Source organism: Psittacula echo, assembly GCF_963264785.1.
Source record: "Psittacula echo genome assembly, chromosome: 26".
Taxonomy (NCBI): domain Eukaryota; kingdom Metazoa; phylum Chordata; class Aves; order Psittaciformes; family Psittacidae; genus Psittacula; species Psittacula echo.
In genome coordinates this window covers 3,253,759-3,319,772 of record NC_137761.1, presented here as the reverse complement: position 1 = coordinate 3,319,772, position 66,014 = coordinate 3,253,759, and the positions used below count along the sequence as shown (strand labels likewise).

General features: G+C 59.0%; 8 protein-coding genes across 9 annotated transcripts; 3 read left to right on the top strand and 5 right to left on the bottom strand.

Moving 5' to 3' along the window:
* Positions 1-5,355: 5,355 nt before the first annotated feature.
* Positions 5,356-7,415, bottom strand: LOC308230509 (ras-related protein Rab-11A-like; the record flags this gene model as incomplete). The annotated part of the gene is made up of 5 exons (XM_080635229.1): positions 5,356-5,495; positions 5,669-5,749; positions 5,837-6,030; positions 6,107-6,302; positions 7,376-7,415. The coding sequence occupies 5 exons, from the start codon at positions 7,413-7,415 to the stop codon at positions 5,356-5,358; spliced, it is 651 nt and encodes a 216-aa protein (XP_080491355.1).
* A 1,500-nt stretch (positions 7,416-8,915) lies between these two features.
* RAB25 (RAB25, member RAS oncogene family) lies at positions 8,916-11,376 on the bottom strand (the record flags this gene model as incomplete). Its single annotated transcript, XM_080635054.1, has 5 exons — positions 8,916-9,046; positions 9,692-9,772; positions 9,927-10,120; positions 10,234-10,429; positions 11,337-11,376. The coding sequence occupies 5 exons, from the start codon at positions 11,374-11,376 to the stop codon at positions 8,916-8,918; spliced, it is 642 nt and encodes a 213-aa protein (XP_080491180.1).
* A 517-nt stretch (positions 11,377-11,893) lies between these two features.
* LAMTOR2 (late endosomal/lysosomal adaptor, MAPK and MTOR activator 2) lies at positions 11,894-14,050 on the bottom strand. Its single transcript, XM_080634807.1, has 4 exons — positions 13,920-14,050; positions 12,782-12,944; positions 12,599-12,688; positions 11,894-12,093 (listed from the first exon to the last, which is right to left on the bottom strand). Exons 1-4 carry the CDS (start codon positions 13,985-13,987, stop codon positions 12,037-12,039), a joined length of 378 nt encoding a protein of 125 aa, XP_080490933.1. The 5' UTR covers positions 13,988-14,050; the 3' UTR covers positions 11,894-12,036.
* A 953-nt stretch (positions 14,051-15,003) lies between these two features.
* Positions 15,004-26,952, top strand: UBQLN4 (ubiquilin 4). 2 transcript variants are annotated; one of them, XM_080635097.1, is made up of 11 exons: positions 15,004-15,364; positions 16,716-16,867; positions 18,735-18,937; positions 19,252-19,514; positions 20,707-20,865; positions 21,692-21,917; positions 22,293-22,432; positions 22,860-22,943; positions 23,566-23,681; positions 24,503-24,680; positions 25,548-26,952. In XM_080635097.1, the coding sequence occupies exons 1-11, from the start codon at positions 15,206-15,208 to the stop codon at positions 25,698-25,700; spliced, it is 1,833 nt and encodes a 610-aa protein (XP_080491223.1). In that variant the 5' UTR covers positions 15,004-15,205; the 3' UTR covers positions 25,701-26,952. The 2 variants fall into 2 exon arrangements, with proteins under 2 accessions (XP_080491223.1, XP_080491224.1); XM_080635098.1 differs by lacking the exon at positions 22,860-22,943 and having other exon boundaries at positions 15,007-15,364; positions 25,548-26,938.
* A 1,426-nt stretch (positions 26,953-28,378) lies between these two features.
* On the top strand, positions 28,379-30,576 carry GPATCH4 (G-patch domain containing 4). The gene is made up of 7 exons (XM_080635044.1): positions 28,379-28,461; positions 28,788-28,861; positions 28,949-29,041; positions 29,135-29,242; positions 29,361-29,455; positions 29,551-29,601; positions 29,711-30,576. Exons 1-7 carry the CDS (start codon positions 28,386-28,388, stop codon positions 30,372-30,374), a joined length of 1,161 nt encoding a protein of 386 aa, XP_080491170.1. The 5' UTR covers positions 28,379-28,385; the 3' UTR covers positions 30,375-30,576.
* A 145-nt stretch (positions 30,577-30,721) lies between these two features.
* NAXE (NAD(P)HX epimerase) lies at positions 30,722-32,697 on the bottom strand (the record flags this gene model as incomplete). The annotated part of the gene is made up of 6 exons (XM_080635026.1): positions 30,722-31,049; positions 31,125-31,272; positions 31,712-31,825; positions 31,928-32,038; positions 32,113-32,221; positions 32,501-32,697. The coding sequence occupies 6 exons, from the start codon at positions 32,695-32,697 to the stop codon at positions 30,847-30,849; spliced, it is 882 nt and encodes a 293-aa protein (XP_080491152.1). The 3' UTR covers positions 30,722-30,846.
* Positions 32,698-33,116: 419 nt separating this feature from the next.
* TTC24 (tetratricopeptide repeat domain 24) lies at positions 33,117-35,038 on the bottom strand (the record flags this gene model as incomplete). The annotated part of the gene is made up of 5 exons (XM_080634898.1): positions 33,117-33,452; positions 33,544-33,665; positions 33,812-33,940; positions 34,014-34,217; positions 34,294-35,038. 5 exons carry the CDS (start codon positions 35,036-35,038, stop codon positions 33,117-33,119), a joined length of 1,536 nt encoding a protein of 511 aa, XP_080491024.1.
* A 667-nt stretch (positions 35,039-35,705) lies between these two features.
* IQGAP3 (IQ motif containing GTPase activating protein 3) lies at positions 35,706-48,623 on the top strand (the record flags this gene model as incomplete). Its single annotated transcript, XM_080634990.1, has 38 exons — positions 35,706-35,730; positions 35,912-35,999; positions 36,289-36,445; positions 36,598-36,675; positions 36,802-36,878; positions 37,020-37,087; positions 37,281-37,394; positions 37,673-37,851; positions 38,082-38,169; positions 38,500-38,663; positions 38,810-38,897; positions 39,001-39,164; positions 39,276-39,436; positions 39,630-39,754; positions 39,881-40,044; positions 40,438-40,528; positions 40,612-40,779; positions 40,951-41,093; positions 41,210-41,380; positions 41,896-41,979; positions 42,103-42,174; positions 42,487-42,556; positions 42,892-43,100; positions 43,383-43,535; positions 43,621-43,784; positions 43,976-44,200; positions 44,291-44,431; positions 44,697-44,781; positions 45,065-45,297; positions 45,607-45,739; positions 46,225-46,327; positions 46,470-46,614; positions 46,758-46,845; positions 47,036-47,248; positions 47,516-47,682; positions 47,796-47,897; positions 48,178-48,286; positions 48,510-48,623. 38 exons carry the CDS (start codon positions 35,706-35,708, stop codon positions 48,621-48,623), a joined length of 4,923 nt encoding a protein of 1,640 aa, XP_080491116.1.
* Positions 48,624-66,014: the final 17,391 nt, after the last annotated feature.

Here is a 66,014-nt window from a genome sequence, read left to right as displayed (position 1 = left end):
TTTGTGGGCTCGGCTGAAGCTCTTTAGGCTTGGGGGGCTTGGGGACAGCGTGGCCCCAGTGAGCCCCAGTTTGCTCCCAGTTTGCTCCCAGTGAGCCCCATCCAGCCCCGGCCTCGCTGGGAGCATCGCCCACTGCCCAGGGTCCGGCTTTGACCCAGTGCTGCATGGGGATGGGTTGCTCCCGCTGGGTTTCCTTAGGGAAGGGTTGCTCCCGCCGTGGTTTCCTTGGGCGCTGGGAAGCAAAGCTTGTGTTCTTCCAGCCAGCACCACGGGCCCGATCCTGCCCCCCGGGAGCCAGGGACGAGTGTTGCCCTTGGTCCAGTTCGCAGCAGGGTGCAGGGAGCCAGGGATAAAACAGCTCCTTGGAGGAAGCCAGAGGATTCCAGGGATGCTCTGCACACCAGGGGGGTGGTTGCCATCCATTGCCTCCCTTCAGGCTTTGGTTTCATGTGTGCCTGCCAGGACAGGAGTGTTTTGTCCCCCCATCCACCCTCCTCCTTTTGGAGCTAAGGGCTTGTGCAGGACCCAACTGCTCCTGGCCAGCTCCAAGCCATCCTGGAGAGGGGAATGTCACCCTTTCTGCTCCCCCCAAGCCAGGGAGGGCACCTCTTGGCCAAGACAACTGATGATGGAAAAGCCATCCCGGAGCAAGCATCCCCATGGGAGGCTTTGTGCTTGCAGAGGAAGCTCTTCAGCCTCATCCCTGGGGGGTCTGCAGGACCTTGACCCGAGTTGGGATGGGCTGAAGAGCTCCGGAGCATGGAGGGTCCCACACTTCCATAGGAAGCCAGGCCACGTCCTGCTCCCTTCCAAGCAGGAAGCTTTGGGGGATGCTTCTGCTCTGTTGCCTTTCAGAGAAGCATTTTGAAAAGCAGATTTTTTTTTTTGGGTGGTGGTGTTTGTTTTTTAACCAAAAAGGAGATAAAAAGTTAAAAAAAGAGAAAAATGTTGATGGGTATTAAATAATAATAATAATAATAATAATAATAAACGTTCAAATTTATTGCCTATAATCCTAGAGTAAAGATGAAAAGATTAACTAGTTCAAATAGTAGATGCTATCCATATTGTTTAATCTATAGTAGAGCCAAGTGATCCCAGACAGAGCAGAATGTAAAACGAAACTCCGAAGCAAGATCAAGGAATCATTTGTCACTTCCCAGCAAATTCCCATCTTTTTTTTTTTTGGGTCCTGAAGCAAAGAGAAAAAGAAAAACCAACCAAAAAGGGATGGAAGAATGGGTGGGTTTTTTAAGCAAAAAACCAGACATTTGGGGGGGTTTGGGTTGCTTTTTTTGTCACTAAAACGAGGCAGATTTGGCTTGTCACCGAGTAAATCACGGCTCAGGCTGTTGGGTTTTGCCTTATCCCAACCTCCGGGTTGGGAGCAGGGAGGTGCCGAGGGGAAAAGAAGAAAAGAGCCCATTTCTGCCCCTTTTCTTGCTGTTTGAACGTCTCCCGGCGAGGGGCGGGTGGGAAGGAGAAGGGCAGGAAGCTGGGATGAAGTCCCCTCTGTAACGTGATGGGCAGCGCTGACCCAGGGGAGCAGAGGACCCTCGGTTGGATTCTTCCCTTTCTTGTCTCTATCCTTTTCCCTTTGGGATTCTCTTCGAGCCGGAGGAAGCCTCGCACCACGCTTGGCACCGGCATCGTGCAGGGTGCCAGTTCCGCTGGCTCTTCAGTGCCCGATGCTCCCATGAGGGAGCCTCAAAGCATCATCGCTGTGGGGTCCACAGCATCCCTGAGCATCAGCGGAGAGGGGCAGGATGTGCCCCACGCCCCCAGCTGGTTAAACACTGGTCCTTGTGGTTCACAGAGCCAGGCCACCACTTTGCTCCCAAGCATCAGTGCTGCACCAAACCCCTGTTTCCACGTTACAAATGACCCAGCATCAACGCCGTTATCCCTAGAGAAGCCGAAGAAAACCACTCTTGAAAGGTGCTTACCTCCGGGGTCAGCTTTTGCTCCTCTCCTCTGTGTCGTGGCTCACCCATTGGTGATGTCCCCGAGTCGGGAGCATCCCTAAGGATCCTAAAAGCCTCGGAGACACACGCTCGTGGGGGCAGCCGCTTACCAGCATTCCTTCAGCAAAGCCATGCAATAGGTTAGGACAGGAAGCGAAGACAGTTCTCATTCTGCACATAGCACTGTGAATCAGAGCGCGCTCCGCGGAGCGGGTTTGGGAGCGCCGAGCACAGCATCTCCTGTGCTGTCAGAAGGGGTTGTGCTTGGTGGTACCAAGCTCCTGGTCCTGCAGGGTGACCAGGGGGCCTGTTTGCTCTTTCCTTTTCGTTTTACCTCATGTTTTTTGGTTTGATACTTGAAGAAGAGGCAGTGATTGACATTGGACGATGGGAGATGCCCTGGACTGGAGAGTGGATGCACTTTATACTTGTATACCGACAGTGGGGTCCCATCCTGCCTCTGCAAGGTTCCCTCGGTGTCAGCACCGGCAGGGGCAGAGCCAGGATGGGCTGGGTCTTCCAAAGCCCTTTCTAGGATGTTAGGGAGCAATCCCTGTGTTTCATGGTGGGGTTTCACATCCTATAGAGACTCCCAATCCCGTTCTGCTCTTAGCTGACCTGGTGGGAAACTCAGCCATAATCCTGCTGGGTTTGCCCTCAGTTTTGCATAGGGAACGCTGGGCAGCTCCTGCCTTTCCTCCTGTGTAACTCCCCCCCTTTCAATGGGGTTACTCAATTGGAATCTGAAGTGGCTTCAGCCCTGGCAGGCTGTGGAGTTCCCGCTGGATGCGCTCCAGCATCACTTCAGGGTTGCTAACGCAGCCGATGGGAAGTGCCCCCCAGGGAAGTGACACTGATGGGAAAGCTGGAGTCGTTCCACTGGTGCCTATGAAGCCACCCTCCACCCGTGGCACTGCTGATGGCAGAATGGGTTTGCTGGGCTTGAGATGATGCTTCCGAAACGTTCCCTTAGCTCCGGGGGGCTGGGATGAAGGGATGCGCTCATGGGATGCTTTGCTCCTCTGTGGTTTTTCCCTTTTCCTTTCGGTTTCTGGGCAAGAAAATGGTAAAGAAAAGGGGAAAACGCCATGAATGAGGGGCCAGATCCTGCTCTGCAGCTGAGGGTTTGCTGCGGGGGTACAAGCAGCGTTAAGCAACCATGAAGGGCATGTGGAGCCGTGCCACGGAGCAGCTCTGATCCCAGCTCCAGGGGAAGCAATCCCCTGGGATGCCCAGAGCAGCCCCTGGGCACCCACTGGGACCTGCAGAGGATTCCCTCCGGCTCTGCCTTGGTATCAGAGAGCTCCCGGTGGGATTTCCCATGGGAAACATGAGCTAAACCCCAACTGGATCCCCAGGGACCCACTGGCAGCGAGCTCAGTGATACCCCGCAGCCCTTCATGGCTTATTGCTTGCCCCAGCATCCCGTCAGCTTCCCTTCATCCCCGCTCCAAGCCGTACAAGTGTCTGTGTGTATCCGCTTCCCCGCCGCATCCGGGTGCTATCCCACAGTCCTGCTCCATGGTACTCCCAACCTCGCGCTGGGCCAGCCACGTGTGGCCCTTCCAAGTCCATTCCCTCTTCTGTTGTGTTTGCTTTGATGGATTCTTTTCCCCCCCCCCTTCCTCTTTTCTTTGAACATCAATAGGAAACCTGTAGTAGGGATGGTTACTATTGGAAACCGATCACATGTTCCATCCAGGTATTCCCATCTCTCCGGCGTGACGCAAAAGGAAAGGCCTGAGAGGGACATAACCGAAGCTAGAGTAGAGTTAGGCTCGTCGTCTGAGTTTTGAGGCATATAGGATAAGGGGAGAAGGAATGCTAAGAAAAGGCAAAAAGAGAAGAAAAACTTAAAATAATGATGTTGCACAACTTGTAGAAAACAAAGAAGGGAAAGGGTTAATGTATTAAATGTGCTAAATTACATTAAGAACTTAATTTTATTAAAGTATTATTACTTAAGAAACTCGGGCTCTGCGCTTGGTGTCCGGCTGCTCGGGAGCGCAGGGGGGAATCGTCGAGCCATGGGATGGGGTGGGATGAAGGGAGCTTAAAGCTCATCCAGCTCCACGGGCAGGGACCCCTTCCCCATGGAACACTGCAGGGATGGGGCAGCCACAGCCTCTCGGTGCCGGTGCCAGGGCTGACATCAGCCCTTGGCACCACGGCTCGGTGCGGGCAGATGGTGGCGCGGGGCTGGGGTGGGTTAATGCCAGTCACTCACTTGGGGACAGGCACAAGACGTGGTCAAGGAGGGATCTGGGCACCCCCAATGGAGCTGGCACCCCCCTGCTCACCCTGTGCTATGGGAGCAGGACCTGAGCCTCCAAGCCCTCCAGCAAGATCCCTTCGTGCTGCCCCTTCTGGCTTCTGGCTCTTCCTGATGGGGATGCAGAGATGCGGGGCTGGAGGGACCCTGCCGAGAAGGAGCCTCTGGCAGCAGCACCATAGGGGGAGTTTTCCCAGATTCCCATCGCGGGGATGAATCCCAGCCAATTGCGTGCGGAGAGACAGAGACCCCCGGACCCTGCGCTGGGATGGGGACCCGCTCCCAGCACTGGGGTGAATGGGGACAGAAGCTCGGGCCGTGGCGGGCTGGGGCTGGGGCCGTTGGCACCCATGGGTGCAGCACCCGCTCCATCTAGTGGCAGCCAGGTTGTCACCAGCCCCACCAGTGATGGCACTGGAGTGGGGCAGGATCGTGCTTCCGAGCAGCCAGAGCTCAGGGGTCCCATGTGCCGGCTCTGGCCATGCAGGGGGACCACTGCCCACCTGCAGCATCCCCTGGTCACCCGCTTAGGGCTCCCCCAAAGGACACGTCCCCAGGTTCCCCCAGGCTGGGGCAGCAGTGGAAGGGATCATAGAATCACAGAACCACCTCAGAGCCCATCTCCATCTCCCCTCTGGCAGATTCAAGCCATTCCCCTTGTCCTCTCCCTACCTGCCCGCACCAGGCTGCCCCACGGCTGCCCCACCAGCACCCAGAGGCTCACCCAGCCCCTGGTGCGGAAGGGGCAGGGCTGGGTGCAACCCAAAGAAGGGTGCACCCAGTGTCCCCCTCCGCACCCTGCCCTGAAGGGCTGCACCCATGGATGCTTGGGCTTACTCAGTGCCACCCTGAGTCACCCCATGGCTGTGCCTTCAGGGCTAGAGGAAGCAGGGACACAAAGAGATGCCAGGTCCCAAACAATGGGGAGAGAAGGGAGAGACCCTGATGGGGTTTTCCCCCTGCTGTTTGTGTAGGTCCTACATAAACACAGGGCGAGCTCGATGGTGCACACAAGGGCAGCGATGCAGAAGCAGCCGCCGTGTCCGGGGGGGCTGCAGCGAGCAGAGGTAGAGGGTGATAAAGGTGATGCCATCTCTTGGTGGGTGGTTTTGGGGGTGCTCAGATGTTCTGGCAGCAGGGTCCCTGCCTGCCCTCCTGCTGCGTGGGCAGCACCCGGATGGGCTCGATGCTGGTGCTGGGGCCGAACTCAGGCTCCGGCTGCCCTGGGATCTGCCTCTGGGACACGATGCGGTAAATCTCTGCCAGCAGAAGGAGCAACAGGAGCTTGAAGCGAGGGTTGGAGTGGGGGACCCCCGAAACACACAGCTCCAGGGGGGCAAATGCCCTCATCTCCCCCCCCCCCCCCAAAGGAGCAGGATCCCACCGCAGCAGGGTCCTGGGAGAACACGGTGTCCAAAGCCATCCCCCTTACCCACGAGGATGTTATGGAAAGCCATCTCCACGTTGGTGGAGTCCAGAGCAGATGTCTCCAAGAAGGACAACCCATTCTTCTCTGCAAGGGCAAAAGTGAGCTCACACCGGTGCCATGAGCCACAGCTTTGGGATGGAGACGGGACAGGGCAGGATGGGGACCAGGTACCTGCAAAGCTCTTGGCCTCCTCGGTGGGCACGGCGCGGAGGTGCCGCAGGTCGCTCTTGTTGCCCACCAGCATGATGACGATGTTGGCATCCGCGTGGTCCTGCAGCTCCTTCAGCCACCGCTCCGCGTTCTCGTACGTCAGGTACTTGGCGATGTCGTAGACGAGCAGAGCCCCCACAGCCCCCCGGTAATACCTGGGGCACAGCGAGGGGACGGGTCAGAGCAGGGCCCTGCGTGGGGGGCACCCCATAGGGACACAAGGGCACTCACGCGGAGGTGATGGCGCGGTACCGCTCCTGCCCGGCCGTATCCCAGATCTGAGCCTTCACCGTCTTGTTCTCCACTTGGATGCTCCTGGTGGCAAACTCCACGCCGATGGTGCTCTTGCTCTCCAGGTTGAACTCATTGCGGGTGAAGCGTGACAGGAGGTTGCTCTTCCCCACCCCAGAGTCCCCGATGAGCACAACTGGGGGGGCACAAGCACAGGGTCAGCCCCTATGGACACCCACAACCACCTGGAAATACCCCTCAAGAGCATTCCTGGGCCTTGCCAGGCGTTTTCTTCCCAGCTCCAGGGATGGGAAAGCTCCGTATACATAAAACAGGGGGGGAAAGCAGAGCCAGGACCCCATGTGGAGGCAGCCAGGCCAGAGAGGCCAAGCACAACCGGGTGTCCTCTTTGCAGCCCAAGCTCCAACCCTGAGGGTGCACAAGAGATCGTCTGAAAGGAGGCATTTTCTGCCTCCTCCTCTTCCTCTTCCTCCTCCTCCTCCCTGGCTGGTCCCTGTGGAGCCCAGTGTGACAGGCTCCGGGAAGCTTTATCTTGCAGCTCTCCCATCGAGTTTGTTGAGTTTATGACTCAAAGGGGCTGGATTTTGATGGTATTCAGTTATTTCTCAATGCCCTCGCTGACGATTCCGAGCATTCCCGGATGCAGGGACACCCCTGCGGGACCCAGCTTGGGAGCAGGATGCAGGGGGGGGTCTCACAGAGAAAGGAAGGACAAGGAGGACTCGAGCATCCTCCACCCCGTGCACTAAAGCACCCGGTGGGCTCGGTTCTTGCTGCCTTTCTCAGCATCACATCTCTGACACACCACGTCCCAGCTCAGAGGTGGGGATGGAAACAGCCTGGAGCTCCAGGCAGGAGCCCCAGGGAAGGTTCCAATGAGCAGCCATGCCCAGGGTCGATGCTCATCTACTCTGAGCCCCTCCAGCAGCACCAAGGCCCTTTCATTAGCATAAGGACCACAAACAGCCCCCCCCCCCCCCATCAGCCACAACCTCAGCATCAACCATCTCAGACCACGGCAGCAACCTCCATCCCAGCAACATCATCCAACAACCTCCATCCCACTCCATCCCACCTTCCCTGTGCCTAGCATCCCAACGAGCCCCCCAGGTCCCCAGCAATGGGACGCTGTGTGTTATATCCCGGTACAAGCCAAAGCCCCGGCTTCCAGCTCCATCCCAAGGGCACTGCGTGGAGGCTGAGACCGGGCTCAGCTCATTGCAGGCACGGCCAGCGCAGGAGACCCACCTTTGAAGAGGTAATCGTACTCATCGTCCTTGCCCCGCATCCTGCCCAGCACCACAGCCCCGATCCCACTGGGCAGGCTGGGATTTCCGGGCCTGATCCAGCCCTGGCCGGGGCTGTTCCCTGTGCACTCGGAGGTGGCCACAGCCCTTCCTCCTCCAAAGCCATTGGCTGCCGGGGCTGCCCATCACCGGGCAGGTGCCTTCACCTGGGCCAGGTAAAGGGGCAGGTATGAGGCTGCTCCACGGCTCTGGGAGACCTCCCCTGCATCCTGCATCCAGCTCTGGAGCAACAGCACAAGAGGGACCACGGAGATGCTGCGAGGGCTGGAGCAGCTCCCATAGGAGCCAGGCTGAGAGAGCTGGGCTGGGGCAGCCTGGAGAAGAGAAGGCTCCTGAAGGGGAGACCTTAGAGCAGTTCCAGTGCCTAAAGGGGCTACAGGAAACCTGGAGAGGGGCTTGGGACAAGGGCCTGTAGGGACAGGCCAAGGGGAATGGCTTGAACCTGCCAGAGGGGAAGATGGAGATGGGATCTTAGGCAGAAGCTCTTCCCTGTGAGGGTGGTGGGATACTGGGATGGGTTGAATGGAGAAAGTTTGGATGCCCCATCCCTGGCAGTGTTCAAAGCCAGGTTGGACACAGGGGCTTGGAGCACAGTGGAAGGGGTCCCTGCCCGTGGCAGGGGTTGGAGCTGGATGAGCTTTAAGCTCCCTTCCAAACCAACCCATCCCATGGTTCTATGGCAGCAGGGAAAGGCCGCCAGTGTGGCTGTGTGCCACCAACAGCGACAGCCGTGGCCATGCTCCCCATGCAGAACCACAGACATGCGATGGGAGCTGGGCTGCCACACATTGCACAATCCAAAGGGAAAGCGAATGCCCAGAACTAGAGGAATCCAGGAGCAATTCTCCCATTTGCAAGCAGTTCTGGATAATGGCTGAGGCCAAGACATGGTTTGGCGCCATGGGTTAGTGGTGCCCTTGGCAGTGCCTGGGATAAAGGTTGGACCCGATGAGCTTGCAGGTCGTTTCCAACCTGGTTGATGCCCTAAGCCACCAAGGATGTGGGGATGTGGAAAGGCTGCATGGAGAGGGGGCACAGGGGGCCACAGAGGGAGGCCATGACCTCCAGCGTGTCCCAGAGGTGGGGACCACGGTGCTGCAGGAATTCCAGCTCAGCAAAGCTGCCTTTCACAAGTCCTTTAATGATGGTGTCACCATCGCGCTGGCCACAGAGCTGCTCCGGGGCCCCAGCACCCGGCTCTGCACCGGGCAGCCAGCAGGCACCTTCCCTGGGTCCTGCCATCACGCTTGTCCCACACATAGGATGGGGACAGAGCCAAGGGCTGAGCGCTGCCACTTGGCTCCTTAGGACTTGGGATGGAGACGTGCAGGGACACCCACATCCTCAGGACGTGGCCCCACGGCAGCAGCCCCAGGGCCGGATGCGGTCGCAGCGGCTCCCATGGCTGGGCAGGGTGTCCTGGCAGACCCAGCTCTGCGTCACTGCTGTGTCCTGGGGGTCCCCGGGGGTGCCTGCACACCTCAGAGGGCCACACAACACGGGCGCTTCTCCTCCTGCGCCGCGGCCGCGCTGCCGGGGCTCCCGCTGCCCAGTGCCACCGTGTTGGTTTGGCTGCTCCTCTGCTTCTGCTGCTGCAGCTTGCGGAAGATCTCTGCAAAACAAGGGGTGCCGGGGGGGAGCGGGGCCGGTGCTCATTGCTCACCCTCGCACCGGTGCTGCTGCTTCCCCTCTGTGAGCTGAGGGGTTACAAGGAAGCAGCTCCCTACAAGCTGCATCCTTGCAGCGCCTGGGGAACACCCTGGGCTGTGGCAATTTCCTCTTGCCCAACCTGGATGAGTGCTTCAGCCTGTGCTGGGGCACGGCACAGCACGGCACGGCTCAGCACATCTCCCTGCCCTCCTGCCCCAGTGCACACAGAGCTGCTCCTGCACGAGCATCACCCCAGCTCCATCCCTGTGCCCCCAGCTCCCCATGGCCGGTTCCGCAGCGTGCTGGAGACCTTGAGTCAGGAGCCCAGGACAACAGGAAGGGAAACCAGAGATTACAGGGGAAGAAGGAGCTCCCCCCCCACACAATGCAAAATGCCCAAGGGGCCGGGAGAACAAAGCCAAGGGTGCTCGAAGTGAAACGCCCAACAGGAGAGCATGGAACCAAACCAGCCAGAAAGACCAGAAACCACCCCCAAAGGGCTGCCGCAGGGCAGGGCAGAGGAGAAGAGCTGTGCAGAGACCCAGTGTGGGTCCTTCAACGTCCTGATCCCCAGGACCCCGCTGCAGCGTGGTGCTGGTGCATGTACCCGTCAGGATGGTCTCAAACGCCTGCTCGACGTTGGTGGAGTCCAGCGCTGAGGTCTCCACAAACAACAGCCCGTTGTTGTCTGCAACGAGAGGAGCTGATACAGACCCCGACCAGGGCACAGCTCTGCTCTGGAGCCCCTTTGGAGATGTCTAGGTGCCCACATTGATGCAGGTCCCTGCTGTCAGGGGGGTCCCCAAGCCCCTCAGTCCCTAGAGCAAGGTGCCAGCCTGTACCTGCAAACATTCTTGCCTCCTCCATGGGCACCTCCCGAGCCTGTGCGAGGTCAGTCTTGTTCCCCACCAGCATGACGACGATGCTGGGCTCAGCGTGGTCATAGAGCTCCTTCAGCCACCGCTCCACCACATCGTATGTCTGGTGCTTGGTGATGTCAAAGACAACCAGGGCACCCACAGCCCCCCGGTAGTACCTATGGCAGAACCTCAGCATCACCCCATGCTCCATCTAAACACCACCACCCCCCCCCGCATCTTCACCACCCGGGTACCAGGGGCAGCCCTGGTTTGGGTATCACATCCTTACGCGGAGGTGATGGCGCGGTACCGCTCCAGCCCGGCTGTATCCCAGATCTGAGCCTTCACCACGGAGTCTCCCACCAGGATGCTGCGGGTGGAGAACTCCACGCCGATGGTGGTGCGGCTGTCGTGGTTGAACTCGTTGCGGGTGAAGCGGGACAACAGGTTGGTTTTGCCCACCCCAGACTCCCCGATCAGGACAACTGCGGAAGGAAAGCAGGAATCCCACTGGAGCTGCTGAGGAGGGGGAAAGGATGCTCCGAGGAATCCCACTAACCTGAGTGAAGCCAGCCAGGGGCTTGTTGCCTTGGGAGGGTGGCATCTGCACTGCCACAGGATGCATGGGCATCCCTCATTGCCTGGGCAATGATGACCACAGACCTGGGCAGGATCGAACATATCCTTCTGGATATATATAATGTGGATATAGATGTGAGGGTGCTGAGGCACTGGCACAGGGTGCCCAGAGAAGCTGTGGCTGCCCCATCCTTGGCAGTGTTCTAGGCCAGGTTGGACACAGGGGCTTGGAGCATCCTGCTTGTGTGCTCCCAGTGCTGGTTGAGGTGGATCCCAGCCACCAGGGCCTGTTGGCAGCAGCAGGGTGAGGGTCACCCCGCTGCAGTGGGCACCCACATGGAGCTTTCTCCATCTCTCCTTGCCCCAAGGGAACCCCAAGGTCCAGCTGGTGGCACCCAGGACACCAGGACCTGTGCTTGAGCAGCACAAGCTGGGGGGGCACGAGGCTGTGCCCCTGCTTCTCCAGCCCAGGTCTGACCCCCGTGTCCTCCACGTGCCACCACCCGCACCCAAATGACTTTTAGGCACCTGGGTCAATGGGCTCATGCGGCGCTTCCCTCTCCTAGGGCCGCAGTGTGGGGTCCTCCCCATGCCCCCATGGACCCTGGAGCCATCCCCAGCCCTGATCTCACTGGGGACACAACGGAGGCGGGATCCTGCTCGCTGACCCCCTGCCCCTTCACAGCTCCCGGGGCACACAAGAGCTGCCGAGCTGCTCAGCACCACAGTGAGGACACCCAGTGAAGACCCCCATCCCCATCCCGCCACCGTCCCTGCTCCATCCCCTCTGCGGACGCCAAGCCCAGGGCTCACCCTTGAAGACGAAGTTATAATCCTCCTCGGCGCTGCCCATGGCGCCCCGGCCGCTCTGTTTCCTGCTTCTCAAAGCCGGCGGCTCCCGGAGGCACCGATGGGAGACGGGAGGAAGGAGCAAAGTTTCCTTTGCGGTGCGGAGTGCGGGGCCGCGGGGCCGGCAGCGCAACCGCCTGACTCAAGGGGTGGGACCGGGTGTCGCAGCGCAGGTTGGGCAGGTAATGGCACCCATGGGACATTGGGCGGCCGGAGGAGGAGCTGGGGCCGGGGCCGGGCTGCTGGGACCAGAGTGGGACAAGCAGGGCAGGACGAGACCCCCCCCCCCGCTGCGCTCAGCCCCGCTCCAGTGGGTTCTGAGCGCGTTTGCTTGTCTCTGCTGCCATCGTGTGAAGGATGGGGAGAACGGGAAGGGAAAGAGCCCCCGCCGCCCCCATCACCCCAGTGCAGCTGGGCAGGGGGCTCTGTTGGACCCAGTCCCCTTGCCATGAGCCCATCGCATCGCTTCTTGCCCCAAAGCCCCCCTCCAGCTCCTTTCATTCACAAGAAGACACAAAGGCTGCAAGCATCAAAGACACTTTTATTCCTCCCGTTGGTATTTTGCTCCCCACACCTTCCTTGTAAAGGCACCCCGAGCTCTGGGGTCGCCGATGGTGCTGGAGGCACCTTCACGTGGTGGCACCTCCAAGCTCTGCTCCTGCGGTCAGGATGCGGCCACTTGCGTGAGCGGCTCCTCCAGGTACTGGACCAGTGCCTGCGCCTGTGAGTGAAGGGTGGCGTGAACAGGGCCGGGGGGGCTTCACAACCCACACCCCCCCCGTGTGCTTCTGTTAGTCCGTATCTCATTGTGTAGGGGATATAGGAAAGCTGGAGAGGGGCTTTGGACAATGGATGAAGGCACAGGACACGGGGAATGGCTTTAACCTGCCAGAGGGGAGATGGAGATGGGATCTTAGGCAGAAGCTCTTCCCTGGGAGGGTGGTGGGACACTGGGATGGGTTGAATGGAGATGGTTTGGATGCCCCATTCCTGGCAGAGTTCAAGGCCAGGTTGGACACCGGGGCTTGGAGCAAGCTGCTCCAGTGGAAGGTGTCCCTGCCAGTGGCTTTAGATGAGCTTTAGGGTCCCTTCAACCCAAGCCATTCTGTGATGCCATTCTATGGTGGCTCCTCCACCACTCCCATCCTCACCCTAATCTGCTCTTTCCCACTCCACAGCATGGACACGGCCCTGTGCCCCTCTGGCCCCCTCCCTGCCAGCATTACCTTGGCCTTCAGCATCCCAAATCCAACTGTCTCCTTCGCATACATGCAGAGCAGCAGGTTCGCCACCCGCGTGATGGCCACTCGCCCCTCCTGCCCAGGGAGAAACAGCACCCATCGCACCCAAAGCTTGATCCTGGGGGAACCCAGAGCCACGCTGGTGGCCTGGTCCCCAGCCCCACGTACCATGCAGTCCATGAGGATGAATTTGAGGTTGTCCTCATTGAATGCCTGGTGCCCGTTCTTGTCATAGGCTACCCAGATGTTGCTGGCGATGGCCGCAGTGACCCTGGCATCAGTGTCCCCATAGCCCGAGTAGGCGAGCAGGGAGCCCTCGTTGTTTAGGAGCCTGTAAATGGGATGTGGGGTGTGGGGGGGGTGGATTGGTGCCTCTAAACCCAGTGCGGCACCAGACCCCATCACAGCTCCCCCCAAGCCCAGCACTGCTGCGGTGGCTGCGTCTGTGGCAGCAGCAGGACCCGGGGCAGAGCAGGCACGAGCCTGGTGGGCAAGTACCATGCATGGTCCTGGTGCCCCCGTGCACCATGTACCATGCATGGTCCTGTCACTGTGCACCACGTATTGTGCATGGTCCTGTCACTGTGCACCACGTATTGTGCATGGTCCTGGCACCACTGTGCACCATGTACCATGCATGGTCCTGTCACTGGGCACCATGTACTGTGCATGGTACTGGCACCACTGTGCATCATGTACCATGCATGGTCCTGTCACTGTGCACCATGTACTGTGCATGGTCCTGACATAGTGCACAGCCCCAGCACTGTGCATCCTGCATCTCCTCATCACCCTGCGCTGCACACCCTGCATCTCCCCAACATCCTGCATCTCCCCAACATCCTGCATCTCCCCATCACCCTGCACTGTGCTCCCTGCATCTCCGAACACCCCGCATCTCCCCATCACCGCGCACTGTGCTCCCTGCATCTCCGAACACCCCGCATCTCCCCATCACCGCGCACTGTGCTCCCTGCATCTCCGAACACCCCGCATCTCCCCAGCACCCCGCACTGTGCTCCCTGCATCTCCGAACACCCCGCATCTCCCCATCACCGCGCACTGTGCTCCCTGCATCTCCGAACACCCCGCATCTCCCCATCACCCTGCACTGTGCTCCCTGCATCTCCGAACACCCCGCATCTCCCCATCACCCTGCACTGTGCTCCCTGCATCTCCGAACACCCCGCATCTCCCCAGCACCCCGCACTGTGCTCCCTGCATCTCCCCATCGCCCCGCCCCGCGCCCCCCGCAGCCCCTCCCGGTCCCGGTAAGCGGCGGTTCCCGCGGCCCGGCCCCGCTCACAGCGTGCTCTGGACGCCGCCGGTGTTGGCCTGGCTCAGCACCTGCGTCAGGGCCTTGGGGCGCAGCATGGCCGCGGCGGCTCCGCTCCGCGACAGCGACAGGGCCGCGGCCGGGGCAGGGCGGAGCCGGACTCGCCCCGCAGCGCGGCCGCGCTCGCCTCGGAGCACGCCGGGACTCGTAGTTCGCGGGGTCCCGGAGCCCGAGGCCTGTGTCCGTCCCCAACCCAGGGCGGGGGAAGCGCGACCGGACACCCCCAAACTCGGCCCCCGGGGTCACGGTGGAGCGGGGTCCAGCCCCGGCCGGGAGTGGGAGCCCTGAGAGCGGCGTTAGGGAAGGGGTGGACCTGGAAAAGGGGGGTGCAGGATGGAGCCAGCTTGTGGGGGTGCAGCCCCCATTAAAGGGGTGCGGGGTGGAGGCAGGCAATGGGTGCGCAACATGGATCCAGTGATGGGGGAGCAGGATGGATCCAGCTCATGGGGGCTCAACATGGATCCAGTGATGGGGGAGCAGGATGGATCCAGCTCATGGGGGGCTCAACATGGATCCAGTGATGGGGGAGCAGGATGGATCCAGCTCATGGGGGGCTCAACATGGATCCAGTGATGGGGGAGCAGGATGGATCCAGATCATGGGGGCTCAACATGGATCCAGTAATGGGAGTGCAGGATGGATCCAGCTCATGGGGGCTCAACATGGATCCAGTGATGGGGGTGCAGGATGGATCCAGATCATGGGGGCTCAACATGGATCCAGTAATGGGAGTGCAGGATGGATCCAGCTCATGGGGGCTCAACATGGATCCAGTGATGGGGGTGCAGGATGGATCCAGCTCATGGGGGCTCAACATGGATCCAGTGATGGGGGAGCAGGATGGATCCAGCTCATGGGGGGCTCAACATGGATCCAGTGATGGGGGAGCAGGATGGATCCAGCTCGTGGGGGCTCAACATGGATCCAGTGATGGGGGAGCAGGATGGATCCAGCTCATGGGGGTTCAACATGGATCCAGTGATGGGGGTGCAGGATGGATCCAGCTCGTGGGGGCTCAACATGGATCCAGTGATGGGGGAGCAGGATGGATCCAGCTAAGGGGGGTGCAGGAGGGATCCGGATAACGACCTCCCTCCGCCCCGTTCCTCCCGTTGAAGTCCCCGCCGCACGGCAGGTTCCCGCCGGTCCGCTAAGGGGCAGTGTTGCCACCGCGGGATTGGAGGGGGAGGCCGTGGCGCCGCTCTCTCTCCACCTCTCTGTGTCGGCGGCCCGGTCTGGCGGGGCGGGCGGCGAAGATGGCGGAGCCGAGCGGCGGAGGAGGAGGAGGAGGAGGAGGGCCCGGCCCCGGTGGGGAGAGCGAGGCGGGCCCCGGCGGGGCTCTCATCCGCGTCACCGTGAAGACCCCTAAGGACAAGGAGGAGATCGTCATCGCGGACGGCGCCTCCGTGCGCGAGGTGGGGGCCTGGGCCGGGCCGAAGGGGGGGGGGCCTGGCTGCGGGGTTGGTTTGGGGGGGTCAGGAGCTCAGTGTGGGGCGGGACATGGCTCTGGGGGCAGGGGAGGGCTTTGAGGAGGGGGGGAACTGAGCGAGCCGGCGGCGCTGGGAAGCGGGGGGGACGCGGCTTTAGGGCGGAGGGGGGAGCCGGGGGGGGGTGAGGGGCACCCCCGGCCTTCGGGGCCTTGTGCGAGGCAGGCTTGAATTAGCGGGTAGAGGTGGGTGAGGGCTGGGGCTTAGGGGGGAGCAGGCCCTGGGCATAGGGCCGGGGCCGGGGGGGTGTAGGCGGTGGATGGTGGCTGTAGGGACAGGGTTGAAGGGGAGTGAGGTCTGGGGGCTCTGCAGAGGAAGGAAGCGGAAGGGTGCTGTGACGGGGAGCAGCGGCTCTGGGGGCAGAGCTGGATGAGGCCGTGTGGGGCTGCCTGTGGTGGGGCGGCTCCGGGCACTGGGGGGCAGAGGAGAGGAGCTGGGCAAGGCTTTGGTTGAATGGAGCAGAGGGAAGGGAGCAGCAGCCCATGTGTGGGCTGGGGAGGCCGCTCCTGCGAGGGGGAAGCTTCATAGGGACTGGCTGCAGCGCTGCCCGTAGCTGTGCCCACTGGGACACGGTGTCATGGGCACTTGGCTTGCTCTGGGGCAGAGGGAGGGCACGAGGTTATGGCGTGAAAGGCCTGGAAGAGATCAGAGCCGGGGGGTAGGCAGGAGCTGGGGGGTTCTGGTGTGAAGGCTGTGAGCTCCTCTCTTGCTTTTCTTTCCATGCTGGCCTTTCCCTGTGAATTCCCTGCAGTTTGTGGCTTCCAAATGCAAGGCTTTTCTTGACGGGAAATCAACTTGGGAATGCCCCAGCTGGGTTAGCAGTGACAGGCTGCATTCCTCCCCATCACACAGGAAAGAAGAGGTGTCCGTGTGGCGTAGCGTGCTCCCAGGGAATTCAGTTGCAGAAATAGGAATTGGAGAAGACCTAGTTTATTTCCATTGGCTGATAAAGGATTGTTCCCTTTTCCATAGAGCTCTGGCTTGTATTAAAGCCGAGTTGGGCTTTCCTTAGGAAAAACATCAAGCAGAGACAGAAACAGTTCAGTGATTGAGAAGATGAAATAGGGTATTTGGATTAGGTCTGAGATGCACACTTGCAAACCTTCAGCAAACATCCTCAGCAACCTGGTTAGTACCTGCATGGGCTCATTTTGGGTGAGGTGCTGAAGGCCTGGCAGTTCCTCCCACTGTTTCCTTCGTAGATGTGCTATCTGGAGGACGAGCGTTCCATTTCTGCTCCTTTTGCCTGAGCAATGCTTTGTTTGGGGTTTGTTTTCAGTTCAAAGAAGAGATTTCCAGGCGGTTTAAAGCCAAACAGGATCAGCTGGTTCTGATCTTCGCTGGGAAGATCCTGAAGGATGGAGACACATTGAATCAACATGGGATCAAAGATGGGCTGACTGTGCACTTGGTCATCAAGACTCCCCAGAAGTAAGAAACTGCTTTGGTTTGGGGGCTGAGGGTAAATGGATGATGCAGGGAAATCATGGAGGGACATTTCTGCCCCATTGGTGACTGAAGTACTTGTTTGCTGGTGGTGATCCATGAGGAGATGGATCCCAGCTCTCTCCCTGCAGTGGCTTTGCTGTGCAGCAGTGGGGTTTATCCCTAGGTGTCTCTTTCTCCTAGGTTACACAGCTGGGTAAGTTTGTGGCAAGTGCCTGAGGGGGTTGCCTCTTTTTTAACACAACTTCTGTATTTTGAGCCTTTATAACTTGGTAGTCTTGAAAGAGCCCCGTGGAACTTGATGCCAGTTCCAACCAAGAGAAGATGCTGCTGACAGAAGTTACTTTCTCAATGGCTTTGTGTTGAAATGGAAACTAACACCCAGTTTTTCTTGCCCTTCCTCTCATATCCTCTGCTCTGAGCCTGTGCTCAGGCTCTCTCAGGTGCTATGGGAGGCACACCGTGTGTGCAGAGCACTCTGTAAGGCAGAGCAGTGCCTCTGTGTGGTACCCAGAGGTGGATCTGCATGGGCAGGGGTAGAGAGGTGGGTGCTGCACCCTGGGGGGGAGGCTCAGGCCATGTGCATGCAGCAGGTTCACCCCGTGGAGCTCCCAGGTTGAGCGCACTCATGTCCATCTGAGGAAGGGACACAGGATTGATCCCTGCAGAGCTGGGCTCTTCGCAGTGCTATCCAATGGAGCCCAGAAGGTTCTAGGGAACAGTTGCTGTGCTTCACAGTGATGTGCAGCCACATCTTATTGATCTCAACGCCCCCTTCACAACCATTTCTGGGGCTCCCTGCTGCAGCCTCATCATGCTTCCTGGGAGCTGTGGCTCTTTGTGTGGTTCTTATTGGCTTCCTGAAGATTAGTGCCTTCTTTTCTTTCCCCCCTCTTCTTTACAAAGCCATGTGTATTGTCAGGTGCTGCAGGAGGCCTCTCTCTGGATGCAGCATCTCCAGGTAGCCCGATGCTGTTTACTGCTGGCTGTGGCGCTTGTGAAGCATTTCAAAGGGGAAACAAGAGCTTTCCTGGGCTCCTCATTCTTGTTTTTCCCTCCTGATAGTCATAGACAAGTGCTGACTGAGAACATCACAGCCTCTTCCTGGCTGAGTGAAACCAAGTGACCTTTCTCTAGCTTCCTTCTTCCTTTTTGGTTCAGCTTCCTATTTGCTTTGTTTCCCCATTCTCTGCCTCCTGGTTTTCGGCTGAGGCTGAAAGTGGACAGGGCCCTTCAGGTTTGGTATTTAAAGCCCTGGAATAAGAATGAAAAAGAAAAAGGAGTTTGAGAAAGGGTTTTTTTTTTCGGGGGGGGGGGGAACCCAACTTGTCAGGGGCATAACAGCATTATTTGTGGTGAGTAAAGTGAATTTTGGGTTTGCGTAACGCTGATACTTATTTTTGCCCTCAGGAGCACTGATGGGAATATTCAGTGCATGGGAGGATTTGCAGAGCAGCAGCAGGGCCTTGTTTTTCCCCCGTGCACTACCCCTGCTGTAACCTCCTGTGGTTTCTGTGGGAGCAGCAGGAGGATTTTCCTGTTTGGAGCAAACTCATTGCTCAGGGATATAGCTGAGGTAAATAGTTCAGTGGGATTCAAGGAAGAGTTGGATATAACTGAGGGTAAGACCAGTCAAACCACTTTGTGTGGGCCAGGATAAGATGTCAGGGGCTGTTATGCAGCAGGATGGGAGGCAGATTCCAGCTAGATGGAAGGCATCTGGGAGCACAGCTGTGGATCCATCCATGCAGGTGGGAATGTGGGGATAACTGGTTGGGGCCATGCACAGAGGACTCTGCTCACCCTTCCTGCATCTCTGGAGTTTAATGCTACCTTTCTTGTTTCTTTGCAGGGTCCAAGATTCAACATCTGCTGCTTCTGCCCCCAGTGCTGCTTCTGCCCCCAGTGCAACCCCTTCTCCTGCTGCCCCATCTCAGCCTTCCACATCCAGCAGCGCTGGTTCCGATGCCGGCAGTGGCAGCAGGCGGAGCAGTGGCTCAGGGACCATGGGAGGTCCTGGAGATGGAGGCCCTAACAGTGCTCCATCCATCCTGTGTAAGTGATGGCTGTGAGGTGTGACACCAAAGAAGAGTTTCCTAGGATAGCCCCAGGGGCTTGGGGTTCTTGAGCCCTGTAGCTGTCTCTGCTTGCTGTAGGTGTTGCAGGAGTTGCTTCCAGCAGCGTACCTCAGTCTCCCTGCTATGGGTGATGCCAAAGCCCTTAGTGAATCATGTTTAGGGGATGTTCTCCCTCAGAGCTGGCTGCCACAGGGATATAGACTACCTCTAGATCAGTGTGGGTGCTTGTCCTCTTGCAGCTGCTGACAGTTAGTGACTCACACTTCTCACTGTGTGTTGTTCCCTCTCCAGCTGGCTTTGGTGGCATCACTGGGCTGGGCAACCTTGGGATGGGCTCTGCCAACTTCATGGAGCTTCAGCAGCAGATGCAGCGGCAGCTGATGTCCAACCCAGAGATGCTTTCTCAGATAATGGAGAATCCCTTGGTGCAGAACATGATGTCTAACCCTGACCTCATGAGGCAGATGATCATGGCCAATCCCCAGATGCAGCAGCTCATGGAGCGAAATCCAGAGATAAGCCACATGTTGAATAACCCAGAGCTCATGAGGCAGGTGAGTCACATGCCAGGGCCTGTTTAAAGCTTGTTCAAGAGCATCTTTGTGGACCAGCTTCCAAAGGGAGTGTGTGATGCCAGATCAGTGATTTTTGAGATCTCTTCCTTCCTGCTGTAAGCTCCCCACTAACAGATGGTGGTCTTGAGTTATGTGAATGCTGAGTACTCAGCCCACATACTTGCAACTCTCATCTTCCTTTCAGGGCTATTGAATCCATCATGTGCTGGGCAAAATAAGGATATTGGGATCATCCTAATGTGCTGCATATAAAATGTTGTGTTCTCAGTCAGGAATAGGAGAAAAAGCAGGCATGAAGAAGTGAAGCTACTGCAAAAACTTTTTGTTTCTCTCTGTAGACTACTGAGCTGCACAGTCAGGATTTTACTACCTGTAGCAGAGAAGGGAGCACTAGTTGTAGGCTGGGATCCTAAAGGTTTCCATACAGTCCCAGAACAAAGGGAACCCATGCCCTGGAGGAGTGGAAGATCGAAGGTGCATCAGAAAGGGAGCATAAGGGATGAGTGTGAGAGCCTGAGTGTTAAATAGCCCTTGAGAGGACTCTGCTGTCTCCAGGAAAACTTGTCGGAAGGTCTTTCTGGGTTATTGCTCAATGAGCCTGGCTTCCATCTGCTTCTCAGTTATCTTTCAACTGTGTCAGCCACACATGAAAGTCCAGAGGTGCAGGACCAAACTGTGCATGAGCAGCACCTCAAATGAGAGCTGGAGGTTTCTTCTGCAGGGGAGACCCGTCAGAACTTTGGAGAGGGTGAATTTCTTGGCTTTCTTGTAATGGGAAGGATCCAGTCTCTTCCACCTTCTCAGCTGTTGAATGCAGTCCATCCCCTTTGAGTGGGAACATATGGGTGTTAAATGTTTGGATGTTCCGATAGTGCTTAGAAACAAAACAATCTCCTCCAGCTGAGCTGAGGTTGGGAAGGAAGAGCTGAGCAGGGATGGAAGGAGCCAGGATCCGGGGGCTCTCTTTGCTTGGATAAATGCTCTCTCTGCTCCCTGGCTGTGAAATGGGTTTAATTATACTCTTTCTTCTGGGAGGCCAGGTTTAACTCTTTCACCGCTTGGCTGCTGGATCAGTAGACTACCCCTGAGCTGCTCCCCACTCTCTTAATCCATTCCAGTCTTCCACACTGCACTTAGGCCTGAGCTTTCCACATTTCCCTCCTTCTCCCAGACAATGGAATTGGCTCGTAACCCTGCCATGATGCAGGAGATGATGCGGAACCAGGACCGTGCTTTGAGCAACCTCGAGAGCATTCCAGGAGGATACAACGCCCTGCGCCGAATGTACACGGACATCCAGGAGCCCATGTTCAGTGCAGCCAGGGAGCAGGTACGGGCTGTGGGGTTTAGATACAGGGAAGAAGTTCTTTACTGTGAGGGTGCTGAGGCCCTGGTACAGGTTGTCCAGAGAAGTGGTAAATGCTCCATCCCTGGCAGTGTTCAAGGCCAGGCTGGGCGTGGCTTGGAGCAACCTGATCTAATGGAAGGTGTCCCTGCTTGTGGCAGGGGGTTGGGACTGGATGAGCTTTAAGGTCCCTTCCAGCCTCAATCAATCTGGGATTCTATGGCTGCTCTGCATGATGAAGGCAGCCACTAACAGGAGGACATTGTGCAGTGCCTGTCATCTGCTTTGGTGTATGTGAGCAGAGACCTGCCCTGGCTCCTTTGGTCTGCAGGCAGGCTGGATGCCAGCCATCACCTCTGGGAAGCTTCGTTAGCACAGCCCTCTGCTCTCAGCCTGGCTTACTTATTAGCTCAGGCCTGATGCCTTTGGATTGGAGCTGGCTGAGCTCCAGCTGGCTTGAAGCACAGGAGGAGGGAGCACAGGTCTGTCTGCAGAAGTCTCTGCAGACATACTCCAGTCTAACATTACCTACTGGTATGTCCGGGTGCTGGCTTTACAGCGATCTTGGGAAGCCCTGCATTTGGGACCCAAATCTGGGGCTGTGGCCACTCCTTGAGCCTGGTCTTTTTCTGAGGGAAGTGTGTTGTAGATACACATTTCTCAGGAGGCAAATTACAGCATGAGCTCAGCAAGTTCCGAACCTGGATGAATGTGCTGCTCTGTTCCCCAGCTCCTGCAGTGGTGGGTTTTAGTTTGACATTCTCTGCTGGGACTAACTGATTGTGGTTCTCCTTTTCTTCTTTTTCCCTAGTTTGGCAACAATCCTTTCTCTTCCTTGACGGGGAATTCTGAGAGCTCCAGCTCGCAGCCTTTACGGACGGAGAACAGAGAACCATTACCAAACCCCTGGAGCCCCACACCTCCTGCTTCCCAGAGCCAGGCGCCCAGTAGCGAAGGCAGCACTGGCTCAGCAGCCACCCAGAGCACACCGACTGTATCCAACCCGTTTGGGCTGAATGCTGCTAGCATTGGGGCTGGTACGTAGGCAAGAGAGGAGCCAGGGGATGCTACTGCCTGAGCAAGTCAGCCAGGCTTCCAGGGGGGACAGCTCCCTCTGGCATTCGGGTGCCTGTCCGTGGCTGCTCTGCAGATGACTGATTCCAGCCCAGCTTCAAGCACACCTGGATTATTTCTGGTGTGTCCTGTTAGAAAGTTACTTTGGGAATTCTAATGTCCCTGCAGCCCACAAGAGCATGGGAGAGTGGCAAGCAAAGCACTGCCATGGCTGTCCACAGCCATAGTCCCTGCTGGCTAGGGGATGAAGCGAACACATTGCTGTTGTATGTATTGCAGCAGTGCTCAAGCTTGTATAAGAGGTTTTCCTTTGTCTTCTCTTCCCTTTGCCCTTGCAGGGATGTTTAACAGCCCAGAGATGCAAGGACTCCTGCAGCAGATCTCTGAAAACCCTCAGCTGATGCAGAACATGATCTCTGCCCCTTACATGAGGAGCATGATGCAGACTCTTGCCCAGAACCCGGACTTTGCAGCACAGGTAAAAGCATTGCGGTTGTCTTCTGTCATCAGCCAGGCTGTGCTCACAGTGCTTGTGCTTGCTTCTCTAGTTGGAGTGGTTCCTCATGCAGAGAGCTCAGGGAGTATAGACAGTTTTGATGTATTTCTCAGTTGCTTGAAGGCTTCCACAGTACTGAACCTGGTGTCTTAGCAGAGCCCCTAACAAAAAAGGTGGCTTTCAAAGGGACATGTGAATGGCCCTTTTCTTTGCCCATGGCCACTGTTCAACACAACTGCCAGGAACTGAGCTGTCCTGTTTCAGTCCCCTTTAGCAGGGGAACATGTTGAAAGCCCAGGGAGGGAGTCAGGGGCATGACTGACTTGTTCTTCGTGGCTTAGTTACATAGGGCTTAACAGCCAGTGGCAGCAACCCTCTGACCCTACCTACGTGTGCTGTCTCTTGCTAGATCATGGTAAATGTCCCCCTCTTTGCTGGGAATCCACAGCTTCAAGAACAGCTCCGCCTTCAGCTCCCTGTCTTCCTGCAGCAGGTAAAGGCCTCTGTCTGGCCCTGTGCTGCTCTCAGCCCCAGGGCTCCAGAACTTCTCCATCCTCTGTAGGAAAGGGAGAGTCTGGGCTGCTTAGTCAAGTGGACTAGGAAGCATGTGGGCTGGGGTGGCTTGGGCTGTGAAAGAAAGGGGTTTGTACAGGGGAGACAAAAAGAAACAGCTTGTTTAGAGAAGGCAGCCTACAGTAAGTCATCTACATTACCTAAAGGTGGACTTTAGGGTAGTTGAGCTCCCTGAAACCCCTCTGTGGACAGTCTCTCACTGTAACGAGGTTACAGAAATGAAAACAGCAAATTGTGCTCCAGCAGCTGCTTCATTCCGGTCAATCAGAGAAAATCCCTGGCATTCCCAAGGCCTGTGCCCCCACTTCTAATCTGATTTCACCCAGTTCATTTAGGAAGTTGGCTCTAAACCCTGAGGAGCTCTGTAGATGAGCCCTGCAGTCTGGAGACTTGGAGGAGGAACCAGGCTCGCAGGTTGGCTCTGGCTGCAGGGCAAGAGGCACAGCTCTGCTCTTTGCTGCTCAGGTTTGAAGCTGGAGGCTCCCTGGCTGCCCGAGCTCTCGCTGTTTGGTACCTCTGTGTCTTTGTGCCTTTGTTCCCAGATGCAGAACCCAGACTCCCTTTCCATTCTCACCAACCCCCGCGCCATGCAGGCACTCCTCCAGATCCAGCAGGGACTCCAGACGCTGCAAACGGAGGCCCCAGGACTAGTGCCAAGGTAACAAGTGCTTCTGAGTGGGTTTCTGCAGGCAGAGCTCCCTGCCAGCAGGCAGAAGAGCTGCTGATTGATGGGGGATCTGCTTGGGGCACTGTCATGATGCATGGGGAGCTCTGAGTTGCAGCTAATGAGCACTTGCTGCTTGTTTGTACTACACGTGGCAAGTCTTTGACCCTGCAATAAAGCTGGAGAAGGACTTTCGACAAAGAGCATGTAGTGATAGGACAAGGGGAATGGCTTTAACCTGCCAGAGGAGAGATTGAGATGAGCTCTGAGGCAGAAGTTCTTCCCTGTGAGGGTGGTGGGACACTGGGATGGGTTGAAGGGAGGTCTGGGTGCCCCATCCCTGGCAGTGCTCAAGGCCACGTTGGACACAGGGGCTTGGAGCAAGCTGCTGTAGTGGAAGGTGTCCCTGTCTGTGGCGGGGGGTTGGAACTGGATGAGTTTTAAGGTCCCTTCAACCCAAATCACTCTGGAATTCTTTCAGAAACCACTTCCCATCTCTTGGTTGCTGTAGTTGGTATCAGCTGCACTCACGAATTTCTTCTCTGTGCACAGGGTGGGTGGGTTGGGACAGGATGGTATGTGGGCAGCCATTCTGCTCTCTGGCAGCATGGTTCTCATTTGGGCTCTGTAGTTCCCTTCAGGCCCATTGCTCACTCCCAGCACCGCGTGTGAGCAGCGTACAAACGTCGTGGTTTCATCTCCTGTAGCACTGTTTCACTAAGGGGCAGCCTGGCAGAGCTTGGGGGGTTCCCAGCCCTCAGGGGACACCGCCAAGTGCCAGCCTGCTTCTGAGCAACCCCTGCCTTCCTCTGCAGCCTCGGCTCCTTCGGCATGCCTCGAATGCCCCCATCCTCCACAGGAGGAAGCACAATCCCGGAGAACCCCGTTCCCTCCGCTTCGACGCCGGCCAGTGCCTCTCCAGCCGGGGGTGGGAACCCCCAACAGCAGCTCATGCAGCAGATGATCCAGCTGCTGGCCGGAGGAAGCTCTCAAGTATGTAATGCCCAGCTACATGGCAACACACTGCTGGGGGGTGGCTATCTTCAGGGGAAGTGAAGGTTGTCCCCATCCCACCCCACTCCAGCGCTGTGGTCCCCAGCAGGTTTCTCTGGTGCTTTATGCCAAGTCTGGAGGCTCAGGATGGCTTCAGGGTGTAGTAATCCTTTAGAGAGGTTTGGAACCAAGAGTGTCAGGGATCCTCCTCCTCCAGTGCTGCAGTATGGCTGCTGTTGCCAGACTGGGTAACATCACTGAACTGTACAGTTCTGGTGTCCCAAACATCAGAAGGACATGGAGCTGTTGGAGCATACAGAGGAGGCAATGAGGATGAGCAGGACCTGGAGCGGCTCCTGTATGGAGACAGGTTGAGAACATTGGGGCTGTTCAGCCTGGAGAAAAGAAGCTCCATGGAGACCTCAGAACAGCTTCAAGTGTCTGAAGGATGCTGGAGAGGGACTCTTCATCAGTGACTGTAGTGATAGGACAAGGGGTTATGGGTTCAAACTGAAACAGGGGAGATTTAGGTTGGATCTAAGGCAGAAGCTCTTCCCTGTGAGGATGCTGAGGCACTGGCACAGGGTGACCGGAGAAGCTGTGGCTGCCCCATCCCTGGCAGTGTCCAAGGCCAGGTTGGACGGGGATTGGAGCACCCTGCTCTAGTGGAAGGTGTCCCTGCCCATGGCACTGGATGAGATTCAAGGTCCCTTCCAATCCAAACCAGTCTGGGCTTCTATGAATGAGCCTGAAGTATTTCAGTGCACCTAAAGCTGAGCTCGTGCTCCCTGCCTGGCCATCGCTGTCCGTTTTGGGTGCTGCTCTTTGCTGTCTGAGTCTGAAGGTCTTTGTCCTTTCCCTCTGCAGGCGCAGAGCCCTGAAGTGCGATTCCAACAGCAGCTGGAGCAGCTGAATGCCATGGGCTTCATTAACCGTGAGGCCAACCTCCAGGCTCTTATTGCCACTGGTGGAGACATCAATGCAGCTATTGAGAGACTGCTGGGCTCCCAGCCCTCCTAAACTCTTGTCATGCTGCCCCACAGGCGTCAGCACATGCATCCATACACATGCACAAGGGGATCTTTCAGGAAAGCCCACCATCATTTTCATATCTGACAGCTGTCCATGTATTTAAAACAAAAAAAGATACAGCTTAACCCTGACCTTCCTACTAAGTTAAGATTTCATGTTGAAATGCTCTTTAACTGGCTTGTATGTGGATTCCAGTTCTCATCGTGGCCACAGAGACTTCAGATGTGTATTTTTTCCTAAATATGCCCTGTCTCAGACACTCTTCTCTCTTTCTCTAGATGGTAGAGGCGATATTCTAGTTACTTACCTGAATGATTGTGTTTGGAGTAGCTTGATTTTAACTGTACATGATTTGCCCTGCCCTTAGCCCTCCTGTCAGGCAGATATTTAAATCTTGAGCCAAGTTTGGGGTTTGGTTTCATTCACCCTGGATCAAAAGAAAAGAGAAAAAATAAGAGGTTACCTGCAAGCTTCTGCTGTTATTTGTCTTAATGTTCCATTGGATGAACTGAGCCTGTGGCCCTTGCACACAGGTGACCTGCTAGAGGGTTACCGTATGTGACAACAACATGAAAATGCGGCCTCTTTACACTCGTGGGGTGGTGTAAAGGAGCTTAAATGCCTTCAGGGATCAGGCTTTGCTGGTCTTGAGCTTGAGTTGCAAATGCTGTGCAGCAGAACAGTGACGGGGAGGGTGTGTTTGTGCCCCAGGTCAGGTCTTGCACAGCGTCACAGGGAGGGGGTTGGCTCTTGTGCTCAGTGGGCTCATTTCTGGAACTCTTTGCCACCAAACCCAAAAGGCAAAGAGCCGAATCTTGTCACCTCATTGGGAAATGCTGAAGTTCATCTTCTGCCCGGTTCAGCTCCATCCTCCATCCCTCCCTTTTCCCCCCTCACTTTGGTGTGTTTGAATGTGCCCAGGGAGCTCCCCGAGGAGCAGCAGGGTGACGTGGTGTCCCCCCCCGAGCCTCCATGGCTGTGTAATTGACATCCCATTTTTATCAAAGACAAATAAATGCACACAACCATCCGTCTCCCTGCACTCCATGTATCTTCCTTGCTTGCCAACTGGAGCTGATGGGCTTCCCTATGTGAGCTGTGGTGACTCTCTTGTCCCCCTCTTGCAGATAACGCTGGGTGTTGAGCAGCTTCCCCACCTCAGGCTCCCTTCCCACTGGGACAGGAAACCTTATGGACACTGAAGTACATAGGAAATGCTGCAGAAGCTTTGCCCAAAGCTTCCCAACTTCCACTGGGAAAGCTCCCTTTGGATTAGGGGCTCTCACGTGTGTGTGTAGGACAAGGTAAACTTTATGGTTCTGCTCTGTATGGATGACCTGATCGTTGAAGCCAGTGGGTTCTGCTGACTCCAAAGGCGTTTGCTTGCAGCTGGATGATGCCAATGCCTCTCGTGCACTGTGGATTTTATCCCTGCTTTTCCAGACTTGCTCTTACCTGGGTGTTCCTGTTGGTGGGGGAGGATTGGGCAGTGAGAAGGAACAGGAGGAACCCTGTATACCTGTAAAACCTGCTTGCTTCCCAGTTGGAGATGGGATCTATCAATACTTGGTGTAGGTGGAACAGTGGCTGCTCCGCAGAACAGGGCAGTGCCTGTGGGCTGGATATGCTCCTGCCTGTGTCTGTGCATCACGGTGAGACTGGGTTCTCCAGGTGAGCACCCAGCTTTAACCTCCTGAGGGTGGCACAGGCAAGGGGGGGGGTCCTGTCTGCAGCTTCTCCAGTGAAGAATTTGAGAAGGGGAAATGGCTTTAACCAGAGGAGCTGTGGCTGCCCCATCCCTGGCGGTGTCCAAGGCCACGTTGGACACAGGGGCTTGGAGCATCCTGCTCTAGTGGAAGGTGTCCCTGCCCGTGGAACTGAATGAGCTTTAAGGTCCCTTCCACCCAACCCATGATTCCAAGAGCGGTTGGGCCACCTCCAGCTCTCTCGGCTGCCGGTGGGCCGTGACCATGTCCCAGTCGGGTTCATCTCCCCATGGCTTTCACTTGGGTTATTTTTACTTCACACAGCAAGTTGACACTGCGCTCCCAGTGCATGCCCATGGATGCGGCATTCCCAGCTCACAGACCAGAGCCGGGGGTGCCCGGGGCAGGCGAGAGACTGGGGCTTGGTGTGTGCTCCCCTTGGGATTGGGATTCAGCCTGTCCCAGGGCTGAAGGATGGAGCAGAGAGCACCAGACCTGCCCTGAGGAGGAGAAGGGAGAGGGGACTGCCCTTCCTCTGCGTGTACATGTGTGTATATGTACATGTGTGACTACATGTGTATGTGTCTGTATGTGTCTGTATGCTTGTATATGTGTGGACACGTCTGTACATGTGTGTAAACGTATATGTACATGTGTGTAAACGTATATGTACATGTGTGAATGTGTGTACATGTGTGCCCATACATGTATGTGCATGTAAACGTATGTATATATGTGTGTACATGTGTGCTATATGTGTATGTGCATATAGATGTGTGTACATGTATGAATACGTGTGTTCATGTCTATGCACACCTTGTACATGCCTGTACATGCGTGTAACGCGTCCGTCTCCTCCGTGGTGGTCCCGCCCCTCGCGCATGCGCAGTCTGCGCTTCCTGCGGGCGGCAGCGTGCGGGGCCCGATCCCGGTTCCTGGTCCCGATCCCGGTCCCGCTCCCGCCGCCATGAGCGCGCCGGGGCCGCCGGGCCGCGGTTTGCTGTTCGCGGAGAGCCAGCTCCGGCGGCACGGCTGGAGGCGAGGTGCGGGTCCCACCGCACCGCGTGTGTGCCCCTAACGCCCCCCCCCCCCCCAGCCCCCGGACTCGGTGTCTCTGCCGCGGAGCCGGTGCGGTCCGTGATGGAACCCATTTGGTCCATGATGGAACCCATTTGGTCCATGATGGAGCCGGTGCGGTCCGCGCTGGATCCAGTGCGGTCCATGATGGAACCCATTTGGTCCATGATGGAGCCGGTGCGGTCCGCGCTGGATCCAGTGCGGTCCATGATGGAACCCATTTGGTCCATGATGGAGCCGGTGCGGTCCGCGCTGGATCCAGTGCGGTCCATGACGGAGCCGTTGTCCGCAGGGCAGGGGCTGGGCCGGCGGGAGCAGGGCATCGCCGAGCCCATCCGGGTGAAGGTGAAGTGCGGCACGGCCGGGGTGAGTCGCGGGTCCCCGTCCTCCCCCCATCCCCGGGGGGGCTCGGTGCTGGTGGCAGCATCTCCAGCGGCTCCTGTGCTCCCGCAGGTGGGACACGACGCATCCGAGCCCTTCTCCTTCCACTGGTGGGACCACGTCTTCAACCAGGCGGCCGCCAACATCGCGGTGGAGGCCGGGCAGGTCGGAGCCCGCCGGGGTCCCGGTGATGCGCTTTAATGGCAAAGCCCCTCAGGTTAAGTATTCCCAAGCCCTTGCCCTCTCTTATCCCTGCAGGACGGCATCTCCGTGAAGGCGCTTTCCGAGCGGGGAGTCAGGATCAGCAATAAGAAGCCCCGCAAGGCCACCAGCACCCCCAGCTTGTTGTACGGCCGCTTCGTGAAGGTAAAATGCCTTTGGGGGCAGCCCAAGCTCTGCACCCCCTTTCCCAGCGCAGCCTCCCCAGCCCATTGCTGCTGTTGCCCCCCAAGGTCCCCTTTTCCTTGTGCCCCCTTCTGTGCAGTCGGCCACGCTCACAGCACACGGCGAGGAGCCCACAGGCTCCGCGAGCAGCGAGGAGGAGGAGGAGGAAGAGCTGGACCTGTCTTCAGCCAGGAGGCAAGGCTCCATCCCTGCCCTGCGGGACTATGGGGGGTGATGCTGTGAGGGGGACCCCGGGTCCTGAGCGCGCTGCCCCTGTCTGTGTCCCACAGGCTGACGGATGAGGAGCTGATGCGAGTGTGTGGGGGCCGCACCGCACACAAGTGAGTGGTTCCCGGGGGTCCCCTCTCCTCTGGGGGGGCTCTGGAGCAGGTTGGGGGGCACGTGCCCTGCCAGGGAGGTGCCAGACCCCGGTGCCATTGGTCGTTGTAGGGGTGCCCGGCATGGCCTGACGATGAGCGCCAAGCTGGCGCGCCTGGAGGAGCAGGAACGAGCCTTCCTGGCCACGTACGGACACAAGGAGCCCCCCGAGAGGCAGGGAAAGAAGAGGAAAAGGAAAGAGTCCAGGGATGGAGCCAGTGCTGAGGTGCTGCAGAGCCAGGAGCCGAGCGAGGAGGAGGAGGGAGATGAAGGAAAGGATGCAGATGAAGGAAAGGATGCAAAGAGGAAGAAGAAGAAGAACCAGGAGGCAAATGAAGAGGAGGTGGCAGGAGAGGAAGGGAGGGCTGCAAGGAGGAAGAAGAAGAAGCAGCAGCAGGAGGACAAAGAGCCAATTGTGATGGAGAAGAAGAAAAGGAAGAAGCAGGAGAAGGAGAACGAGGAAGAGCCAATTGTGATGGAGAAGAAGAAAAGGAAGAAGCAGGAAAAGGAGAACAAGGAGGAGCCAATTGTGATGGAGAAGAAGAAAAGGAAGAAGCAGGAAAAGGAGAACAAAGAAGAACCAGTTGAAATGGAGAAGAAGAAAAAGAAGCAGCAGGACAAAGCAGAGCCAGCTGAGACAGAGGTGCCTCTGGCAGACACAGATGAGCCAGACCAGGCCAGGCACAGCCCCAGGAAGAAGAAGAAGAGGAGGAGGAGGAAGAAGGACCCAGAGTGAGCAAGGGCCCCGTGGCTGGTTCCATCTGGCTGCAAGGGTCCCGATTCCTGTCCTTGGTGCCCAAGGGTGCTCTGGGCTCTTTGTGGCCTGGCTGAGTGTTCATCCCTGCCTGGGGATGCTGGGCTGGGACTGCTTGGTCTAGAGCTGGATGGAGCTTTACTTCCATCACGGAGGACCCCACTTCCAACCAGGGACCCCTTTGCCGTGGGGCTATCACAGAGGGACCCAAGGGGACAGACCCCACAGAGCATGAAATGTTCTGTCAAGGGCACGAATAAAGCTTTTATTGCCATGAAACCATCCCAGAGCGCGGCGGGATCCGGGATCCACGATCCCATTCACCCCTCCAAACACTGGGCTTAGGTCGGAACTCCCTGGCCCAGGCTCCTGGTCTGCACTGAGCTTCCATCGCACTGGGTAGGCCCGAAGCCCAGCGATGTGCTGATCGTGCTGAGCACCCGGAGCCGCAGCTCTAGGTGAGCTGCAGGACGCATTCTGTCCCGGGGTACGGGGGCAGGTTTAAGGCGTATTTCTCCTGCAGCGCTGGGGGCACGAACCTGCCCCCGAGGAAGTGGAAGCGCCCTTCGAAGTGCAGCGCTGCCTTCTTGGGCGCCGTGAGTGAGATGAGCATGTCCGGCTGGAGCCCATCCGCCTTCCCCTTCTCCACATCCCAGCCTGCAACGAGCCCCCAGGACAAGCTGGAGCCAGGGAGACCCCAAATGGGCCCCTTTGGGGGCAGCAGGTACTCACCCGAGGGGATGTCGATGCTGGCGATGGGCACCGTGATGTGGCCCAGGGTGCTGAGGATGCTGCCGAAGGGCTCCCGCACGGCCCCCTTGAAGCTGAACCCGAAGATCGCGTCCACCACCAGCCCATAGAGCTCATCGATGAGCGCAGGCTGCAGAGAGGAGGGTGGAAACCAGCCCTGGGCATGGCTGCCCCATGGGTACCACACATTGAGGGGCTGGAGTGGGGCCATAGGAGGGCAATGGGGCTGGTGCAGAGGCTGGAGCACAAGCGATGGGGAAAGGCTGGGGGGTTCAGATGGAGAAGAGAAGGCTCAGGGGGATGGAGCCAGGATGGGGCTGGGCTCTGCTCCCAAGGAACAAGGGATGGGACAAGAGGAACCGGCCTCAAGCTGCACCAGGGCAGGTTTAGATGGAGCTGAGGACCAATTCCTGCCCCAGAGGATGCTCAGGCATTGGATCAGGCTGCCCAGGGCAGGGCTGGAGTAGCTGAGGCGCTCAGTGCCATGGGTTAGTGGTGGCCTTGGCAGTCAGGACTGGATGAGCTGAAAGGGCTTTTCTATGGTTGCTTCCATGATTCCATATCCTCACCTCAGCTGGGAATTCGGGCAGGAAGGGGATGTCCATCTTCTGGCACTGGGTGGTCAAGCCCTCAAAGAGGGGTTTGCTGGGGCGCTTGGGGTAATACACGGTGGGCTCGTAGCCCTGCAGGAACAACAGGGATCTGAGCAGAATTCCAGGGCCGGGCGCAGCCCGAGGAGCAGGAACCCCAAAGCTGATGGGGTCGGGGGTGCCCAAGAGACTCACAAACAGCTTCAGGTGCCGGGCACAGACCAAGCCATCGCCGCCGTTGTTCCCTGGCCCGCACACAACCAGCACCGTGGGGCGGCTCGTGGTGAAGGAGCTGGGGGGATAAACCTGGAGCGGGGCAGGCGGTGCTGGGAGGGTGATGCTGAGGATGCAGGGACCCCCCTGTGCTCCTGTGCACCCACCTTGGCGATGGCCGTGGCACAGCTCAGCCCCGCCAGCTCCATCAGCTGGTCCACGCTGAACTTGTACTCGGTGAACAGCTCCTGGTCGATGGCCTGGGCCTCATCCTGCCTGGATGGGGAGGGGGATGGCGCCTATGGGGACCCCAAAACCCGCCTGCACCCCGGTTCTGGAGGCTCAGATGCCCTCGGCTTTGTGAAGAGCCCCAAAGGGGACGCGCACCACAGCGCACATCTCCTGCCCCCCCCATGCACCCCAATGGCCCTGCCCGACCCCCTCCACCGCGTTACCCCCCTGCGGGCCCCCAACCACCCTCTTACCCCCGTTTCCCCCCGCTATTTCGAACCCGTTCGGCCTCCCCCCCGCCCCAGCGCATCCCCGCGGCCGTACCCGAGGAACCGGAGCCCCCGCGGGCCGGGCCCCGCGCTGGGGCCGTGCATGGCGCGGTGGGAGCCGCACCACGGAGCCCGCTCCCAGTCCCGGCTCCAGCCCCAGCCCCGCTTCAGGCAGCGCCCGCCCGCCCGCGCTCCCCCCGCCGCCACCAGCAGCCCCAGCCCCAGCCCCAGCAGCGCCCTCGGTCCCGGCATGCGGCGGGCTCGGAGCGGCTCCGCTCGGCACGGAGCAGGCGCACGGACGGCCCCGGGGCGGAGCCGGGTGCCCCGTACCCGCCCCGTCGGGTGCCCGAAGGAGAGCAGCGGAGGAGCGGGCTCGAAACCGCGCCGGGTCCCGATGCGCGGTCCCGGTGCTGCCGCTGTCACAAGAGGATGCAGAGGAGCGACAGCGTCCTCCTCCCGGTGCGGGGCTCCCTCCTCCCGGTGCGGGGCTCCCTCCTCCCGGTGCGGGGCTCTCGACAACCACGAGGCTGCTGGTCCATGGGGCTGGGGGCGCAGCGAGGCCACCGAGGCATTAACGGGGTGTGTGGGGTGCTGAGCCCCCCCCCCCCCGGGTCATGGCTACATCCCGGGATGTGGGGATGCAGCAGTCCGAGGGATGGCAGGTTTGTGACTCACATCCTGCTCCCCCGAAGCTGTGTCCTGGTGGCGCGGGGCTGAGTGGGGGGAAGCTGCAGCTGACCCGGGTCCTGCTGGGAGGGGGGGGCACATCCTGCTGGGATGGGGTCCTGCTGGGATGGAGGGACCGTGCGGGGTTCGCATCTCTGCCCCCCGAACCCTGGTGCATCCACCAAGCCGTGCCTGCGCTGCGATGCTCCAGTGCCCCAACCTGCCCCGCGCCATGGGGTGATGCTCACCCTGCGGGAGAGGTGGCCGTGGAGGCAGAGCTGGTGCTGGATGGCATCGGTGAGCCTGTGCACGACCCGCTCACGGGCAGCTCTGGGGGTGTCCTGCAGAGGAGGCACCCCACGGTCAGCGCCCAGGGCTGGGGTGGTCACCCCGTGATGCAGGAGAGCATCCAGCCCGCCCCATGTTCCTAACCTGGCAATGGGAAAGCAATGTCAGGGCCTCCTTGTAGTGCCCAATGGCTCTGGGGGGGTCTCCCAGGTGGAAGTAGGCAGCTCCCAACCCCTCGCATGCTTGCCACTGCCCCTGCACATCCCCTGGGAGGTGAGGAGCAGCATCAGTGCTGGTTCAGTGCGGTCCTGGGGTGGGAGCATCACCGATGCCCTTTGGATGCGGCGCACACCCGGCATGGGGATGCTGCAGAGCCGCCAGCACAGGGGTGATTTGCCTGTATCCCCCTTACCCGAGTCCCGGAAGGCTTGCAGGGCGTGCAGATAGCTCTCTGCAGCAGCCTCATGGTTCCCAAGCCGGCTGTAGGCATAGGCCAGGTTCCCAAAGCACTGCCCCTGCGCCCTCCGGTTCCCAAAAGCGCCTGGAATTGGGAACCCGATCGGAATTGGGCACATCCAGCAGAGGCAAGAGCAAGACATCCCGGTACGACCTACCGTGCAGCGCCGCCGCTCGCCGGTGCCAGCCCAGCGCCGTGCCGAAGCTGCCCAGCGCGTTGTGGGCAGCACCCATGTTCTGCAGCAGCGCAGCCGCCCTGTGCTGCCCCGGTCCGGATGCCAGAGCCCTCTCGAAGCTCTCAGCAGCCAGGGTGAAGATGTGGAGCTGGGAATAGCTGAGCCCGATGTCGCTGTAGAGTTTCCCTGCGGAGCACAGAGGAAAGGCCGGGTGTGGGTGCTGGTCCAGGCACCGGGAGCGAAGGATGGAGCGTGGCGTTACCTCGCAGGGCTGCATCACGGATGCTGCTGCACAGCGAGTGGCACTGGGCGAGGACCGCGGCGATCTCGGCCACCCCGAAGCCCCGGCTCTGCAGCATGGAGCCGCTGGCCCTGCTCAGAGCCACGGCTGCTGCCTCGGGGCTGGCGGCCGCCGCAAAGCACCGCGCCGCATCCAGGAAGCACCGCGCCGCGCGCGCCGGCTCCCGCATCCCCAGGTAGCAGCAGCCCATCCGCACGCGGGTCCCGGCTCTGCTGCCGGCCTGCGCCGCACGGTCACTGTCAGCGGCGATGCCAAAGTGCTCCAGGGCCTTTGGGAAGTCCTGGAGCCCCTCACGAGCTGCCTCGATGCTGAAATAAAGGTCCCGCGAGGGCTCCCCATTGCCCCCCAGTGAGGACTGGGACTGGAGGAGGAATGCGAGGCCCTTTTTGGGTTTCCCGCTCTCCACGTAGGCAGCCCCCAGGTTGAAGGCACAAGCGCTGCGGAGCTGGGGGCTCACCGTGCCCCTGGAGAGGACGAATGCCTTCCTGAAGCACCCGACCGCCTCCTGCCCATCGCCCAGCACCAGCGCCCGGTGCCCAACTCGTGTCAGCCCCTTGATCCTGGCCTCCAGCTCCACCACCTCATTGCCTCCGTCCTGAGCATCTGCCCCGGCCTCTGGCTTCTCCTTCCCTTTCTTCCGGCTCTTTTTGGGTGCCGCAGGGGTTGTGGGATGCGCCCCGGGGTTTGCTGCCTCCTCTGAAGCCATGGGCTGGGTGAGACCTGCCTGCAAGAGAGGGATGCAGCGGGATGTCTGGGGAAGAGCAGCACGGGATGTCCTTGTGGGAGGCAGAATATCCGGTTGCATGCACTTACTGTTTGCTCTTTAAGTGCCAAGAGAGGGGAGAAGGACACAGGGCATCACCAGTGCTTGCTGCCGCCTTCCAGTCAGGGATGGGGGGGTCCGAGGGCTGCTGGGTCCAACTGGGATGTCTGGAAAGCCGCTTTGGAGCACCAGGAAAGCAGCAGGGGAGTGTGTGACAGAGGCGGACCAGGACAAAGCCGGCCTTCTCCTGGGGAAGGAACGTTCTGAGATGGCCCCAGTGGCTCCGGTTTCATCCCTGGCACCGGTGTGCAGCACCATGGCAACGCGGTCAGCGGAGCCGGGTGATGCTGGGAGCGGGGTGATGCTGGGAGCGGGGTGATGCTGGGAGCGGGGTGTCTGATTGCACAACCACCCTCTCGTGTCCATAGTCTTTGCTCCCTGGTACCGCACTACAGCCGGTCCCCGTTACCGCACTGCAGCCGGTACCGGCACAGCACTACAGCCGGTCCCAGCTCACCGGTACTTAACTACAACTCCCGGCGGCCCCCGCGCGGCGTCACGTGAGCGGCGGGAGATTCAAATCGCGGGTGGAGCCTCCGCAGCCGTGGCCATGGAGGGTTCGGGGTCTTTGCGTTGTGTGTGACCGGTTGTGGGGCTGGATAAGGGGGTGTCGGGGTCCCGGTGGGGATGCGGGGCCGGTCGGGGGGTGCAGGGGGGTGTGGAGCAGATCTTGGTGGAGTTCCTTGTGGGAATCTTCATTTGGGTGGGATGGGGGTGAAGGATCCCCCCGGGATAACGGGATCTGTCCCCATCCAGGCGAGCGCCTGACGGCCGAGGAGATGGATGAGAAGAGGAGGCAGAACATCGCCTACCAGTACCTGTGTCACCTGGAGGAGGCCAAGCGGTGGGGCTGGACGTGGGGAACCCCTCTGCTTCGAGGGGGGAAAGGCTGGGATGGGGATTGGGAGGATCCTGCCTGCTCCTGGTGCTTCCTGGTACCTCCAAAGGTGGGGTTTGGGGGAGCAGCCAAACAGGAGCACCCCATCCTGCAGCAAAGGGCTGGGTGCTGACCTCTCCCTGCCATGGAGGGGGGGTTGGTGGGGATGGGGTGGGGATGTCTCCTTTGGGAGCTGCTTTTCCTGCCTGGAATGGGTCTTGGGAGGTCCATGGTGTGCCCCATCTCTGCCCTGCAGCTGGCTGGAGGCCTGTCTGAGAGAGGAGCTGCCTCCTCCGATGGAGCTCGAAGAGACCCTGCGCAATGGGGTGGTGCTGGCCAAGCTGGGCCATTGCTTCGCCCCCACTGTGGTCCCTCTGAAGAAGATCTACGACCCCGAGCAGAGCCGGTACAAGGTGAGGCTGGGGGGGTACCTCCCTTCGGGTGCACCTTGGGCCCTGCAGGGTTCATTCTGGGGGGGGGTCACAGGCTTTGCCTTGGGCTTTAACCTCATGAGTTTGGGGGAGAAGGGGGGGCTCAGCCTCATCCTGTGTTTCCTGTCCTCCAGGCAGCCGGGCTCCACTTCCGGCACACGGATAACATCAACTACTGGAGGGATGCGATGAGCCACGTGGGGCTCCCCTCGGTAACGGCCCCCATTGCCGGTGTCACTGGGGGGGTTCATCTCTGCCCCTCCACCCTTGGCCACCATCCTCCCCATGGACCATGTCGGTGCCATCTCCTCCTGAGCGGCCTCTTGTCTTGTTGGCAGATGTTCCATCCAGAGACCACCGACATCTATGACAAGAAGAACATGCCCCGGGTGGTCTATTGCATCCATGCACTCAGGTGGCTGCCCCTGGCCCCAAACTGGTCGTGCTGGTGTTCAAAAGCCCTTTGGTGGCATCCCCCAATTGGGGAAAGAGCCTTTGGGTGCTGCAGAAGCACAGGGAGGGACTGGTCATGGTGTGCGTCTGCTTTGCCTTTCAGCTTGTACCTCTTCAAGCTGGGGCTGGCTCCTCAGATCCAGGACTTGTATGGGAAAGTGGACTTCACAGGTACAGCATCGCTGCAGGGATGCTCTGGGGCCCTGGACCGGGAGGGATGTGGGGAATGAAGACCTTGGGCTTCAGCCCAGAGCTGCCTTGGTGATGCTACTGCAGTGTGGGTCCTTCTGCACCCCTTTGGTTTGGATGAGCTTTGAGCTCCTTCCCAAGCCAAGCTGTTCTCTCATTCTGTGCCGGGTTCCAGAGGAGGAGATCAACCACATGAAGCGGGAGCTGGAGAAGTACGGCCTGCAGCTGCCTGCCTTCAGCAAGATCGGGGGCATTCTGGCCAACGAGCTCTCTGTGGATGAAGCAGCAGGTGATGGGTGCCCCCAAGCATCAAACCAGGGGCCAGCAAACACAGGGGTGCCCTGAGATGGTGGAGGCTCCTCCTTGCTCTCCCTCAGAGCCATGCATGGGCTGGCACAGAGCCCAAGGGTTCGCACGTTGAGACATGGAGGCTTCGTGGGCACTGGAGAGCACAGATTGCTCCTTGGGAATGGGGCTGGTTCCCAGCATCGCACGTGGTGCAGCTCGTCCCATGCACTCAGGGCCATAGGGGATGGTCCTGCCTTAACCTTCCCGCTGCGTCCCCAGTGCATGCCGCTGTGCTGGCCATCAACCAAGCCGTGGAGCAGGGGGTGGTGGCCCAGACCATGGGGGCCCTTCGCAACCCCAGCGCGATGCTGCTTGGCCTGCGCCAGGAGCTGGCGGGTGCCTACCAGGAGATGCTGCACCGGGCGAAGCTGGAGAAGGGCAGCAACGCCAGGAACAGGGTGAGGAGGGCACCGGGGGGTCCCTGAGGGGATGCGAGGGGGGGTGGTGATGGGCTGCAGGGGTCCCCTGTGCATAGTTGTCCCCATGCGTGTCTTGTGCTGGCACAGAGATGCTGGGGCTGCCCCATCCCTGGCAGTGTTCGAGGCCAGGTTGGAAGGGGCTTGGAAGCATCTGTGTGGGACCCTGGCTGTGTGCCATTGGGTGCACGCTCAGGGTGAGCATCCTGCAGCTCCTGCAGGTGATCCCTGAGGGAGAAGACATCTACGACCATTACCTGACCCAGGCTGAGATCCAAGGGAACATCAACAAAGTGAATGGTGAGAGCAAAGCTTGTGCCTTCCCTAGCTGGGGTACCCCGGGCTGCAGGGAGAGCCTGCCTGGGGTGGGGGGCACAACAGAAAGAAGCCATCGGCTCAGGCTTCAGATGTGTTGGGGGCCTGGGCTGGGCCTTTTGGTGCTTTCCCAAGGGGAAATCAGCATTATTAATACTCATTGCTAACAATGCTGTGGTCAGCTCTCGGCCCCTCGCTATAAGAAAGACATTGAGGTGATGGAGCGGGGCCAGAGAAGGTGCAGGGCCTGGAGCACAAGGGTGATGAGGGTGATTCGCTTGCTCACCTCCTCCGGGTGTCAATGTCCTGTCCCAGTGCACGGAGCTCTGGAGGAGGTGGATGATGCCCTGGAGCAGCAGGATGTGCTGGCGCTGCACCGTGCGCTCCAGGACCCGGTCCTGGCCCTGCGCTGCCTCCAGCGGGACAACCTCCAGCGCTACTTGGAGCAGCTCAGCATGGAGCGGGAGCAGAAGGCGCTGGTAGGGGCTGGAGGAGCCTGGGGGGTGTTTGGGTGCTGGTCTCCTGGAGATCCCATTGGGGATCAGCATCTCCGTGCACGGGGTCCGAGCGTGGTAGCTCCATCAGCACAAACAGGGTCTGTGGGACACAGAAGCTCTTGTTGCAGGAGCTGGGCTATGTGGACCTGTTGGAGCAGGAAGAGCTGGAAGCTGGGATCCTCACGGCAAACAGGAAGGGCGAGGAGGAGCGAGCCAGTGAGTAGCTGGGGTGGACGTGGTGCTTTTGGGGCAGGTTCTGGTGCTGGAGGTGAGGTTCTGCTGCCTGGTGCATCCCTTTGGAGCCGGTGTCTTCCTGCAGTGCTAGGGGCCATCAGCCGCATCAACGCCGCCATCCGTCATGGAAACCCAGCCGAAACCTTGGGAGCATTGATGGAGCCTGCAGCCCAGCTGCCTGATGTGTACCCCCTCGCTGCCCCCCTGTACCAGCACCAACTGGCCCTGCTGCAGAGCCAGCACCCGCGGGTGAGCTCCCCATGGATGCGCTCTGGGTCCCATTGGTCCTTTGGGGGGGGGTCAATACCTCTGATAGGCTGGGTTATGGGGGTCTCAGTGTCTCTGCCTTGCCCCATGCAGGGTGAGCTGGTGCAGGAGGAGCTGTTTGTGGCCGTGGAGATGCTCTCAGCTGTGGCATTGGTTAACAGAGCCTTGGATGCTGGAGACCCCGATGCGCTCTGGAGCAGCCTGGTCAGCTCTGCCCTGGGGCTCGCTGGTGTTGAGGATGCAAACGGGCAGCGGTGAGGGCTGCGTCTGGGGTGGGTGCTGTGGAGCAGACCCTTGGGAGGCGATGGGCAGGTTGTGCGGGCTCGTTTCATCACCCAACCTGCCCCAGGCCTTGCCTTCTCCCCTTTGGAAAGCAAGGCGCTGGCTCTGCCTGGCGCCATTCCCGCTTGGAATGCCGCGAGCCGGTGCCCTGTGTGTCTCCTGCAGGTATTTTGAGGACTTAGTGCAGCTCAAAGGGCAATGCCGGGCAGCAGGAGAGGAGTTCTTGAGCTGGAACAGCATCCAGGACAGCGTGAACGCCACCAATTCCTCAGTGCAGGATGAAAACGAGCGTGAGCACTGCCCGCGCTGGGGCGAGCAGGGGCTTTGCATGGGGAGCCCAGCCCTAGGGACACAGCAGAGAGTCTCACCCTGCGGGGGGGGGGGAGCTGATCCATGCATCCCATCCTTCCATGCAGGAATCACGGCTGTGAGGCTCATCAACGAGGCGCTGCTGCAGCAGGACCCCGAGAAGACGCTGTCGGCGCTGCTGCTGCAGGCGGCTGCCCTGCCCCACGTCAGCCTCCCCATTGCCCAGCGCTACCACCACGTCCTGGCCCACGCGCGCAGGATGAAAGCCCAGGTTGGGGGGGATCCCCTTGGCTGTGTGGTACCCCCCCAGCAGCAGCTCCCCCTCCATGGTGTAGGGAGAGCAGAAGGTGCTGGATGAGTGGTGATGTGCAGACCGGGGCTCACCAGAGCCCATCTTGCTGGTGATGAGAGAGCTGGGCTTGGGTCAGCCTGGAGAAGAGGAGGCTCCTTAAGGGGGGACCTTAGAGCAGCTCCAGTGCCTAAAGGGGCTGCAGGAAACCCAGAGAGGGGCTTGGGACAAGGGATGGAGGGGCAGGACAAGGGGAATGGCTTCAACCTGCCAGAGGGGGGATGGAGATGGGGTGTTCGGAAGAAGCTCTTCCCTGTGAGGGTGCTGAGGCACTGGCACAGGGTGCCCATCTCTGATCCTCTCGCTGTCTCGCAGGCCACAGGGGATGATGGAGCTGTGCTCTGGTGGGAAGAGATCCAGGAAGGAGTCTGCAAGGCCAATGAGGACACGGTGGCAGCCAGGAAGAGTGAGAGCTCTCCCCGATGTTGTGCCCCTGCAGCCATGGGGGGAGGCAAGGGGAGTCTCACATGGACCCCTCCGTCCCTGCAGTGGCTCTGGGCATCGCTGCCATCAACCAGGCCATCAAGGAGGGGAAGGCGAGCCAGACCCTGCGGGTGCTGCTCAACCCCGCCGTGGCCCTGCGCGGGGTGGTGAGCGCCTGCGCTGCCGGGTACCAGGAGCAGCTGGCGGCTCTGATGGCCACCAAGAGGCAAACAGGTAAAAGCTGATTGTACCAGCCCCATCCCGTCACCCTGGGGTGCACCCATCCATGGCGGGGAGCAGCACCTCCATCAGCACCCATCCATGGCGGGGAGCAGCGCCTCCATCAGCACCCATCCATGGCGGGGAGCAGCGCCTCCATCAGCACCCATCCATCTCGGCGTGCAGGGAGCGCGAAGCCGTGCTGGATCCGGCACCGGCTGGCGGATGGTGCTGAGTTCTACCTGAGCCTGCAGAGCTTCGAGGGCACTTGGCAGCGCCCACCCGATGGTAGCATCAACACCACGCATCTGAGCCGGGAGGAGCTCCAGGTACGGGATGGATGGGGCTCAGCTGGTGCTGATGCTGGTACCTCATCCTGGGGTTACAGGACAGATGGGTGCTGCTGGCACTGATGGGGCTGAGCTCCTGTGTTGTGTCCCCACAGGCAGTTGTCACCCGAGTGACGGCAGAGCACGACCGGGAGCGGCTGTGGGCAGCCAACGTGGCCTTCGTGGTGAGGCTGCAGGCTCGGCTCCGCGGCTTCCTGGTGCGCCGGGAGCTGGCGGCGCGCCGGAGCATCCTGCGGGAGCAGCGGCCGGCTGCCGTCAGGATCCAGGTGATGGAGCCAGGATCTGTCCCGCCTCTGCGCAAGGGGGTGCAGGCCATGGGTGGCTGCTTGCAGCATCCTCTGGAGGGCCATAGGATCATAGAATGGTTTGGATGGGGAAGGACCTTAGAGCTCATCCAGTTCCGGCCCTTCCACTAGAGCAGGGTGCTCCAAGCCCCTGTGTCCGACCTGGCCTTGAACACTGCCAGGGATGGGGCAGCCACAGCTTCTCCATCCAACCCATCCCAGTTTCCCACCACCTTCACAGGGAAGAGCTTCTGCCTTATCTCCAACCTAAATCTCCCCTGTTTCAGTCTGAACCCATCACCCCTTGTCCTATTGCTCCAGTGCCTGATGGAGGTCCCTCTCCAGCATCCTTGTAGCCCCTTGCAGACACTGGAAGCTGCTCTGATGGTTGCTGCTCTGTAGCTTTCAAAGCCAAGGCTCATCCAAGGTGCTGCAGAGGATGGTGTCACGGTGGCCTTGCACCCATCTCAGTAACTGCTTGTCTTGCCTATGCCCAGGCCTGCTGGAGGGGGTACAAGCAGCGCAGAGCTTACCTGGAGCAGCTGCGCTACCTGCGGGCCAATGAGGATGCTGCAATAAAGGTTTGGAAGAATCCTGGAATGGTGTGGGTTGGAAATGACCTCAAATCATCTGGTTCCAACCCCCTGCCTCAGGCAGGGACGCCTTCCATTAGCCCTCTCCAAGGGCTCGAATGTCTTTCCCAGATCCAGGCAGGCGTGAGGATGTGGCAGGCTCGGAGGAGGTACCGGGAGAGGCTGCGCTACTTCAGGCACAACGTGAGTGATGGGATGGAGTCAAAGAGCTCCTGGGGATGTGCCTGTGTGGATGGGGGGGGATGATGCTGGGTGAAACTGGTGCATCCGTGCTGGGGGAGAGAGATGGGAAGGAAAAGGTGCCCAAGTGGGTTTGCATGTGTGAGGAGAGCAAAAATGGCCCCAATTCCATCACTAACCAAAAGGAGTTCAAGGTGTTCTTTCGAGGGGAAGGGCTGTGTTGGCTGGGGGGAAGCAGATTCCCAGTGGTGGGAGCAGGGAGCTGGGTGCTCCCCATAGGGGAACATCCCTCACCCCCCTTGTTTGTCCTGGCAGGTTGAAGCTGTGATTAAGATCCAGGCTTTTGTGCGAGCCCACAAGGCCCGTGGGGATTATAGGATGCTGGGTACGTTCCTGCTCATCTCTGCTCTGGGAATTAACTGGGAAGGGGGCTCTGCCTCTCCCCTTGTTGGCCCTGTGTGGCGGGGAGGTGGGGGCAAGTTGGCCACCAATGTCCTATGGCAAACAGAGCCTTGGTGAGCCCTTGGCATTGGGTAGAGCAGTGCTGGGGCTGTTCTTGCTGTGCCTTTGCTCCCAAAGGCTTCGTGGCACCACCTTGTCCTGTGTAAGAAGATGCTGCTTTGGGGGTGCTTTTGGGGTGCCTTGGCAGGGGGGGTCTGAGGGTCCACCACGGAGGTGGCTGCTCAGTCTCACCCGTGGTGGTGCTGCGCCTTGTGTCAGTGCACGCCAGGAGCCCACCGCTGAGCATCGTCCGGCGCTTCATCCACTTGCTGCAGCAGAGTCAGCAGGACTTTTGGGAAGAGTCGGAGGTGCTGCGGCTGCAGGAGGAGGTGGTGAAGAGGATCCGCGCCAACCGGCAGCTGGAGAGCGACCTGGACCTCATGGACATCAAGATTGGGCTGCTGGTCAAGAACAGGATCACGCTGCAGGTTGGGGAGCACAGGGAGGACCTTGGCCACCTGATGCTGCAGAGCTGGTCCTTCCCTCCTTGGCATCACAGCTTGGGGTGGTGGAAGGGATGGGGAACATTGAGGTTGGGGGGAGCAGAGAGAGGACCTTGGCCACCTGATGCTACAGGGCTGGTCCTTCCCTCCTTGGCATCACAGCTTGGGGTGGTGGAAGGGATGGGGAGCATTGAGGTGAGTCTGGCTCTTTGCTGGAGAGCTTGGCAGTCACCACCGGTTCTCTGCCCTCTGCCCATGTGGCTTCAGGAGGTGGTTTGCCACTGCAAGAAGCTGACCAAGAAGAACAAGGAGCAGCTCTCGGAGCTGATGTCCATAGACAAGCAGAAAGGGCTCAAGTCGCTCAGCAAGGAGAAGAGGCAGAAGCTGGAGGCCTATCAGCACCTCTTCTACCTGCTGCAGGTGGGGCTCTGCGGTGCCCATCAGAGCCAGGGACCCTGCCACCCTGTGGCCTTTGGGGTGATGTTGGTGCTCCTCATCCCTGCAGACGCAGCCCGTGTACCTGGCCAGGCTCATCTTCCAGATGCCCCAGAACAAGTCCACTAAGTTCATGGAGTCGGTGATCTTCACGCTCTACAACTACGCGTCCACCCCACGGGAGGCTTTCCTGCTGCTCCAGCTCTTCAAGGCAGCGCTGCAGGAGGAGATCGGGTGGGTGCATCCCATAGGGATACCCTCCAGGTCTTCTCCTGGATTCAGGACCCGGAAAAGGCTGAATGAAGGGCAGCAGTTTGGATGCAGCGATGTCGTCCGGCTGCTGCCTCCCGCATTGGAGAACACCCGCAGTGGTCGTGCTCCACCAAGCCCATCCCCTTCACCCCATCCTTCCTGCCTCTCCCCAGCTCCAAGGTGGACCATGTCCACGACATCCTGCTGGGGAACGCCACGGTGATCCGGATGGTGGTCAGCTTCTACCGCAACGCCCGCGGGCAGAACGCCCTGCGGCACATCCTGGGGGGCCCGGTGCAGCAGGTCCTGCAGGACAAGACCCTCAGCATCCGCACCAACCCTGTGGACATCTACAAGGCTTGGATCAACCAGAGCGAGTCGCAGAGCGGCCAGAAAAGGTCAGGGTGAGGGGGCTCTGTCCTTAGCCCAGCCCATGGGGTGAGGATGGGTGTCGGGATGGTGATGGGGACCTTGTCTTCTCTTCACAGCAAGCTCCCATATGAGGTCAGCCCTGAGCAGGCTCTCAGCTACCCTGAGGTCCAAAGGCGGTTGGATATCTCTATCCGCAACCTCCTCATGATGACGGACAAGTTTGTCTCTGCTATCACCTCTTCTGTAGACAAGATCCCGTATGTATCTCAAGGGCTTGTGGGCACATCCCTGCACTGCTGTTGGCTGGAAGGGCTTGGAAAGGGAGGCTGGGTGATGGAGGGGCTTCCTGGCCCTGTGGTTACTGGCTCCATCCTCCTGGCTGAGGGATGCTGCAGCCACCAGCCCCTGCTATGGGCTCCTCCATCACCCCAAGGGGGAGGTGATGGGCAGTAGGGATGGGGCAGGGTGGTCGAGCTGGTGCTGCCCCACACACTGACAGCCCTCTCCCTGCCCTCTCCTCAGCTATGGGATGCGCTACATGGCCAAAATCCTGAGGACATCCTTGGCTGAGAAGTTCCCCGAGGCTTCAGCAGAGGACATTGACAAGGTACCCCGGGGCTGGGGGGGGTCTGCACGGCATGGGAGCATCCCATTGAACGTGCATGTAAAGGTCCAGGTTCCCTTTCAAAGGTCGAGTCCTCTTGACTCAAAACACCCTTCAAGCCACCGTGGTCCTTGAGCCATGAAGGAAATGCCAATGGTGGGCTCTTGCCTGCACTGCTTCCCCTCCAGGAGCATCAGTGCAAGGATGGGACCCTCTTCCCTGCTGAGCTACCACCTCCTTGGCCATGAGCCTGCTCCCCATCAGCCAGCTTTGTCTTGTGCCTTAGGTTGTGGGGAACCTGCTCTATTACCGCTACATGAACCCGGCCGTGGTGGCCCCCGATGGCTTTGACATCGTGGACCTGTGCGCCGGGGTGAGCCTGCCCCCCGAGCAGCGCCGCAGCCTGGGCTCCATCGCCAAGGTGCTGCAGCACGCGGCCGCGCACAAGCCCTTCGAGGGCGACACCGCGCATCTCTGCGGCGTCAACCGGTACCTGGAGGAGACCCACCACAGGTTCAGGTGGGCGTCACCATGGGATGGGGGTGCTGAGGGGGTGCTGGGGGCCGGGCCTGAGCCTCCTTAGAATCATAGAACCTAGAGCATCAACCAGGGTGGAAAAGACCTTTAAGGGCGTCCAGTCCAGTCACTGCCCAGCACTGCCAAGGCCACCATGAACCCATGGCAATGGGTGAGCCCTTCTTCCAGCCCTGCCCTGGGCAGCCTGTTCCAATGCCTGAGCACCCTTTGGGGCAGGAATTGTTCCTCATCCCCATCCAAACCTGCCCTGGTGCAGCTTGAAGCCGGTTCCTCTTGTCCCCCTCTCTGCAGAAGGTTCATCTCTGCTGCCTGCAGTGTCCCTGAGCCAGAGGAGAGGTTTAACATGGACGAGTACTCAGAGATGGTGGCAGTGGCCAAACCCGTCATCTACATCACAGTGGGGGAGCTCATCAACACGCACAAGGTGAGGGCATCAAACTCATCCTCAAACATAGAACCCCAGAGTGGTTTGGGTTGGAAAGGACCTCAAAGCTCATCCAGCTCCAAACCCCTGCCATGGGGAGCTTCTGCCTTGTCTCCAACCTGAATTTAACTGCTCCAGCCCCTGCTCATCCTCATGGCCTCCTCTGGACTTGCTCCAACAGCTCCATGTCCTCTTTATGCTGGGAACCAGAAGAGCACACAGTGCTCTGCTTCATGCAGGCTCTGTTTCTTCTGCTCCCTTTCTGCTGCATCTCCTCTATCCCATCACCAGCACAGCTCCTCCTGGCCCTTTCCCCCCTCTTTTTAAGCAAGCAAACAAACCCCATTCTGCAGCTTTGCTGCTGCTTGTCCTTGTCCTTCCCTGGACCTCCTGACTTCGAGCTTCCCCTTTGGGTGCAATTGTTCCCCACTGCCCTTTCTCCCTGTTCCTGCCCCTTTGACGCTGATTTTCCTCCTTCATCCCAGCTCCTGCTCGAGCACCAGGACTCCATCGCGCCGCAGCACGGGGAACCCCTGCATGCGCTGCTGGAGGATCTCGGGGCGCTCCCCACGCTCCAGTTCCTGGTCGGTGGGTAGAGCCCTGGGGTCCAGCGCCTCGGAGGATGGAGGCTCCTCCAAGCGTCTTCCTGCACGAAGCTCTCCTTGAATCGCTTTGGGCATGGGGAAAACCACTCCTCGGAGGCCAACTCGGGCTCTCTCTGCCCTCGCAGGGGAGAACGTTCCCAGCCCAATGGATGCCAGCGCTGAGCAGATGCTCTCCCAGCTCAGCAAGGTGGAGATGTCCCTCACCCTCACTGGGAAGCTGGTGCCGGTGGCCAGCAGCGAGGAGAGTGACACCAGGAGCTTGTTGCTGAGGTGAGGATGGGCTCTGCAGGCTCCACGGGGTTGGGATGCTCAAGGAGGGCAGGAAACCCTTGGGATGCAACTAAAGGTGCTGCTCTGGTAGAGCGGAGTGATGGTCTGGAGCTGGGGGCCTGACCGCTCCCTCTGGTCTCCAGCACCAAGCAGATGCTGGTGGATGTGATCCAGTCCCAGCCAGGAGATTCCCTCCCAGAGATCTTGTGGACGCGGGCCTCGGAGCACGAGGTGGGATGTGCAGTGTTAACACATTGCTTAGGGCAAGAGCAAAGAAGGCACAGAGGTGTCCAAGCTCCAAGGCTCCATGCTCCAGCACTGGTTGGGCTGATGGACCAGGAGAGACTCCTGGGGGGGGTTGCTCCATCTCCTCCCATCCCATTCCAGCCACGCTCCATGCTCTCCCTCTCCTCATCCCCAGGAAGCCTCCCATGCCCACCTCATGCACAGGAGAGCGCTGCGGGATGTGCAGACCCCGGCCAAGCTGCAGCGCAACCGGTCCCTGGCTGCCAACAGCCAATTGTCCATGGAGGAGAAGAAGCGCAAGATCATCCGCAACCTGCGGCGCCTGGAGAGCCTGGGGCTGGTGGACTCAGCCCATCAGTACCAGGAGCTCATCAATGAGCTGGCCAAGGTGAGCTGGGGATAAGGAGGTCACCTCTAAACCCACCTGAGCTCCTGCTCTGGGTATAGAATCACTGGAATGGGTTGGGTTGGAAGGGACCTTAAAGACCCTCATCCAGCTTGAACCCCGTGCCGTGGGCATGGACACCTTCCACTAGAGCAGCTTGCTCCAGGCCCCCTTGAACAGTGCCAGGGATGGGGATGCTGCAGCTTCTCTGGGCAACTTGGTGCTTCCATAAAGCTCCAAATGAATTCTATTGGCATCGTTTTCCCCCAGGACATCTGGAACCAGAGGCGCTACCGGCAGCATCGCAAAGGGGAGCTCCTGAAGCTGAGGCAGACCCTGCAGGGCCTCAATGCCAAGACCTTGTTTTACGAGGAGCAAATTGATTATTACAACCAGTACATCAAGACCTGCCTCGACAACTTGGCAGCCAGCACCAAGTAAGTTTTCTTACCAAACCCCCTCTGTTTCTAATTGCTCTCTGGATGTTGTGAGTCCTGGAGATGTTGATGAGGGTCCCAGGGGACCAGCTCCATGGGCTCTTCTCTTCAAGGGTCAGTGGGAAGAACAAGAAGCTGCCATCACTGCACTACACTGCGGCCCGGCTCTTTGAGAAGGGAGTGCTGCTGGAGATTGAGGACCTGCCCCACAGCCAGTACGTAGCCCCCGGTCCATCCCATGGGATGAGCTATTGCAGTGGGCAGGGAGAGGAAAATAGCCTGGAAGGTTTCCCTGTCCATGGCAGGGGGTTGGAATTGGATGAGCTTTAAGGTCCCTTCCAACCCAAACCGTTCCATGGTTGCTTGAGCTGGGCTTTGGAAGGGGTTTGGGCTGTGGGTCTGGCCCCTGGGGGTTGTACTGGGTGGGTGACCTGCTCCTTGCTTGTGTTAAAGCCATGAAGCCCCTTTTGGTAGCTGGTGCCTCTGTCCCTTTAGGTTCAGGAACGTAATTTTTGACATCATCCCCTGCGAGGAATCGGGCCGCTTCCAGGTGAAAGCCAAGTTCATGGGGATCGACATGGAGAGGTTCCAATTGTACTACCAGGTAGGGAGCACATCACAGTGCCCCAGGGCAGGGGCTTGATGGTGTCCCCACATCCGCCTGGGTCTGGGGGAGGAATTGGAGCCCATGAGGACAGCATCACCAAGCACCTCCATGGGGCAAACCCAGCTCCATGCTGGTCCCCTTGTCCCTGGGGGATGCTGGACCTGGGGGATGCTGGTGGGACATGCAGGGCTGGTGGTGGTGACAGTCCCCTCTCCCCCAGGACCTGCTGCAGCTGCAATACGAGGGTGTAGCAGTCATGAAGATGTTTGATAAGGCCAAGGTCAACGTGAACCTGCTCATCTTCCTCCTCAACAAGAAGTTCTTCAAGAAGTAGTGGGGTGGGTTGGTGGGAGGGCTTGAGGGGGGAGTCAAAGATGCCAAAGAGAAGCCTCAGGATCAGTGGTCCTGGGGCATTGTGTCCCCATAGGGGGGAAGCTGCTGCTTGCACTGGAGTTTCCCTGCCCTGGGCCCCCCCAAGCCCTTTGGCTCACACTGATGAGAGCTGGTACCAACCCTTCCTGCAGAAAGGATGCGGCTTCTGCAGCTTCTATAGCTTTAACCTGGAGTGTCTGGGGGTGCTTGGGCTGCCCAAGGATGCTCCGCATTCCAGACACTACACGTGCTTTTAGTGATGAAATAAAGGTATTTTAATATATATATATATATATATATATTTCTTCCTCCCACTAAAGGTTGGGAAAGGTCAGAGTTAGACTTTATTATAGGGATAGGCAGAGAAGGAGGATGGAGGTGGTAACTGTTGTGCAGCTACCCAGGGCCTGTCTCTGGTAAATCAAGGTGCAATAGGAGAAGTTTGGGGTTTCACAATGGATTTCCCTGCCTGCTCCTGCAGAGCCCAGAGCCACTCCTGTCCTTGGGGCACGGGAGCAGGGATGCATCCTCTCCTCGGGACCGTGATGTGAAGCCCAAGCCGCTGTCTCAGCCAGGGTCGTGGCTGCTCTGTTCACTGGGGCCGTGCTCTGGTGCTGAGTTAGTTTTAGAGTGTTACAGGATGGTTGAGTTTGGCCAGAGCTGCCTTTAAAGCACTTTCTCCTGCATGGAAGCTCCTTCCAAGAGGCTTAATGGTACCCTGGGACCTTGGCATTGAGGATGTCTTGTGTTTGGGAACTGATGTTTGTACACGGGATTTTGATGTATTTTTAACTCCGAGCTGCTCTCTGTGTGTGTGCTGCATCCCTGCTCTGCTGCCTCTGCTCACGTACCCTAAATAAACCTCTCTATCAGCCAACACAGTTCTTGGGTGCTGCCTTCTCCTCCCAGCAGCGGGGTGGTCCTCTCCTTTCCCTGGTGCTGGTTCCTCCATGCCTGAAGCTGGCGTAGCCGGGAGCTGACTCAGCCCTGAGGCATCACCTCTGCTCTTGGAGGGGGAATTGAGGCCACTTTCAAACACAGGGGTGCCTGGTACCAGTTAGCACCTTTGCCTTTATTCTTCTGGTCCCCATCTATAGGTGTTTTTCCTTCAGAGGAAGACCCAGCACTTCTGTGGCTGTGCCTTGAGGGGGTTGATTTGTCACCAGCAGCCACTTGACACCCTGAAACTACTCATTTGTGATGCCTGGTTAAGTGATGCTGATGAGAACCCCCAGCTCTTCCTCCTTGCATCAATCTCAGCACAGGCTCGAGGGGCCTTGGTGGTGCTGGGGATAAGACAATGGTTCTGGCTCATAGAAAGCTGTGCCATGGCTTGGAATTCGGTGCTGGCTCCGGGAAGAGGAGGTTGGAGGGGAAAGTTGAGCACCGGGAATGCTGAAGGAGCCCATCAGCTGGCTGGGGCTGAGCCATCTCCCGAGGCGGCTCCACTAGATGTCATTGCAAGCCGGGGGAATGCAGCGGCTCTGGGTGCTCTGAGCACCCTGCAGCATCACGGGGACCAGGGATGCCCACCAGCCCTCTCACTGCGGGGTCCTGGATGTGACCATGGCACAGCCTTGGCGGGAGGGGGAATTGCCACAACATGGGCAGGTAGGGACAGGATGAGGGGAATGGCTTTAACCTGCCAGAGAGGAGACTGAGATGAGCTCTTAGGCAGAAGCTCTTCCCTGTGACAGTGATGGGACATTGGAATGGGGTCAATGGAGATGCTGTGGCTGCCCCATCCCTGGCAGTGCTCAAGGCCAGGTTGGACGCAGGGGCTTGGAGCACCCTGCTCTAGTTGAAGGTGTCCCTGCCCATGGCAGGGGTTGGAGCTGGAGGAGCTTTAAGGTCCCTTTTCAACCCAAACCAGGCTGGGGTTCGATGAAATGAGCTTGCCCAATGGGTGGGCTTTAAAATAAAGAAGGGAAAAAGGGTATGAGAGAGGGTTAACAGAGCTGTGCATTGGAGTCCATGTGTGTACAGCCGGGAGCTCGCTGTCCCGGCAGCATCCTCTGCCCGCCCCAGCATCCTTGCAGGAACCCCAGACCCCAATGGGATGCCAAGTTGTTCAATTGGGCTCAGAATGGGGCTGCTGGGAGCCCTGCTCCTGCTGCGGGTGCTGGCTCCAAGGCAGCATTCCCGGAGCACTGCTCCGCTCCGGCATCACGTGCCGCAGCCATGCTAATCCCGTTTGGAAAGCCCGCGCCCCGCGCTGCGCCCGTTAATCCCCTTCTCTGCCGCGGCTGCGGCACTGCCTCGGGGCGTCCAAGCACCCAGAGCCCCTCCGTGGGCACGTGGGGCCGTGTCCCAACCCTGTCCCTGCTCCTGCTTCAGCCTTGAGGATGCTCATGGCCTCCCTGGCCTGTGCGAAAGGGTGCTGAGTGCCCCCAGCACCCGCTTGGGTAGAGGCTGCTGTCGAAGTCTGGACCGGGTGCATCCCAGCCTGGAGGTGAGGACATCCCAACATCCCAGCGGCTGTCCAAGAGGAGGGGTTCACCTTCCTTGGCTTTGATCTCTCAGCACCCCAAGACCTCACCTGCAGCACTAAGGAGGGAGGTGAGTGGCTCAATCCTGCCCGGGTTGTATTCAGGGTTCACAGTTTTCCAGGGGCTTTGCAAGGCAGCTCCTGCCGGGATGGCGCAGGATGCTCCCGAATGGTGCTGTCGTTCCCTTCCCGTGGCAGCAGCTTCCTCGTGGGAGAAGGGGGAAAAGCACAAACCGCACCGGGGAGGAAATCAGAGGGAATGTTTGCCGACTGTCTGCAGTGTGTTGTTGCTGTTTGTTGTGTTTCTGCCGTTGCCTTGGCAACGCCGGGAAGACATGCCAGGCTGGAGCATCCCGGGTACCGGTGCTCCATGGTGAGGAGCTCGGGTACCAGCCCTGCTGTGGGAACGGAGGGAAGGAGATGGATGGATGGGGTCCCATCTGTGCCCAGCTCAGTTGCTGCCCTCCCTGGTGAGGCTGGGATGGGCACTTGCTTTGCACCCATGGGGCTGTGGCATCCTCTGAGAGGGACCTGGCCCTCACAGCAGCAAAGGGTGGCTTAAGAGGGATGGGTTCTCCTTGCCTATGGGGGAGGCAGCCAGCCCTGCTGCTCCCCGGGAGCATGGGGAGTATCTGGTCTCATCCCCTTCTTTCTGGTCCAGAAGAAAGGGAGCAAAGCAGAAGTGTTGTGGAGGGGTGGGTGCTGGGTGTGGGTGCACCCAGCTCCATCCAGAGCAGGATTCATCCCCTTTATATCGGTCCCAAGCCGCAGGGTGCAATCACTTTCTGTCTCCTGAAGCTTGGTTTCAGGCAGGGAGGGATGGAGCCAGGCTCCCGAGGGCCAGGTTGGGGCTGGGATGAGGAAGGAAAAGGTGCCAAGAGCAGGCTTGGGAAGGATGGCGACGCTCCCAGAGTCCCTGATGCTCCCCCAGAGCTGTGCCAGCGCTGACATCCCTCAGAGTTCTCTGTGCCCCCAGGCATCCCCAGGGCAGAGCAACCAGGAGGTGGGTGAAGACTTTGCCCCTGGGGACCAGGAGCCTGGCGGCAGCACCAGGGATGTGCCTTAACCCTTGGAGGGCTGCAGCAGCAGAGCTGAGCTCCTGGGGATGTGGGCGGCATCCTCCTGCAAGCCCCTGCTTTGGGGGGGTTCTGTGGGCTCCATCCTGCTCCGCACCAGGAGCGGGAAGGCTGCAGTCTGTTCCTGCTCCCAAGTGCCAGTTTAATTCACCCCTTTGATTGTTCTGTCTCCAAATGGAGCTTGTGCGAGCTGAAAGGAGAGGCCTGAGGAGGAATCCTGCTCCAAGCTGACTCATTCTCCTCCCAGTCCCGGGGTCAGCGCTGGATTGCAAACAAACACAGCAAATTCCCACTGCTCCGTTCTGGGAATGTGCTCCCATGCGAAGGGCAGGGACCTGGGAAGCGGCTGGGAATCCTCCTGCCTCCTCCCTCCCTGGGAGCGGGGGGGGCTTTGGTGGCACCTGAAGCCAACTGTGGGGGGTTAAACCCCCCAGGAGCTGTGGAGTGTGGGGGGGAACCCCAAAGCACAGGGATTCACTGCCCTGCTCCCCCTCCCAAAGGGAGGGAGCAAGGATCAGGCCTCAGCTCTCGTATCCCTGCTGTAGCATCTGCAGGTGAGACTCAATTCCCAGCTCCTTTGCTTTCAGGCCTGTGCAGCCCCATCCCCTCCTTGGTGTAGTTTCCATCCCAGCAGCTCCGGGTGCAGATTCCGTCCATGCCCAGGTCTCAGGAGCGAGGAAAACGGAAGCGATGGGAGGTTGGAGCTGGGATTTGCAGCCACATCCAACCCCTTGGATGGGTGGGGGGGCAGCACTTTGCACCCCAAAACCCTTCCCCTATGGGGCTGAGCTGGAATGGGAGCGAGCCCTGAGTCACCCCCCGCAGCTCCTTGTGCTGCTGAGCCAGCAGGGACCAGGGCCATGGGAAGGGGAAGGTTTGCTCAGCACGGATGCTCCAGGGGAAAGAATGAGCTCTGGGGCTGGAGCTGGGCTCCGGCCACTGGGATCCATCCCCTGGTGCTTGTGAATGTGCCCCCCCCCCCCCCCTTCCATGAGCTTCTTCTGCTTGAATCAGCGGACGTGACTCACCGGGAGGAAAGAGGCGGCTGGGGCGAGCGCTGCTCCGGCCCCAAGGCTGCAGCGGGTCCCTCTCCCAACAAGGGCTCATGATGGAGCCATGGGAGCAGCAGCGGCACAAAGCCCCTTCCCCTCACCTCCATCCCGTGTCCCGGCGCTTCCCCTCCCATGGGTGCAGCAGGGTGGGAACTGGTCGAGCCGGTGCACCCCGTCCTGGCAGCGAGGGGAGATTCCTTTTGGGGTGGGCTGTGCCTTCATCACCCCATTGGCCTTCCCATCACACCCAGAGGGGACTGTGTCACCCATGGGGATGGGAGGGGAGGAACAGGCAGAAACACCCCCCCAATGGTTTGGGCTTTTCTGCTTTGAGAAGGGGGGGAAAGATGGAGGGAATTGGTCCAGGGTGGGTTTTTCCCTCCTCCCAGCATTAGGGCAGGGGAGCAGCCGAGCCGGGGTGCCAAATCCTGCCTGGATTAGTTAAAGAGATCAAGCATTAGGGATTAGGGAGTCAAGAGATCCAAGCCACCTGCGGGGAGATGGGGGGGAACCTATGGAGGAGGATATGCAGAGAGGTGTGCGAGGGCTTTGGAGCGATTAGATCCGTGAATCAGGGCCTGCGAGCGATTAGAGACAGAAATCAGGTTTTACATCAATTAGGTGAAGGCCCCGAGGGATTAGATGCTGTGGTGGCTGTAAGGGAAGGTCCTGGCTGCCCTTGGTACCGACAGGGCTCGGGAGTTGATGGAAGGAGCATCAGAGACTGAGAGCAGCTGGATAACAAAAGCCAACAGCGGCTCCGTGAGCCTGGGAAGGGGGATGAGGCTGGTGACAGCGAGAACCGGATGGCAGAGTTGGGGAAACAACCCCCACGGCTCCTTCCATGGGGCTGCAATGGGGTGGATGGGAGGAAAATGGTCCCAGCCGGGTCCCCCAAGGGCTGCAGGGACCCTTGGGCATTGGGTTGGGTGTGATGGGCGATTGCAGCTTGGAGGGACCTTAAGATCATTGAGTTCCAACCCCCTGCCATGGGGTTGAAACGCACAGCCAGGGCTGGAGCATTCACAACATCCTTGGGCAACCTGTTCCAGGGCCTCACCACCGTCACAGTAAAGAACTTCTTCCTTGTATCTAACCTGAACTTCCCCTGTTTTCAGTTCGACCCCATCACCCCTTGTCCTGTCGCTACAGTCCCTGATGACGAGCACCTCTCCAGCATCCTTGTAATCCCGCTTCAGACACTGGAAGGCTGCTCTGAGGTCAAATCACAGCCTGGCCTAGAGATGAGCGTATCGTTGGCTGTGGGCAGTGTGGGCCCCGTGCAGCCCATCGTGGGATGCAGCTCCTCGGAGCAAACAGAAGCGAGAGAAGCAGCAAAGCTCATCTTTGAAAGCAGGTTTTGCTCCTGCTCATGCCATCGTACAACCCGGAGCAAGCCTACTCACTGCAAGCCCGGTTACACCAGAACCCAAAGCCGTGGCCTGTCCCAGATGCTCTGGGAGCTGGGATGCGGGTACCATTTGAGCGAGCACTGAAGTAGCTCAACAGAGCCTTGTAATAATTAGACCAAGGAAGGCAGCTCCGGCAGCTGAGTTCAGGGAAGAAAAGGGGAGTGTTGGAGAGATGGAGATGAGGAGGGTGATGAGGTCTCAGCACAATTATCTCCAGCAAGTCTGCTCCAGGCTGATTAGAGGAAGGGAAAAGAGCTTTCCGGGCAATTAGGTGAGAGAAATCAACTCCGGGCAGGAAGAAAATAGACTCTGGAAGAGATTGGGGTGGGAGATAGTGAGTTATCTGTGCTCCTGAGCTAGAGCAGGGAGCCCCATCCAGGCTCTGCGACGCGGAGGCAGAGGATGAGGATTAGGGGGGATTAAGGAGCGGAGGTGGGTGTGTGGTGGGTGCCAAGGGAACGGGGAGGGAGGTGCAGGCTGGTCCTGGGATAGAGCAGGAGAAACGGAGCTCTGCACCTGGGGAATGGGAGGAACTAAATCCTGGGACGAGCGTTAACAACCAAATGGGATCCTGGTGAGGGAGAAGCCCATGAGTGCCCCATCCCTGGCAGTGTTCAAAGCCAGGGGCTTGGAGCAAGCTGCTCTAGTGGAAAGTGTCCATGAGCGTGGCAGGGGTTGGAGCTGGATGAGCTTTAAGGTCCCTTTAACCCAAACCATTCCATGATTCTAAGTCGGGACAGCCGTGGGTCGGAGCAGGGAAGAGCCTCGGGCGCTATTTCCAACCCATCACATGGCAAGATGCTTCCTTAATCTGTAAAACAGGATTAGTCCCTCGTGCCCGGAGAGGTTCAGACCCAGCGGGTACTTTGTGCACAAGGGACTTTGCCTTCAGGGCCAGGGAAGCTGCAGGATGGGGGTGCGGATGCTCCCCATGGCCCCCAGCAATCCCCGGCTGAGGTGATGGGAGCACCCAGCTGATCCTACAAAGCTTTATCCCGGGTTTTGGGGCGCTGAGCACCATAAGAGAGGTACCAGCAGTCACTGCAGCCCAAGGTCACATCCCAGGTCAGCAGCAGCTGCAGCGGGAAGGTGCTGAATCCTTTGGGAATGGACGCATTTGCTATGTAATTAGCCTTGACTGCTGCTGGAGCAGGTTTTGCTGGTCTTTTCCTCACTGAAGCTGGCCCTGGCTTGAAGCTTTTGGTGCTTTTTCCCCCTTCCTCGCCTTTTGGGTTTGTTTTAATTCTTGCCTATAAATAAGGCAAGCAGAGGGCTGGAGGGAGCACGGCCCGAGGCACATGATGCTGACTCGGGTGCTGCTGGAAGGGGAAGCTGTGGTTTGGCTGCCGGGTCCCGTTTGGCTCTTGGGAATGACCCTCTTGGAAAAACCAGCACCATGGTGCTGAGCTCGGGCGGAGGTGGGAGCAGTGGTGGTGGCGTGGGCAGAGTGGGAGCGAGGGACCCGGGGTGATGCTCAGCGGCGGATGGTGAGTGATGGAGAGCAGAGGTGGGGAAGGTCTCATGGACACTCGTTGCTCCGGGGCATCACCCAGCAGGAGGGAGGCTCTGACAGGTCTCCTTCACCCTTTGGCCTCTCTGCTGAGCTGGCTGGGATGAGCCTGGTTCCTGTGGGGTGACAGCGTTATCTGGGACACGAGGAGAGCCAGGCTCCGCTCTGCTCCCTGCTTCGCCGGCGGTCGATATCCTCAGGAGATAGCAAAGGCAAAGCATCCCCCTGGGGCTCCACGTGCTTCACCTCCCATCAGGAGCATGGAAACTGGGCTTCGTGGCGTGTACACCCCGTGGGGTGTGCGGCTCCATGCCTGAGGGTGCATCCTTCCCGCAACGAGGCGGCTTTTGTTCAAACCCTCATGTGGATTTCAGTGTTTTCATGGGGTTTTTATTGAGGTTGGTTTTTCCTTCCCCCCCCCCCCCCCCCTTTCCAGTTCTGACGAACAATGTATTGGGGGGAAACAGCAATATTTAGACATCTCCCTGACAGGCAGGAGGCTTCTGAAGGATCTTTCGTGGTGCAGCATCGCGCACGTGCGCGCTTATGAAACCTCAGCACAAAGAGTCAGGCTCGGGGATGCGTGTGCCCTTGGCATCACGAGCCCCAAAGGGGGCAATGGCAAGGGGTCATCCCTCCTTCCAGCAGCCCAGCACAAAGTGGCCGTCAAAAGCTAGAGCACAAAATGGGTTTGAAGTGGCAGTGTTCAAGGCCAGTCGGACAGGGCTTGGAGCAAGCTGCTCCAGTGGAAGGTGTCCCTGCCCGTGGCAGGGGTTGGAGCTGGATGAGCTTTAAGGTCCCTTCAACCCAAACCAGACTGGGATTTTATGATTCTATGATATATAATACATATATAAAAGGAAAACCAAACACTGCCACAAATCACCCGTATATAACAATACAGAGAGTGTATAAAGAGCCCATCCAGAGCCCTGCAATGTTGCAGCGACCTTGGGGATGTCACTGCGGCGACAGCACTCCCCACCTCTGTGCTGATGGCCCTGGATGAGCCCAGGCCTCGCTTCCCAGGACCCAGAGAAATCCCCAGCCCCGAAACTTGCCTTCCCCACCCCATTTTTTCCCCTCTCACACCCTCTGGTTCAGGTCCCAGCACAGAGAAGGGCTGGGGCTGCAGTGCCCCGAGCAGAGAGCGGCCACCGCACCCTGTGCCGGGGAGGGGATGGTTCCCATCCTGCACCTCACTCCCTGCATCCAGTTCCAACCCTTGCCACGGGCAGGGACACCTGCCCCTAGAGCAGGGTGCTCCGAGCCCCTGTGTCCAACCTGGCCTTGGACACTGCCAGGGATGGGGCAGCCACAGCAACTCCATTCAACCCATCCCAGTGTCCCATCACCCTCACAGGGAAGAGCTTCTGCCTAAGAGCTCATCTCAATCTCCCCTCTGGCAGGTGAAAGCCTCATGGAATGGGGTCTGCAAGTTGGAGCAACCTGGTCTAGTGGAAGGCCTCCCTGCCCATGTTTCCATGGATGATCTCTATGGTCCCTCCCAACCCAAACCATTCCATAGTTCAATGATGTCTTCCCCACCTCCAGGCTCACACAGAGCATCCTTGGGTTGCGCAGACACTGGTACCAAGGCAGTTTTACCCCCACGTCAGGGTGGCCGTGGCAGGACAGTGCTGCAGTGGTGGTTTTCCCACGTGTTGATGGCTTGGGGGGGCTGGTGGGAGCTTTGGGGCTCGCTGCCCCTTCCTGCAGCCCCCCCCCCCCCATCCTGGCTCCATCCTTAGCCTGACCCCTGATTACACTCCGCAGGCTCTGCATCGCTGCCGTTGCCCCAGCAACGTGTCGTCGCCACAGCAACCGTGACAACCTTATGTTCATTAATTTAAAGAGGTTCACAGTGTAACAAATGAAATAGTTATAAGCTTGTCAGGGTGTTAAGGAGCAGTGGCTGACAACTCACACCCCCCCCCCCCGGCCAAAGCAGGCAACCCAGCTTGGTTCCAGCCCTAGAGCAGCTTTGCCTCTTGATGCCCATCCCAGGGCTTCATCCCACCCTCCTGAATAAGTGTGGGACAGTGTTGTGGAGCATCCTGGTTGTGTGGCATCACTCCGGGAGTTCCATGGGGAGAGGCAAAGTTGGATGCAGGTGGGGTCCCATGGCACTGGGGCTTTGTGGGGTTTGGACCAAAGATGCTCCCTGCATTGGGGCATCCACAGTGTGGCGTGGCTGATGCCTAGCACAGAGGTGGGTTTATCCCTCTGTTCTTCCCCAGAGTGAGTAGGGGGATCTCTTGTACAGGATAATTCCAACCTGTAGCACCTCAGTGTCATAGAATCATGGAATGGGTTGGGTTGGAAGGGACCTTAAAGCTCATCCAGTTCCCCGAGCAGGGACACCTTCCACTTGAGCAGGTTGCTCCAAGCCCCATCCAACCTGGCCTTGAATGAAGATCGTTACCTCTGTACCCAGTGTGATGGAGAGGGGGAGGCTGAGCAGCCCAAATACAGGACTATATATACATCTCCCTCTTGTTTCCTCAGGAAACACAGATGGATCACAGATCCCCTGCACATCCCATCTCTTCAGCTGGTGGGAGTTAATCCCGGCTGGCTCCCAGCAGCTGGGGCAAATCAGGGTTTGCCTTGAAGTCCGCAGGCCAGGTTGCAGGCAGGGACCAAAAGGTGTTGTTAGACTCGGAGATGACAAAGCCCTGGCAGGTGATGCCAGTGGAGTTTCTAGCTCCTTCTTCATTATGCTGAAATCTCAGCAGTCCTCATGTTGACCATAAGCCTTTAATGTCAAAGAAAGTCCGTCCTCTGCTTGGCTTTTTGTCAGGGAAATAAGGAGATATGAAAGGAAACAGTTTGAAAAAGCAGAAAGGAAATCTCCTGCCTTTGCTATTCACTCGGTGAGCAGGGAATAAGGTCGTGTTCCAGCGAGAAAAGTGGCTGGTTTAGTTAAAAATGAAACCAGTGAATTCTGATGGAAGCCGGTGATGGGATTGCACTGGTTTTCCTTTGCTGGAATCCAGCATTTCTTCCTTGTAAGGGTGCTGAGGCGCTGGCACAGAGAAGCTGTGGCTGCCCCATCCCTGGCAGTGTTCAAGGCCAGGTTGGATGGGGCTTGGAGCAAGCTGCTCCAGTGGAAGGGGTCCCTGCCCATGGAACTGGATGAGCTTAAAGGTCCCTTCCAACCCAAACCATTCCATGATCCTATGGATCTTCCTCGTGCAGTTCTTGCTGTGCTGATGCAGAGCTGTTGCTCCCCAACCAGTTTCAAAGCCCAGCTTGGCTCTCCCCATCCCCATGGGCATCCCTGCGGGGAAGCAAAGCACAGGCAGGAGCTGGTGTCCCAGGATTCGAGTGGTAAAGGAGAGGTGGCAGCCGCCATAGCTCGGAGCAGCGGGCAGGGATACCTGGTGAGCGCTCGCGGGTGAGCATCTCCTCGCCTTCAAGAGATCCTTCAAAACCTTTCTCAATAATTAAACAAGCCAGGCCTAAAAATAGCACCGAGATCTACTCCATGTGGCAGGATAATTTAAGGGGAGAGCAGGGAACAGAATGTCCTTTGTGTCCCAACCTTCCCCCCGCCAGCGCGCCGGGATGCTGCTGGGTTTCGGAAGCAAGGATCCCGGGTGGGTTGATGGGATGCCCTCCAAAGCAGCCAGGTCTGGGGAACTTTGGCTCCCTGGAAAAGGCTCTTTGGCAGCTTTTCATGGTGTGGTGGGTTTTGGAAGAGCACAGCTGGGGGTCCCAGGTTGCAGCAAGGAAGGGACCCATTTGGGCGCCCCACTGTAGCTTGGAGGCTTCTCCTCCAGCCCAGGCACCCCAGATGCACGCCAATATAAGCTGGTGGCACGGTCAGGCACTCAGCCTGTAGTTCAGGTGTATGGCAGCCTAGGAATAGCATCCCAGGACTTGGCAGCCTGAGCCTTAAATACGCCCTCTCCCAAGCCCATACTTATCTTCAAAGCTCTCCTGCATGAAAGCTGGGCTGTGGTGGAGCAGATAAGCCCATCAATCCCTGGGGCAAGGGCTGGGGAGGGTGCAGGGACTCAGGACCATGCCCATGCCATGGCCCTCTGAAAGAAAAGGGGACTCAGTGTCATCAGTGCCAGGGCACAGGCTGCAGCCACCACTCTGAGCAGAATGGATTATTCCAGCAGGGATGGAGGAGTCCGCAGGGAAAGGGAGCTGGGCTGGACCCTGCAGGAGCGCTGGGATGCGATGGGAAGAGGAGAAGGGGAAGGGATTGGGAATGGGCTGCAGCCCCGGAGCAGGGCGAGGGAGGGAGCCAGCTCTGCTGCCTCTGGGTCCCTGTTTTGGAGCACCCCATCGTGGGGTTCCCAGTGCGGGCTCCCAACGCTCCCTCGCAGGGAAAGGCAAACAGCTCATCCACGCGTTGCATAACCGGGAGAAGAGGCGTCCTTCGGAGCCGGGTGGCTGCCGGCCAACGCTTGGCATTAAAGTGGAGCAGAGGATACCGGGAGGGGAGCACGGATTAGGCGGAGGGGAGACGGGATCAAGTGAGCAGCAGCGAGGGCAGCCTGGCCACGGTCCCGAGGGCCACGGCTGGGAGAGCTCCAGCCCTTTTCCAGGGGGCAAAGCAGCCGAATGCAGGGGGCAGAACCCAGGCACCTCCCATCCCATCGGCGCTGAGATGGGTTGGAGGCTGCTTTGACTCATGGGTGATAAGGACCTCACCCAGGAGAGGGTTTTTGTGTGTGTTGAGCTTAGTTTGTGCTGGTTTAACTGGCTGGGCAATGGGGAGGTGCTGGGCCCTTTCGTTAGGAGGGATTGCAGGCAGCATCCCAAGGAGGGCAATGGAGATGCTTACGTACAGCAAAGAGGTTCTGGCTGCAGAGAGCCACATCCTTGCTTTCTCCAGGCTGCAGAGAGCAGAGCTCTGATCCGAGCAAGGCTTGGAACTTCGGAAGACTCCTTGGAATTGGGCTGCTCCCAGTCAGCAGCTACTCCAACACATGGGGATCTGCACTTGGCTGGGGAGCCTGGTGAGGGTCTGCCCCACCGGCTGCTCTGGGAAAGGGGCTGCAGTGTTCTGCTTTGGAAGGAAAAAGAGAGGTCTGGTTAATGTGGGATTTCAGGATGCTCTGTAGTGTTTTCCTTCTGAGATAGGATGGATGTTTTCACAGCCCCACTTAGCTGATAAGGTGGGTGCTGGGTTTAACTCTCACGGGTGCTAAAAGATGCTGATAAACCCCCAGCAGCAGGAGCTGGGAATCATCTTGTTTTCCTACTGCTTTCCTGCTTGGAGACCTCTAATGCAGAGCAGCAACGCTGCCACCAGCTTGGGCTGAGCTAAACCCAGGCCGGGTTTGCTGCCTGCAGAAGCTTTTGGATGTTTCCCATCAGGCTTTGGTCCCAGGGAGCAGATAATCAGGGAATCATAGGGCAGTCTGCGGTGGAAGGGGCCTTCAGAGGTCATCTAGTCCAACCCCATGCAGTGACACATTCCATATCACACCACACTGAAGGCAGCACCGGGATGGGGATGCTTGGTGAAGGGTCCTCACCAGTGCACAGCTGCACTCAGCTTTGCAGCCGATGCAGGGGCAGAGCCAGGAATCTCTGTTCCCCAGGAGCCAGCCCCGGTGGGCTCAGGGTGAATCCTGGGTTTAAGACAATGGGTGGGAAGGAAGCAATCGGAAAGCAAAGAGCAGAGCATCCTCCGACCACACAGGGCTTCAGGGCAATAAATAGAAGGGAAAAGGACCAAAATAGCCCCCAGTGTGGCCCTGGAGAGGAAGCAGGGCTGCTCTGGGGTCAGGGGGTTGCTCTCCCACCCCACCCCAAAGCCATGAGCCATGGAGAAGGTGATGACCTGCAGTGCTCCACAGGACAATATCCAGCAGCAGGAGCTATGGGTGGGCTTTAGGGAAGGTGCCTGAGGCCTCACCAAACTCACTGCATCCCAAGTCCTTGCAGGGATTTGGTGCTGCCCCTGCGTGTTCCCAGCCCTTAGCACCCAGCCGAGCTGCACCTTCCTTTGGGCACAGGCAGAGTCCGGCTGCCAAGGTGCAGGTACTGGAACGGCAGCCGGGAATAACCCCGGGATGCAGGAGCGGGGTCTGTGGGCTTGGATGCTCAACGCAAGCGCCTTCCCTGACCACCAGCGCTCCTGCTCCACATTTGGGCTGCGTTTGGAAGCGAGGAAGGGAGGGCGCAGGCACGGACCTGGAAGCAAACCGCTGCCACGCTCCCTTCCTATGGGCAAGAGCAGACCTCATCTCGCCCCAAGCCTGCCCTGCACTTCGGGGGGTGACACCGGGGGTGGCGGGGTACAGTGGGGTCCCCCCTCCCCGTGGCCCCGCTGCTGGGGCGCAGCTGGAGCCCTCCCAGGGCTTTGCCGCTTTAAACCTGCCTCTCCCACGTGCTGTCTGGTTGTGCTGGAGACGGTGACGCAGGCGGGACGTCAATGGGCGCTGTGGGAGAATTTAGACCCGGAGAGGAAGAGGGGGGCAGGGAGGAAGGACCCCGGCAGGGAGCGGGGGGCCCCCGGGGCAGGAGGGACCTGGCCTCCAGCGCTCTGCGGTCCCTCCGGAGCATCCCTCGCTCCGTGCCGCGTTCCCCCTCCTCTCCGCCTCCAGGCAAACCCGGGCCCTGCGCGGGCTGCGAGGGGAACAAATCCTGCTCCGGCGCAGCCAGGGGACACGTGAAGGCGCCGTGGCACCCCCCCGGCCTTGTCACCGTGCGTGTGGCACCTCTGTCCCCCCACCCAAGGGGCGAGGGTGCAATGGGCTCTGTGCGGCACCGTGTGCTGGCACATCACTGGTGGGCATGGGGTGTCACGGGGAGAGGGGCTGGGGACCCCCCATTGCGGTGCCATGGGGAGCAGGGCTGGGGGAGACCCCCATTACAGTGCCACAAGGACCCCCATTGCAGTGCCACAGGGCTAGTGGGGCACCGCAATGTGTTTGATGCCCTGTCTCCAGGGGTGACTGGTGCCACCACCATGGGCATCGCAGTGGTACCCCAGGGATACCCCCAGGGACACCCCAGAGCCCCTTCCCTGGCTTGAAGCTCTGCAGCATCCCAAGGGCTATGGCATTGCTGGGCACGAGCTGGCAGCAGCACTTCAGTGCCAAAGTCAGCCACAAGCTTTGCTTCTTCACTGCATCTGAGTCCCACCTTCCTAAGAGCCAAAGTGGCCTCCCCAAAAGCAGCGTGGCTCCATTGGGGGACAGCAGCTGAGAGAGCAGAGGTCTCAAGGAGGGCAGAGATGCTGCCCCAACTCTCAGCCTCTTGGCTTTGAAGCCAGCCCTCAGCCAGCTCCTCTCCCTGCACTCAGAGCAGGGAAGGAGCAACTGATTTTCCCCCTTTAGGTTTTGGGGTGTCTCCGTTTGAGTCGCCCGAGGCTGTAGGTGGCTGCGCATCTTGGACGACGCAGGATTCCTCCCTTCTCACCCGCTGGCACAGGGCGAGGGAAAGCAATTCCCACTGTCAGGAGGCTGCGTACCAGCTGCACGAAGCAGCAGCCTGGTGTGGGAAGGGAGTTACTCAGCATTGGGTTCCCAAGAGAAAGAACCAGCTCCAACCGACTTTCCCAAATACTTGGAGGCTCAGCGTAATGTTCTCGGCTTCGGCTCATAAATATCCTGCGCTGGATCCTTCTTCCCTCTTCCCCAGCCCGTGGCTCCAAGGGAGGCCCCGGAGCTGCCCATCAGGAGGACGAGTTCTATTTGGTATTTCTTTGGCTCCATGAGCTCGGTTGATTGGAAAACAAACCCCAGAGAATCCTTGAGGAGAGGCTGCAAACAGCGCTCGGTGGAGATGACTAATCCCATCTCTATCTAAACCAACAGGGTGCTAAAAATAGCCCCTTTTCTAACAATAAATATCATAAAATAACCAACTGACAACAAACAGCCCCAAAAAGCCAAACACACGGAAAAGGCCACCAGAAATATGTGTGGTGATGGGGGAAGGAGCCAGCAGGAAACTGTGTCACTGAGGCAGGGGGGTGATGAGGGAAAAGGTGCCTGTGCCACTGGTGATGCTCCGGTTGGAGCCGGCCCCTCCTTTGAGCGTGTCCTACCTCTTGTCCTGATGGGATAGAATCATAGAACCATGGAATGCTTTGGATTGAAGGGACCTTAAAGCTCATCCAGTTCCATCCCCCTTGGTTGCTCCAAGCCCCTGTGTCCAATCCAGCCTTGAACACTGCCAGGGATGGGGCAGCCACAGCTTCTCTGGGCACCCTGTGCCAGCACCTCAGCACCCTCACAGGGAAGAGCTTCTGCCTAAGATCCCGTCTCCATCCCCTCTCTGGCAGGTTAAAGCCATTTCCTTTGGCCTGTCACTGCGTCCCTGCATCCAAAGCCCCTCTCCAGGTTTCCTGCAGCCTCTTTAGGCACTGGAGCTGCTCTGAGGTCTCCTCTTCACACAGCAGAGGGGGAGAATCCCCTCCCCGAGCTGCTGCTCCTGCCCTGAGGATGCTCCCAGCACACGGGGGAGTTCTGGGCTCTGATCCTTGTCTCTTTGCCGGTCTGTCCCAGGTTAAGGCTGCAGGGAAGGCTGCAGGTGCTGTGCTCTGGCTTGGGGTGCACACATCAGGAAGCCCATCCCAGAGGGGCCGGCTGTGTCCATGCCACCATCCCGGTGCCAAGCATCCACTGTGCCCCATAGCAGGACCCCTTTCCCAGCTCTGGGATGCGGGTCCTTTCACTCCTCCTTGCCCATGTGCTCACCACACACCTCATCTCCTCCTTATCCACACACCAGCAGCCTCATCCCACACCCAGCGTGTTGCAAAACACCCCCTCGGTTGAGTCACTGCCATTGGGAACCTCTTCCTGCCCTCCCGGCCTTGAGGAAGAGCCATCTGGGATGAACAGTCCCGATGGGAGCAAATGCCAGCCCCAGCCTCCCTCATTACCTCAGACTTTGGGGTGGTAACTGGGGTTTTGGGGTTTGGGCAGCACCTCAGGCCATGGAGGAGCAGGAGGCCAGCACCAGATGGGTGATGGTCAATGGCTCCAGCATCGTCTTGGTATGCACCCACCGGTTGTGGGGATCCATGAAACATCTCCCATGGAGCCTCCAACCCTTGACACGAGCTTCCTTCTGCCAGGAGCAGCCCCACACCAGCTTTTGTACTGCTTTATGGCACATGAATCGCCGGGAAAGGACAGCCTGTGTCCCAGCCATCCCATACAGCGTGGCAGTGGGAGAACCACCACCAGCCGTGCCCCTTGGTCCATATCCCCCAGTGCCCAGGTACCAGCACTGCCCTGATGTGCAGTGCCAGACAAGACGCCACGATGGGAGGAATCGGGTCCCCAGTACCCCTCCAAACCCAATTCCTGCCCCAATCCACAGCCCCAAGAGCCCCGGCGAGGAGCGAGCGCTGCGGCAGGAGGCATTGTTCAACAGGTCGGATCTCTTGAGGGCAACCACAGAGCAATTTACCCGGGTTGAAGCGACGGGAGGAGCAGGAGGAGAGGGAACGCAGTGCCCCGCAGTGCAGGATGTGCTTTGATGTGGCCAGGCCGGGCTGGTGGCGCGTCCTCGACCGCGTGTGCCCAGCCCCAAGGACTCGGTGCTGCGTTGAGTGCCCGTGTCCTGCTGGAGCCCCGTGGGTGGGAGATGCCCAGAGCAGCCCCATGGCTCCATGCGGCCGTACCAGGATGTTTTCCTGCTTCCAAGCGCCGGATCCAGCCCCCCCCACTGCAGAACCAGCCCCGTCACCGGGATGGGGGTGACAAACGTGGCTTGTAGGGACCCACACCAAGACTGACCCCCCCCGACCCCACTCCCCTGAGCTTCATCCCCCCCATGGGAACCCCTCCGTTTCCCCCATCAGTGCAGCACCTATCCCACTGCTGCGG

What these genes read in the sequence shown, in the direction of transcription:
- LAMTOR2 (XM_080634807.1), bottom strand. Translation starts at nt 13,987, where the DNA reads ATGCTGCGCCCCAAGGCCCTGACGCAGGTGCTGAGCCAGGCCAACACC. An exon ending in TCATCCTCATGGACTGCATG is followed by an intron (nt 12,689 to 12,781) that starts GTACGTGGGGCT and finishes CTCCCTGGGCAG; the next exon opens with GAGGGGCGAGTGGCCATCAC. An exon ending in TTGGGATGCTGAAGGCCAAG is followed by an intron (nt 12,094 to 12,598) that starts GTAATGCTGGCA and finishes CTTCACTCACAG; the next exon opens with GCGCAGGCACTGGTCCAGTA.
- UBQLN4 (XM_080635097.1), top strand. Translation starts at nt 15,206, where the DNA reads ATGGCGGAGCCGAGCGGCGGAGGAGGAGGAGGAGGAGGAGGGCCCGGC. An exon ending in ACCCGGACTTTGCAGCACAG is followed by an intron (nt 22,433 to 22,859) that starts GTAAAAGCATTG and finishes GTCTCTTGCTAG; the next exon opens with ATCATGGTAAATGTCCCCCT. An exon ending in TGGCCGGAGGAAGCTCTCAA is followed by an intron (nt 24,681 to 25,547) that starts GTATGTAATGCC and finishes TTCCCTCTGCAG; the next exon opens with GCGCAGAGCCCTGAAGTGCG.
- GPATCH4 (XM_080635044.1), top strand. Translation starts at nt 28,386, where the DNA reads ATGAGCGCGCCGGGGCCGCCGGGCCGCGGTTTGCTGTTCGCGGAGAGC. An exon ending in TCGCGGTGGAGGCCGGGCAG is followed by an intron (nt 29,042 to 29,134) that starts GTCGGAGCCCGC and finishes TTATCCCTGCAG; the next exon opens with GACGGCATCTCCGTGAAGGC. An exon ending in GGGGGCCGCACCGCACACAA is followed by an intron (nt 29,602 to 29,710) that starts GTGAGTGGTTCC and finishes TGGTCGTTGTAG; the next exon opens with GGGTGCCCGGCATGGCCTGA.